This window comes from Lygodium microphyllum, chromosome 18 (genome assembly GCF_053477565.2).
Source record: "Lygodium microphyllum isolate KBCC chromosome 18, Lygodium_microphyllum_v1.1.10, whole genome shotgun sequence".
Taxonomy (NCBI): Eukaryota; Viridiplantae; Streptophyta; class Polypodiopsida; order Schizaeales; family Lygodiaceae; genus Lygodium; species Lygodium microphyllum.
In genome coordinates this window covers 87154126-87226214 of record NC_141152.1, presented here as the reverse complement: position 1 = coordinate 87226214, position 72089 = coordinate 87154126, and the positions used below count along the sequence as shown (strand labels likewise).

The window sequence follows — 72089 nt, the reverse complement described above, 5'->3', positions numbered from 1 at the left end:
ACACACACACACACACACACACACATGCATGCATGCATGCACGTGCGTGTGCCCCCCGGGGCCCCCCCCTCTCCCCGTGCCCTGCAAGGGAGACACACACACACACACACCCCCCCACCCCCAGAATCAAAACAAGAAACAAAACAACTGAAGTGCCTGATGACTGCCCAGGCATGGAGGCTTCACGAGACAGACAATTTGCTGGAACTGCTGGATTCAAGGCTATTGACAAATGACCAGAACGCGAGCTCATTGGCTAAGGAAGTTGTGCAGATGGGGCGTGTGGCCCTCCTTTGCACGCAGGCTGAGCCAAGCTTGAGGCCGCCCATGTCCAATGTGGTACTGCTACTGTCAGGCAAGTCCTCCATCAAGCAGGTAATTAAAAGGCCTGCTTTTGTGGGGGTATCTTTAGTTTCATCCATGGCAGGGAGTAGCAGCAGTGGAGGATCATCCAGCACAGGAACTGGTGCCTCTGTTGTTGGAAACCTTCAGCGGGTGAGCGCCTCCCATATGCATCAACAAGGGGGCCTGGCCAAAGGTTCCAGTAACCTCACCTATGATTGGACTGGAGTACATCCTCGCTGACGGAAATGAAGTTCACAGTAAGCTAGAGCTATAAGCAGCAGCAGCAGCAGCAGCAGCAGCAGAGGTTTAATCAGCGTTAAGGCCACAGTAATCAGATTGCCTGTGTGTACTCTAGCTTCAGTTGAATGCTGAACACTACCTAGGAGGAAACATCCTGCAGGCGAGGGATGTTGGTCCATAGGTAGCATCCCTCCAAAGCGACATCCTTGGGCGATGATTGGAGCTGACTGCAGCCTAAGATTATCCAGGATCTTTGCTGCGTTTTAAAAGAACTTGAAGTGTTGAAAGTAAGGCGTATAATGACGCATGTATGTATGTCATCGCCTTCAGAGCAACAGACCATACATGGAGATGGGATTCATGTCGAGTGTATGTATCTCTGTACGAATGGATAAACAATGCAGCGTGTGGCACATGCGGTATTCCGTCAGGCATTCGATAAGCACACAATCTGTCGGACCCTGACAGAATTAGAGGCACATCAACATGCCGCTCTGGAGAAATCCGACTCCTATCTGATTCAGGGGCATATGGACCGACAAGATTCTGTTAGGCAAAGGGGAACAGACATCTACCCACCAGACTCGAAATGGAAATACGGGCACATGTATGCTGGATTGTTGCCAGACTTCAACGGAATTTCAGGCACTTGTTTATTTTATTTCCATTAAACAAGCCATAATGCATTTTCTACAACGTTTGGGGATTGGAACCTGAACGCAAAGGTCCATGACAGAAGCCTTGGCTACCTAGGCTACATATAGACTTAACTAATAACCCAAGCAAATGCTCAAAACGCACAGATAGGTAGGCAATGCAAACACAACCTAGGTAAGCAACATGCACAACATAGGACCACACACATGATCAAATAGCAAAAATGTGGGAAAAAACACACATCACATGCCATGCAAATGCAATAAACTGCATAAACAAATGACTTCAAAAAGATAGAAACCTTTTGGAATGAACTTGCACAGCATCAATCCCGTGTAGTTGTAACACATCGAAACAGTTCTTAAGCAAAGTAATCAATTTCGCTCTTCATTTGTTCTTCCTCTTATTCTCCTTTGTTGTCACTACTTTCCTTCACAATCTCTTTACTCACTTCAACCTTAGGGATCTAATGGTGAAATCTATAAAATCAAGCTTCTCTTAAACCTTAGGTTTGTTTGCCCTCCACGACTTCTATTATGTATCATTGTATATATGCATATCATGTAATCTATGAGTGGATGCATGTATGTATACTATATCTTGTATGTAGGCATATAATATCTTCTATGTGTATGCTTTGATGTATGAGTGTATGTATCAATGTCAATGAACATGTTAATAAGGTATATAAACATGTTCTACATTAGTACATAGCTTTAACAAGATTTGTCAAAGTAGCCAAGGTTTGTATAAGTAAGATTATTCAATCTTTTATAACAAGTTACAATATCATGTTGTAAGTGGGATTGAAAAATCTTTTACTTTAGTAATTATAGGAGGATGTATGGAGCCCATTATATGCAAAAATGCAAGAAGAAATGTGATTAAATGATTGATTTCTATTGTTGAATTGAGCTTGATGGCGCGCTAGTTAAAAACAACAAAGGAATAATGGATTTGTTATCTATCTTTGTTTGTGATGAGTTTTATTGATATTTTTTAAATTAAAGGTGAAAGATCAACACGAATTATTAATTGCTTTGCAAATTTACTCATGTTTTGTATGATAGGATCAATTGTAGATTTTCAAATCATACGGTCCATCTAATCTTCAATGGTATGTATGGGGCTTTTGAAAGATAGAAAATTAACCACCTTGAAAGTGCTATAGTTCCATGTATTCGATACCTTTAGTCACTTTATATAGGAGTTGATGCAAGTAAGACTAGCACAAAGGAACCATGGTTAGCAAAGTTCTCTTGTGAGAGAAGTGGCAACAAATGGAATTGTGAATGTGCTATGGTTCCATGTGTTCAACACCTCGAGTCACTTTATATAAGAGCTTATCTAAGTGAGACTTGCATAAGGGATTTGTGGGTAGCATAGTACTCTTGTGAGAGAAGTGGCAACAAATGGAATCATGGATGTAGTCCCCTTTTTGGAGACATTCATATTGTACTAAAAGAAAAGGGAACAATCCAGTTTTTTCTACCCTTAGTTGGATGTAAATTTTCTTCGGGAGATGTGAGGACTCTCTTGCTATGAGGAATTAGTGAAGGAGTCCATAGATTGAAAAATATGGTTTTGGAAAAAAGAAATTAAATAATTTTATACATGTTAAGAAGTCCATAGATTTAAAAAATATTTGTATTGGAAGATTTTGAGCATTTGTATTGGAAGAACGTGTCATAGTTTACTTATATGATAGGACATTTCAATGAATAATTACATATCTCTTTCTCAAGCATAAATCCTAACTCCACTTTCGTTACTACCCATGTGAGATAATATTTGAGGTCTTTTAAGTATCGTTTGATATCCCTTAAGAGGTGGTGGGTTAACAATTGCATGAAAAATGAATAGCATTGACATTGCATACTATAAACTTCAAAAAATTAATGTAGGAAAAATATTTTCTTGAATCCCTTAGCTCTCTCTCTTTCTCTCTCTCTCTCTCTCTCTCTATCCTTGTTTCACCTTGCTCGTTGTCGTGTGGTTGGAAGGTAGGATATAAAAATACTAGTATGACTCAATTGAAGGGGTTTTGCTTGAGATGTATTGCATTGATAATCATGTAGGACTTAAATGTGCTTTATATTTGTGGAAAATGTGTCAAAGGAAATAAAGTAGGATTAAAGCAAAGCTAAAGGAAAAATTTCGGCATATAAATTATAGTTCGACATTGGAACAATTATAGACTTGAACAAAGTGTAGGAAGAAAGGATTTTGAGTAGTAAGATGGAATTTACTTTGGGACAAAATCTTGGGATTGCTAAATAAGAATTTTATAAAAAAATCATAGATCTTTTTAAGAGAAAGTGAGAGATGATTTTTGATGCCGAGAAGTACTTAAAAATAACCAAAATTTTAAATTTTAGGAAAAAAATAGACTTCGTTGAAGACGGTGGTTACAATTAGTACGATTTTAAGCGGCAAGTCCTTAGAGCGCTAGTGCTTGTTTGTATGAAAAATCAAATGGTAGTGGATGGCCAAGCTGGAGTTTTCCTAGGTGCAAAACGATGTGAAAAATCCAATGTAAGTCTCGGATCTCCATTCCGAGGTCATTTGATTTCCCATTTGATCCCCGTAAGGTTCGGGATTGTGAAGAGGCTACTGGATCTGGAAGCTAGGAAGAGCGTGATGGGACGGAGCTTTGTAGATTTTGATGTCACGGAACCACCTGTCTAGACGGATCTTAAATCTGACATCGTTTGCTCCCTCAAAACTGAAAAAACCACTTGTCGGAAGTGTGAAACTAACAAGCTATGAACTAGATATTTGGTTTAAAGCTTAAAGGCTCTTAACAAAGAGCTTAATGACAAGAAATGAAATGCCATGGGGGGGGATACATTTTTTTTGGCACCTCCCATCTTGGCAATGATTGGTTATTTTCTGATCTACAGAGAGAGAGAGAGAATCCTCTTGGACCTGAGATGCCTTTATTCTTTGCCCTCCATCGCCATAATCTGATCAAGAATTGATGCATTGAGCAAAGAGATTAAAAATCAATTTTTCTCTCTCCTCCCTGTCTCTCCCCTTAAGAGGCATTTTATGTGGCAAGAATCAATAAGTGAATCAGGAGATGGATGCTTGTCTGAGAGGCACCAGATTGTTCCAAGAGGCTGAGGAGGTTGAAGGTTGAAGATCTATACTGAAATCCATGGTTGGTTGGTCGATACACAGTCCTAATTAAATATTAAAAAAACTCGAAACATGCAAAAAGGCGGTATGCTCTATTTTATGAAAGAAATTTGCTTGTTTTTGATCGTCCATGGTCTAAATGGTGTGTACATGGGTTGAAATTTTATTTGAATGTTCCTTGCATTATGTTTGAGGGCTGCAATCACTATTATGCAGAACCCATATTGATTTACAATAATTATAAATTTTCAAAACTCGAAAAACCACTAATTTTGATGGAAATTGATAGTTTTTTTTATTTTGAGTGGAAAAAAATGAGTGGATATGGGATAAAATAAGAAAAAATATTGAGTTTCAGTTCCAATGATGAGTCATTATAAAAACCCAAAGAATACACATTTTTATTAAAAATAAATAGAAAAAATAGAATAAAAATAAGAAAAATAAGTTTTTTTGTGTTCAAAAAAATTAAAAAAATAAGATCTATGTATGTGAATGTTTGATGGGGCTAAAGCATGAGGTTAAGCCTCAGTTTGGCCTTGTCTTTTGTGTTAAAGTGCATATTTATTGCTTTTACATATAAAAAATAACATAAAAATTCTCTACACCTATGTATCACAGCAAAATTTGAACGGTAAGGGGGAATACGATGTTATACAATAGTTTAAACATTGAAATAATAAAAAATTTGATTGTTCTCTTTATGCATAACATTTAGGACGCAGTTTATTTTGAAAATAATGGATCTAGTAGCACGAGGTTAGCCTTGGTGTTAGGTTCCTAAAACGAGGTATTGCGTATTAGTAGAAATTCATTAAAAGGGCTATTTTTGCACGACACATAGGTTGATTTTAAACCATAATTGTTTGTGCACAAAATAAAGCATCCATGTTTGCATGAATCATATACACATGGTATCTATTCCTAGTATGCATAGCACTTGGTTGAAGTACAAATGATCCACGCTGGAGAGAGTAAGGCACCCAAGCTGTAGGTCTAGACGGTAGGGTCCAAGGGAAAAAGTAAGTGAGGATTGATACATTCTTGGAATGATATAATATTGGTACCAAGAGTGGAGTTTGTTTCATATGTGTTATATGTGTTAGCGGTGCATCGAGGGGCCAATCCCCAAGGTGTAGGAGAGTCGCAGTTGGGGATGTGGCAATCAGCTGAGGGGTGTCTCCTATGTTGTTCTACGTGGTGAATTACACCAAAATGTGTAGGGTCTCCCTTTGAGGAGTCTGGGAAGGTTAAGGGTTGGACTATAAACACAATACAAACGCAAAATGTATGTATGATGACATGATAATGTATCTTGTAGACGCTCTTGATCGTGAGGCCGTGGGGCTATCTTGTGCATGTCAGAGGTTTGGCTAGTGCTATAGCCAGTGCCAGCCCATTTTAGGTCCCAACAGTGGTGAGTTTTCCGGGAGCTGCCTATAAGTGGCGGTCTTCGAATCTAGGTCATGAAGGGACATATGTTTATAATTTCCATTAGGAGTGTGCTAAGCTAACCATAAAATAGGGTTTGTTCAAGGATGGAAAACCTTGGCTTTTCCTATACAAAACTTACTGATGGACTTAGTTAGTTATGTAGAGCATGAGTCCTCTACAGGAGATAATTTAGGTGATGAGAAGAGTAACCAGTTAGTGGTTACCCCATCCTCTAATGCGATGGCATGGGCCAAGGTTCGCCTTGGTGTGGTCTCTACCCAAGAGAAATCATGTATAACCATCCGTCAACCTAGAGGGCATGGGACCGGTATGTTGGAAGCTATGGTGGCCATGGCATCAACAAATGATTATGCTAAAACCATAGTGCCATGGAAAAAACTCGACATACAGTGGAGCGCAGTTATGGCTGAAACATCCCATGTGGTGGGGCATCGTGCCAAAATTTTAGGTATCACAAGGATATTAGAAGCCCTAGCTGTAAAGGGAAAACCATTGCTTAAAAGGGACGGTCCCCAAGACCTAAATGCTAAGGATAAGTTTACTTTTGACGAGGGGCAGAAGCTCCTAGATAAAGCCATCATGGAACTGCCTAGGAAGGGGCAAGATATGGAAGATCCTCTGAGAAAGGATCAGAATGACATGCTAGGAGCTATATGCCTCTCTAAACCACTTTATGAGTTGGCAGAAAGGGAAGTTCATGGAGGCAATGACCTTTCAACACCAGTAAAGGTGGAAGTTGACAAAATTAAAGACCCTAATACACTGGTACTAGGTCAAGAGGAATATGAGGATTTTAATGGCCTAGTGCTGATCCTGAAGGAAATGACTAAATGCCCTCCTCCTCATAAGGATCTCCCAGTGTTTCATGGGCTGGTTAATGAGGATCCGATGGTGCATTTACAAGAATACGGCCTAACTTGCCTTGCAAGTGGGTTCAATGATATTCATCGGATGCTCGTATTCTCAAGTACCTTGAAGGGAGAAGCTAGGAAATGGTACTGGAGCCTCCCAGGAGCGTCGATTAAATCCTTTGATGAGCTATGTGATAAATTTTTAGATGAATATGAGAAGAAGGTGCCTATGAACCAAGTTTTAGGGCAGCTGATGCAGATTAGGCACGAGTCCTATCCTTTTGTTAAAGAATACGCTAGAGCCTTTGATGATATTCTGAGGCTTTGGCCAAGAAGAGCTACTGCATTGCCAAGTGATGTGCTATGTGAGCTCTTTTTGAGTGGCTTAGAGATTAACATGCAAATCTAAGTGGGAATGCAGAATCCTAAGTCGTTAAGGGAAGCAAAGATGCATGCCATTGATTATGAGGGACATATTCAGAGATGTTGGGAAAACTTTTGGAGTTTTCCTTGCTTAGTACAAGTGCATCATAGCTTCCAACCATTTCGACAAGGATATAGTTCACTTGTTGATACCAAGGCAGCCTATGAGGGAAACCTTGGTAGCCAAAATCTCCAAGTAGAAAATGGCAATAATAGGGATAGTATACCCCCCATCCGGCCTATGAGTATGAATAAGTGTGCTATGAGTGGTCCTAGTTGTACTGCTAGTAAGGCTCTTGAGAAGCCTTTTCAGTTTAGTGATGAATTATGCTTTCGACTCAATTCTATTCCTTTTAGTAAAAGCATGGTTCCTATGGCTAAGTAGTTGCAGAGTGGACAAAAGCAAGTAAAGACCTCTCGTACGAAGAAGATGCATCATGCCAAAGGTCCACTTGTACTAAATAGAGGTCATAAGGATGTGAGGCCATCTGGCTATAGCAATAAATCCACAGTGAGTCCATTGGACCAATGTGGGTAGTCAAGGCAGCCTAAGAATGCAAGAAGGGATGTGAGTGGGTTTGGAAACCCAAGATCTCTCAAAATGTGGATGGTGCATTAGATACAAGGTTAATAACACCATGTGGGTATATTGTGATCAATTCCCATGTAGGTGTGATAAAAGGCCATAATGATACGTCTGACAATATGCACTGCCCTAGGATACAGTCATGTGATGGGTCTCACATTGAAACCCTACCTAGTTTTGGTTGCAACACTGACTTATGTCAAAACCCAAATAGGGAAGGTTCGAATGAGCACCAAGTTGTGATTCTTTCTACCAAAGGAGCCTCTAAGCCGCTTGAATGACCAGTTCATTTGGATGACAATAAATGTGGGACATGCGAGCCCAATGATGCCATTCACCTAGCCAATGGTATCCAAGGAAGGATAGGCCATATCGAGGTTATATCAGTAGAAAGACTTGGGGTAGTGGATTTACAAAAGCCTAAAATCAAGCCTTGAGCTGCGTGGCATGAGTAGCATGGGGCTCGCCGTTCCAATTGTTGCTATCCTTGGTATCCTGGTTAGTTTGATAGAATGTGATGTATATGCTAGCTAGTTTGCAGTGAAATGTGTTATTTCTTTAGGCCAAGAGGACCCTATGTCTGTTTGGTGTAGGTACAATTAATGGGTTTTTTGTTGTAGTGATTGCATCATACAGGTTGACGAAGTCGCTGGAGGGAGCCTTGGTTGCGAAGGAGCTTCTTGTGGCCATTCTAGGTGGTTTCGTCCCCTTTTCGAGCCTTTTCCCTTAATTAATTAATGATATATGTGCATGTAGGGTTACTTTCTTTTGTTTGTTGGGGACCGGCATTCGAGGCATGAAGTCCCAGGTTTAGGCTCTGTATGTATGGGGAAGGTCTGAGTAGTCATTACCCCTTGCAAAGGCATTGTTGGGCATTGAAAGACTTGTTTTAGAAGACAATTCTAGTGACCCTGTTCTGTTGACCTGCTAGGCGGCCGTTCTAGGAGTTCTTGTTAGTTGTGAGGCAGTTAGAGAAGCCTATTAAAATAATGATGGAAAGAGGTAAAAACCTAAATATCTGAAAGACAATATATGAATATACGGAGGTGTGTAAAAATGGGTTCTAACCCCTATAAAACTAGAAAAGGAAAGAAATGAAAATCCTTGAGTTGTTGTTTATCGCCTTGCGGAGGCTTGGTAGATTCTTGGGGACAAGACAAGACCCGGGGCCAATGCCTTGTCTTTCAAGGGGTGGCATCTAGCTGAAAAACAAAGAATACAAGAAGGTTGGAGCGAAAATAAAAGTGAGCGTTAAAAAAGGATTGTATGTTGCCTTGCGAGGGCTTGGTAGGTTCTTGGGTACCGAGACACGACTTAAGGCCGATGCCCTGTTCTCCTTGAGTCACTATGCTCAGCTTCCTCCTTTTTACACGCCCAAGTATGAAAAATAAGAGGCTAAAAGACCCAATGTGCTAAAGGATAATATTTCTTGATCAGGCTATATGAGTTCTCGCCTAGTAGAAGCTCCTAGTTGAGTTGTCCTTAGTTAGGTAAGTAGTTCAGATCACCACTTAGGATGACCTCTCTGATAGTTCTTTTTAGCATTGGCTGTGTTGGAGCAGTTGATCAGTGACTCGCTTTAGACTTTCTGTCAGATTATGCTAGGCCTACTCGTGGATTTCATGCCTTGGTTTTGTCAGGGGGTAGGGTGAGAGCTGTGATGTGTTTTGGAGTGCATCTATTTTATATCAGCTTGATGCTCTTTTTGGTTATGTTTATGTGTAGATCTGTTCATGGGATTCGACGGACTGAGTCGTCCTATCCCGTGATCGTCAATGACAGACGATTTTTGATGCTGAGAAGTGCTTAAAAATAGCCAAAAATTTTGAATTTCAGGGAAAAAATAGAATTCATCGAAGGCTGTGGTTACAATCAATACAATTTTAAGCGGCAAGTCCCTAAAGCGCTAGTGCTTATTTGCATGAAAAATCAAACAGGTGGCAGATGGCCGAGCTGGAGTTTTCCTAGATGCAAAACGACATAAGGAATCCAACGCAAGTCTTGAATCTCCATTCCGAGGTCGTTTGATCTCCCATTTTAACCTCGCAAGGTTCATGGTTGTGAAGTGGCTACTAGATTCAGAAGTCGGAAAGAGCATGATAGGACTGAGCTTTGTAGATTTTGACGTTACTGAACCACCCGTCTAGACAGATCTCAATTCTGACGTCGTTTGTCCTTTCAAAACTAAAAAACCCACTTGTCGGAAGTGTGAAACTAACAAGCCATGAACTAGATTTTTGGTTTAAAGCTTAAAAGCTCTTAACAAAGAGCTTAATGACAAGAAATGAAACGCCATGGGAGGGGGGCACATTTTTTTGGGCACCTTTCATCTTGGCAATGATTGGCCATTTTCCGATCTAGAGAGAGAGAGAGAGAATCCTCTTGGGCTTGAGATGCCTCTATTCTTTGCCCTCCATCACCATAATCTGATCAAGAATTGATGCATTGAGCAAAGAGATAAAAAACTTGTCTTTCTCTCTCCTCCCTTTCTCTCCCCTTAAGAGGCATTTCATGTGATAAGAATCAAGAAGAGAATCGGGAGATGGATGCTTGTCCGGGAGGCACTCGATTGTTCTAAGAGGCTAAGGAGACTAAAGGATGAAGATTTATGCTGAAATCCATGGTTGGTTGGTCGATACACAGTTTCAATTAAATATTCAAAAAACCCAAAACACGCAAAAAGACGGTATGCTCTATTTTATGAAAGAATTTTGCTTGTTTTTGATCGTTCATGGTCTAAATGGTGTGTACATGGGCTGAACTTTTATTTGAATGTTCCTTGCATTATGTTTGAGGGTTGGAATCATTGTTATGCAGAACCCGTATTGATTTACAGCAATTATAAATTTTTAAAACCCGAAAAATCACTAATTTTGATGGAAATTGATAGTTTTTTGATTTTGAGTAGGAAAAAATGAGTGGACATGGGATAAAGTAAGAGAAAATATTGAGTTTTAGTTCCAATGATCAGTCATCAGAAAAAAATAAGAAAATATCTATTTTTATTAAAAATAAATAGAAAAAATAGAAGAAAAATAGAGAAAAAGAGATTTTTTATGTTCGAAAAAAGTAAAAAAATAAGATCTATGAATGTGAATACCTGACGGGGTTGAAGTATGAGGTTAAGCCTGAGTTTGACCTTGTCCTTTGTGTTAAAGTGCATATTTATTGCTTTTACATACAAAAAATGACATAAAAATCCTCTACACCTATGCACTACAACAAAATTTAAACGGTGAGGGGGAGGATGATGTTATACAATAGTTTAAACGTTGAAATAATAAAAATTTTAGTTGTTATTTTCATGCATAACATTTAGGATGCGGTTTATTTTGAAAATAATGGATTTAGCAACACGAGGTTAGCCTTGGTGCTAGGTTCCTACAACGAGGCATTGCGTATTAGCAGAAATTCATTAAAAGGGCTGTTTTTGCACGATACATAGGTTGATTTTAAACCATAATTGTTTGTGCACAAAATAAAGCATCCATGTTTGCATGAATCATATACACATGGTGTTTATTCCTGGTATGCATAGTATTTGGTTGAAGTATAAATGACCCACGTTGGAGAGAGTAAGGCACCCAAGTTGTAGGTCTAAATGGTAGGGTCCAAGGGGACAATTAAGTGATGATTGGTACATTCCTAGAATGATATAATATTGGTACTAAGAGCGAATTTTGTTTCGTATGTGTTATATGTGTTAGTAACACATCGAGGGGCCAATCCCCAAGGTGTAAGAGGGTCGTAGTGGGGCCACGTCAATTAGTCGAGGGGTGTCTCCTATGTTGTTCTACGTGGTGAATTACACCAAAATGTGTAGGGTCTCCCTTTGAGGAGTCTTGGAAGGTTAAGGGTTGGACTATAAACACGATACAAACGCAAAATATATGTACGATGGCAGGGCAATGTGTCCTATAGATGTTCCTGACCATGAGGCCGTGGGGTTGTCTTGTGTATGTCAGAGGTCCGGCTAGTGCTATAGCCAGTTGTCGGACCATTTCAGGTCCCATCAGAAAGTAATAAAAATGTGGGAGAGTTAATTAATATTGTCTTAGAGATTGAAGTGGCCCAAACACTCAAGGGGATCCTTGAGTAAAGACCACAATATTGTCTTAGAGATTGAAGTGGCCCAAACACTCAAGGGGATCCTTGAGCAAAGACCACAATCTCATAAATATCAATCATTGGGAATGCGTAGTTTCCGTGCCTCAAACTCTAGGCTTAAACGGCAGAGTTAGCGCTCCTATAGTTCACACGTAATTAAGTAGTATTGGGTTCCAAAAGCCCTATCGTGAGCCCAAGCATACTATGAGGGTACCACCTTCCTGTGGGTGCTTGAACTCTCAAGGGCTATGTATCATCCTCAATCTCATGTCCCAAAAACCAAGGTTCAAAAACATTAATCGAAACATGGGAAAAATGAAAACTAAAAGGCAGGGTGCTCAATCCTTGAGTTCTCAAATGGTCTATCGACCCAAACCTCAACCAAGAGTCCATGAGCACCCGCTCATGAGTGAGCTCCTGCCTAATGACTCTAAGGTGATCACCACTGCAAAACATGATGACACAGCATCAATCGAACTCCAAATCTCTCAAACCAAACTTGCCACACCCATTGAGAATCCTCAAGTGGAAGTACCACGCATTAACTTGTCTGAAGGTTACCAAATCATGGCCAATGTGGAGCAATGACATGCCATCAAGACTTTTGAGTATGATCGGACCTATGTGGCCCCAACCTCATTTAAAGTGTTAGCCATAACAAGGAATCAGCCATTAGAAAACAATATCATGCTCCACCTATACTTGGATAGAATCCTAATGGAGGAGGAACTCCACATTGCAAGTCAACTCAACTCCGGTGACCTCTTGACTGATGTATTAACGTATATCATGCAAGTGGGTATTTACTCTCAAGATATGGACCGTTATGCGACTCTAGAGTATAATCCCAAGTTCTACGATTGGCTCTTGAAAAAGTAAGGCAGACCATGGACACACTGAATGCCCATATACCTTGATTCGCACAATCCTAGGAAGGATTTTCATCCTTTCCAAGGGGGTGGGAGTAAAAGTAGAAAAAGAGAAAAATGGATAAAAACTCAAAATAGGCATTCAATCTTAAAGGGAATAATGAATGTGTAAAAATATGTGGATTGATTGGTGTTAGAATTCTTATTTTATGGGTTATATCCTTCATCATTGGACACTAATATTTCTAATCACATTATCTTTAGTGCAAGAGATGCCCTTTAAAGAGAACTAATTGTGGACTATTGTGTGGTAACATGAACCTAAATGGTAGGTCAATAGGATAAAGCCAAAAGGCTACCCTTCTTATCAGAGGAGAAGCACATAAGATATGGATTAGCCATGGAGATATGAGCATTTAACTAATTAAAATACCGCAGTATCCACAATTTGGAAGGAGTGGTGACATTCGAAGATGTAGTGGCACAAATGATAGAACGATGTAATCTTGCCAACTACTTGGAGAAGATTGAGCAAGACATCAACCACATCAAATGTACAGAATTCGTGAGAACTTTTGATGTCCAAAGGAACAACAACATGGTAACCATTAGGCAAGAAGAGACCTCCAGAAGGGTGGAAATTGCCCTTAGTCTAGAAATCATGGAAAATGCCATAGGATTATTAGATAAGATAGAGAAGAGGCCAAAGAGGGACGTATATGGGATGCTGGGGATGGACAAAAAGAAGGTCTACACAAAATATGGGATTAGCATGGCTGACATTCGTAACTCCACCATCTGGCTATAGGCAAAAGTGGTCCATACCCTCTTCTCAAGCTAGAGATATAATTAATGCTCATGAATAGAATAGGCACCATTGTTGGAGAGCCTTGTAGCAAACACCTTCTTGCATGAGGTAAATTGGAATGCCTACATTTGGAAGACAATACAGGTGCGGCAAAGATACTAGCTACAACACCAACAAGGGTAGTAGGAGGGGAGTCTCCAGCTACCACACTGGAGTCAGAAAGGGAAAAACTTGCTTTCAAGGCTTCAACCATAGGATTTGGAGGAGTACTAACAACCATAGTTCAGGAAGCCCTGGGAGAGGCGAAAAGAGTAGTAGAGGAGACCCTGGAGCCGTCGCCTATCCAAGAGAAGCATCACTTCCCCACCCTAGCAAGCTCGAGTATTTTGCTTTGAGCAGAAGAACAGGGGAGGACAAATTCCACAATTAACATTAGGGTTGGAGCCCCGAGAGGAACACCAAGGAAAAGGGAATTCTCTTGCAAGAAAATCTATCTTGTAACATCAACAAGCTTGTTTATCATGTTTCATATGATCACAATGAAGAAAAGAACACCAGGCACAACAAATCTTCATGCAGCATCATGTAAATCTCCCACGGTTTTTAATAGAATCAACCATATTCTTCAATATCTTCACAAAATCCATCAATATCACAAAGAAAACAAAGAAGTACACCATCTTTGAATGGAAATACATCACATAGTATTCATCTTCAATATCTTCATAGTCTTCTCTCTCAATTTCTCATATACAATCACTTTGTTTCAATAGAATTGGCTATCTCTGACTCTCTCTCACACACTCCATCAATAATACATCATATCCTCACTACAATCTCTCCAAAATTACTCTCAATAATCACTCTTAGGTCGTGGATACCCCTCCCAAGAGGTATGTCTGATATGAAAGGTCACCAGAGCCACTACAGTGTCTCTTCACAGCTCACTACTGTCACTTCACTCTAGTCTTCTCTTGAGTCTTCAGCAGCTACTTCTTCCACTTCTTTCAGCTCTTTTGCACTTGTATTCACCTCTTTCCAAGGCTAGAAAACTTTCCTCAAAATCACACATACATTCCACAGAACACTTACAGAACAGTCTACAGAACAGTACCAGAACAGTTACAGTACAGAAACAGAACAGAACAGAACAGAAACAGAACAGAAACAGAACAGAAACAGAAGACCTACAGAAGGTTACAGAAGGTCATCAAAACTACATAACTCACTCTCAAACCATTCAAAACTCTCACAAACCATTCACTAAGCTTTCACAATATCTCATTCTTCATCAATCCATACTCCATCCCTCCTTACAGAAGACAATCAGAACAAAAACAGACCAAAACAGAACAAAACAAAAGGTATACAGAACCATTCAGAACCTATCAAAACATCATAAAAACATCAACAAACATCATGATCTTCCAAAACACAATCAATATCATCCAAAACACTCTCAATCCACTTCCAAACCAATCAATCATCCCTTAAAATCAACCATTCAGCTCTCAAAAACAACAAAAATCATCCAAAAAACAAGTCATTTCAACACTTAACATATCCCCACACTTAATAAGGAAGCGTCCTCGCGACCCAGGAAAAAGGGAATACAAGTTCATTTCAAAGCTTCACTTTTAATCTTCAAGATCTTCATACAAAGAATCCATCCACCACGACCCCATCTTATAACCTGTTTCTGATATAAAAATACAAAGAAAGGAAAACTCTTTTATACATTAACACTTCTTATCAAACTAAAAATCACAAATTTGTAAAGGATATAAGAGTTTGCTTCTTCTTCTTCTGCATCAGCTTCAACTCTCCAACCACGACCCCATCTTAACAAATCTCCAAAACATAGCTCGTACACAAAATCCACCACGTTCGTTTGACATAAATGAACTCACAACACTAACACTAATACACAACACAACCATCTGAATGACTTCTTCAAAAAGAAGAGTTTGGCATTAAAAAGCTTGCACCATACATTGGAAAGGTATCAATGAAGATGATCCCTCTTAAAAGATTGATGTTGTCTGAATCGATCCATAGATAAGGATTCATCTACAAAGTTTTTAGGAGGATTTTGAAAAAATTGGAGACAACACATCCTTTCCAACAGGACCAGGTATCTGCTAGGCAAACAAAGGGCATGAAAATACAATATCTCCAACTGTTGAGAATCAATGCTAACATTGACATTCATGCACAACTTTGGGATAGGCTTTGAATCAGTATGGGAGTGCCTATGCATATACGCCAGGTACCAAGCAAAGGGAGCAGTTAATCTCACTGAGGGATCTGCAGACTGTGAATATTGTTGGGCAAAATGAACATAGTTTTGATAAGCTTGACTTGAAACTGTCCATTCCCCTGGAATTACTGGCCAATTAATCTGCGGTCCTGTAAGGCAATCATCCGAACTCCATCCCCTTCTTCTGGAAATCTGATTATCAAAACCGGCACAGTCACTAACCAACTGAGGTGGTTGAGATATGGAAGTGTTAGGAGAGGGTAATGGAATAAGAGAAAGTGGATGTAGGGAAGGATAGGAAAAATCATAAAAGGAAGAAAAGGTTAAAGAAGGAGTGGCAGAAATTTGTAAGGAATCACTAAGGAAAGGTGTTAATTGATAAATAGGAAATGTGGAGGGTACATTTATGAGGGGTGAAGGACAGGGTGGAGAAGGGGAAAATACCCTATCCTCAATAAAGGAACAATAAGTGAAAATAGGAATTTGAGGGGAATTGGAAGGTTGGAAAAGAAGTGGTAAAATTACTGTGGAATGAGTTTGACAAAGGGAGAAATATATAGCATAACGGTGAGCCAATTGTTGATAATAAAGGAGGGTAGGAACAGAAGGTCCCAAGAGAGATCGTCTCTGATAGGCATCAAAGAAAGTAGCATCAAATGGATTATGTTTGGAAAGATAGGTTAAAAGATCCAGCCGCAGTTGGTTAGTACTCTGTACAAAGGTAGGAGCTGTGTTTTGTCTTTGATTTAGGACCACTGACTCAATCATGGGATGCCACGAATTATCCTGACAATCAGGCACTTTGGAGGAATAACTTTGAAACATTTCAGCTATACGCAACTCCAAATGATTGACATAGAGAACAGCCTGTAAGACCACATCCCCCACATACCATGCCATATCTACTTCATCTGGAATTAACAAATCTCCTCGGAGATACATGTATGACATCAACATGGTGTCTGGCGTGACAGAATCTTCAAAGAGCATTCTGACTACCTCTGTCAACAACTCAGCAGACCAAGCCCCACTCCAGCCATCCTCTGGAAAAGGTAAATCCATCGTGGAAAGTTTCATATAGAAGACCAGCTTCTGTAAGTGGTAGTGGACAAAGAAAGAATGGTCTGGTAAGACATAGTCCTGAAATTGCTCAAAGGTAGACCATAATAAGTCCATTCTGGACTGCAATCTTTCCACTTTGTCTTGGAATAAAGGGCACAAAGTAGCCTGTCTCTGTAGGGCAGCCAAGTCCTGCTGTGAAAGAGAAGGAATTAATGGAACAGGAGGGCTTGGAGGAACAGAGCGGGACTTTGCAAGCTGATCTTGCAACTGCTGGATTTGGGAGGCCTGGTTGGCCACTGTGTCATTAGCCATCTGTAAAGCTGAAAGCTTGTCATCTAATTGAACTTGGAATTCTTTCGCTTCACTGGACATCCTCTCCTTCTCTACTGAAAGGCTAGTAACCTGTGACTGAGCCTCGAATAACTGGGTTTTCAATGAAGAAATCTCCTCGCTTTGAGTGGCAACCAGTTGGGTTTGCTGTTCCATTTGCTTGAATAGATCTGCTAGGGTATCCTTAGTAGAAGATAATTCAGAGGTTGCCTTATCCAACTGGTCTTTGGACTGCATGAGCTCCTCATAGAAAGATGCGTACAGCTGTTGAACACAGGCTGTCACTGACAACTCAATGGAACTTTGAATATCCTTGCAGAGGAAAGGAATGGCATCTCCTGAAACGAGACTGTTCAGGGAAGGAACGGAGATATCCAAGGATCCTTCTCTATGTGCCCGAAATAGATTATTGCAAGTGAGAAACCCAGGGAGTTCACTACCAGAAGTAGCAGGGATAGGCACTGAGGGAAGTACAGCAGGGGCTTTATCCGCTACCCTCTTCAAGCGTTTGCGCTGTATGACCAGGGGAGGCGGAGAATCATCATCCTCAATGTCAATAGGTGCTGACTCTTCTGAAGGTGGAGGAGGAGGTACTGGATCTGATGGAGGAGGTGGAGGCACAGTCTTCTGTAAACCTGAATAGGTCAAGAAGGCAGACAAATATGATCCATAGGTAACATTGGTAACATTACCCCTCGTGACTTTAACAAAATGCTGATCCATCTTAGTAAGGAGGTATGTGCTCCAATCAATGGCAACTCCTTTTAGCACCATCCTGGAAGCTGTGAAAAGCTCTTTGGACAAATAGTGTGATGGCGTTTTGGCAGGCATGAACCTGTCCTGAAGGAACTGGCACATCGTCTTCCAGACGGGATCAGTAATCATAGAAAACGAAACTCCTGAAGAGTTTATCACTTTCTTAACATCAAGGACTTCCCTTGTCTGCTTCTGCAACAGTTTGAGAATCTCTTCATTAGAGAAGAGCTGTCGAGTGGTCACGAAAGGTTCCCCTTTAGAGGGTAAGGACAAAGCCTTCCCTAAGCCGCGAGACGTCAATGTCATAGACATGCCTTGGACTACTCCTGTCTTCTTGCTGTAAGAGGCCAGGAACTCATCACAGACGGACGGATCCTCTGGAAGTAATGGAAAAGGAGTGGCCACAAAAGCAGCAAGTCCTGCCTTCGTGAGGGGCTCAAAAGTAAGTAGGGACGAGTAATCCCTACTAACTAGTGGGACGTACTGGATAGGGGGAGGAGCATGAGAAGGCGCCATTCAGATGGTTACACACACACCACAACACAGACAATCAAAGAGAATGCCTGCAAACCAACAGACAAAAACCAAGGATAAGAGAATTACCAATCAAAACGTGACCCGACCTACTAACCCCAAGCAAACCACATCCTAGAAAAAATTTGACATGACCTCGAGACAAATGCGACCGAAAGCTTCATGCGATGCATTAAACAAACACCCTGAACCCCGTATCAGGCAATAAAAGAAAAAACTACATACCGTACCCGTAACCGGAACCGTAACGAAAACAGGAAACCAAAACCATACCATATCCGACACATATCAATACGACATCTGTGATAGAACCAAGACTGGACCATGGAAAACAACACTAAGAACTGCGTATACCCATCCCACGAAACGTTTCATTAAAAAGGGAAGTAAGTGCAGTGAGGGGGGATTTAATTTAATGAAGGATTGATTTTAATCAATTATTAAAAATGGGTGAAGTTTTATTAGGTGATAAACCTTAACAAGAAAACGGCGGTTCCTTATTACAAATTTAATTACCAATTATTAGGTTAAACCGGTGCAGTTATGCGAGTCCCGGACTGCGATTCCCGACTGGGTCTCTAAATGCACTTCATTGATTATAATTTAAGGTGATGTGGAGCGCTTTTTTGCCAGCGCGTGCTCATGTGACGGCTGGTTGATTTTAATTAAAATTTTAGAGTGCCTCTGTAGCGCACGTAGCGCGTGCGAAGTGAACGGCTGGTTTATTTTAATTAAAAAAGGATGTGTGTTTAGCGCGAATGCGCGTGCCATGGTGGGTGAATTAAAGAGTTTATTTTAACAATTAATTGTGATTAAGGGGGAAAATAAATAAATAAATAACAGAAAATAAATACCTGGCAGGGTGTGTATGAAATGCAGGAATGCGCACGGAAGAGTCCCAGGAGAGGAAAAGCAAAAAGCACTGATGAAACAACAAATAACACCTTAGCAGATGTTTGAATTTGATTTCGGTTGGTTTTTTTATTTTGATTTATTTAATTTGATTTTTAGTTGTGATTTTTTTATGTTGGAATAAATGGAAAATGAGCAAGGGAGGTGAGGGAAATTTTTTAGAATGTTTTTAGAATTTTTTACAAATTTTTACAATTTTTAAATGATTTTTCCAATTTTTTTTGGGCAATTTATGGGTAATTTTAGGAAAGATGGATTTTTCTAAAATTATAGGAAAGGCAATTCCTAGCAGACAAAGGTCCAAAAATTAACAAAAGACAGAAGGAATTTTTAGAAATTTATTTGAAATTTTTTTATGAAAAAATGAATGTTGTGATTAAGTAAATCACATTAATCACATAAATCACATAAGTCACAAGTCACATTAATCACTTAAGTTAGGTTAGTCATGTTAGTCAGGTAAATCTACCTAGGTTAGTCTGGTAAGTCAACCTAGGTTAGTTAAGTTAGGGCTACCTAAGTCAGTTAGGTCAGGTCTACCTAAGTCAGTTAGGTCAGGTCTACCTAAGTCAGTTAGGTCAGGTCTACCTAAGTCAGTTAGGTCAGTTCTACCTAAGTCAGTTAGGTCAGTTCTAACTAAGTTAGGTAGGTCAGTGTTTAACTAGGTTAGTTAAGTTAATGTTTAACTAGGTTAGTTAAGTTAATTAGGTTAGTTAAGTGTTAATTAGGTTAGTTAAGTGTTAATTAGGTTAGTTAGTAACCTGAGGAGGAGGTGGAGGTTGGAGGTGGAGGGGAGGGGAGGTGGAGGTGGGCGACGGCGCTGCGGCGGACTGAGGGCGGCGGACTGAACGACAACGGCGGCGCTGCGGCGGACTGAGGGCGGCGACGGGCGACGAGGGCGGTGCCGTCGCGGCGGCTGAGGGCGGCGACGGGCGACGAGGGCGGTGCCGTCGCGGCGGCTGAGGGCGGCGACGGGCGACGAGGGCGGTGCCGTCGCGGCGGCTGGGACAGGGCGCGGGCGTCTAACGGCTGATGGCGGGCACACAGGCGGCGTGGGGCACGGCACGACGGCCAGAGGGAGGAGGTAGGGCGTTGTCGGCGGCGAGGGAGGAGGGTGAAGACGGCCAGAGGGAGGAGGTAGGAGAAAGAAGGGGGGGAGGAAGATGGAGAAGGCGCAGAGAGAGAGAGAGAGGAGGAGGAGTGGGAGGAAAGGGAGAAGAGAAGGAGGGGAGGTGGAGATGGAGGAAGAAGGGAGAGGGAGGAGGAGATCGTGAAGGGGGGAGGAGAAGGAGGAGAGAGCGCAGGGAGAGGAGGGCGCTGTGGAGGCGGTCGTCGGGAGGGAGGAGAGAAGGAGGGAGAGGGAGAAGAAGTGGAGAGAGAAGGAAGGGAGGAGGAGCACGCACAGAGAGAGAGAGAGAGAGAGAGAGTAGAAAGAAAAAGAGAGAGAGAGAGTGGGGGAAGACGGTTGGGGGGAAGGGACGGGCAGTTGGGGGGGAAGGGTGGGGGGCAGGGGCAATGGGCGGGTGGGGGCCCATGGGAGGTGGGTAGTGAAAAGAGGGGTGGGCAAGGGCAATGGGCGGGGTCTAAAAGGGGGCGTATCCCCGTCCCGCGCACGTGCGCGGGGCGGGGTAAAAAAAATTTGCCGTGACGGGATTGAAATGATGCGGAGAAGACGGTACGGATTACGCGGACACGACCGAGGCGCGTGGAGACGCGTTAAATCGAAAAAAAAAGCGCGTTTACGCCCAAAACGGGCGCGAGAAAAAACGTAAAAATAAAGAAAATTTAATAACTCCCAATCCGGATGTCAAAACGAAATACCGTAAAAACGAAAAGTGGACAGGACGACAGGGGGGAAACATTAAAAATACGGGACGAGGGTTCCGGGAGGGGTAAAGGGCGTTCACGTGCAAAAAACACAAAAAACGAACAAAAAACGCAATGGAAAAATTAATATCGAAAGATCCGTGCATCGGAATGAGGTACGGAAAAAAGGAAAACTGGGCAAAAAGATGTGCCCGACAATCTTATCATATCAAAACATAATTCCGACTGAAATAAGAGGCGTGCACATGGAGAAAACCCAAAAAACAAACCCGAAAATGGGATCGGAAATTAATATCGGACGAACCGTTTACCGGAATGACAGGCAGTAAGAAGGAAAAATGTCCGCAGGAAGGAGTGGCATAGGGTTATCACGTCAAACCACAGTTCAGGCGGAAATAGGAGGGGTTCACATGTGAAAAACTCCAAAAATACGCCCAAAAACTCATTTAAAAATTAATAAGTAAAAATCCGAACATCGAAAAAGGGTAGAGGAAAAAGGGAAAAGGTAAGGGAAGGCACAGCGGACACGGCTGTCAAGTCAAATTGGAATTCCGATACAAATAGGGCAGGTTCACATAGAAAAATGTCAAAAATACGCACGAGAAAGGCTTAAAAACCCGGAAAATTAATAACGGACAAACCATGTATCGGAAGGATGCGGAAGAAAAAAGGAAAAATGTCAGGGGAAAAGCGTTGGTCAGGGCTATGACGTCAGATCACGGTTTCGAAGCAAGAAAAGCGCGTTCACATGGAAAACCGTCTAAATTGCGTAAAATGCTTCAAAAATTAATAACTCAAAAACCGTGCACCGGAACAGGGGTAGGTAAAAAGGAAAAATGGACCGTTCAAGGGGAGGAACAGGGCTATAAGGTTGGATGTGGATTGAAGTGAACGTAGGGTGCATTCACATGGAAAAACCTCAAAATCAGGGAATGAAGGAAAACAGCAAGGAAACAGCCCCAAGGGTGAGTGAAACATAACCGGGCGGGTGGGAAGGGACCCCAGGAGGGTAAAAGCAAGTCATGGTATACATGCATGAGCAAGATAAGGCATATACAGATGAGTATGCAATGTAGACGCGCAGGGACGCGTCCCCACACTTAAGACCTTAACGGATAGGGTTAACCGAACATTGGGGACCTAGGACCATGCCACAGACCATCCACTGACTTCCCCACACTTAAAACATGACCGTCACTAAGAAACAGAAGTTGTAGGGTTAGAAAAACTTGGCCCATTTCGTCAAGAATCAAGGTTGAGTGTCAACGACACGTCCAGTGTGGTTGTCGGCGCTAGAGGGACCAAGGCATCTTCTTGGCACACGTTCGTCATGGCAGGGACCACGGAGCAGCACCCAGGGAGGTAGCTGATGGAAGGAATCGCAGGAAATTCGTTGTCGAGGAGGGATATTGCACTCAACTCACAGTCACTCAAACGAAATGAAAGAACAGTCACTCGCCCCATGACTAATATCACACGAGAAAGAATGATTAAAACCCATATCTCATACCCGGTTGAGGAATCAACAAGGGGGGAAATGGTGCAGAAGGAGTATGCCAGGGTGCACGATTGACGGTGCATTAGTGCGTCCAACCCGTCTGGCATAGGTGCAAGGAGGAAGGCAAGGGAGCCTTACAGTGCAGTGTACAGAACAGGGTGATGTGTCTTGTATTGACGGTAAAGACCCATCCCGTGGGTGCATAGGGAAACGGGAACATACCTGACTCCAAGTGTCGTAACGTCCCTCATTCTCACCTCTCGGTATTTGATTGAAGAAACTCCAGTCACACTCAACCCACCCTCTGTCTCACGCTCTGTTTGATAGATACAGAAGGGCAACCTTTTCCTGAAACCCATTGATGTAATCCTCACAGTCACTTGTGCAAAGGTTGTATGCCTTGTGCGCATTTGATGGTGCAACTGTGCATCCCGCCCGGTGCCGGCATACGGTGCGAGAATGAAGGCCAGGGAGCCTTATAGTGCAGTGCACAGAAACAAATTGTGCTTTGTGCATTGAGAGGCCCATCCCGTGCGTGCAACACTTCATTCATATTTCTCACCTCTCATTTGATTTGAAGGGAAAAGACTGGTCTCTCGCCCCACCCTCTGTCTCACTCTCTGTTGATAGATACAGGAGGGCAGCCTTACTCACTTCCCCATCCGGTTAGGATGAAAGCTCACATCACTCAAGGGGTTGTCGATGAAGATCGCGTCATCAGTTGTTGAAGAGGCGTACCCAGGGAGGTAGCCATCAAATCGAACATTGTGTTGGACAGGAACATGTCGTCTGCTAGAGGACAGTTAGACACTTTGCAGAAAGACCCAGGACACAGCGTACCAAGGGAGGCAGCTTCGGAATTGGATCCTGGGAATATCAATCAATGAATCCGCTTTCTGGACTGCTGGGTGTTACCACCTTTTCCACAGCCAGCTTCCCGCCCAAGGGTGTTTATCACCTTTTCTTGGAACGAGGCCTGCTATGACAGGGAATTGCTTCCTTTTCTCTCATAACAGATTTGTTTTGTTGTTTTTGTTTTTTTCTTTTTCTTCTTTGTTTTTTTTTTCCCTAGCCCCGAGGGTGTTTCCACCTTTTCTCGAAGGATAGGTCGGCATGACAGGGACCTAAGTCCTTTTCTCCCATAACCGATATGTTTTTTTTTTTTTTTTCCTTTTTTTTTTTCTTTCTGCAAAATGAGCAAGGGAATGGTAGAAAAAACCATGTGTCAGAACCCACCTCGCCACTGTCGCTGGTGGAAAATAGAGGATAAGAGATCAAGGCTAGAAGGGGGTTTTGAGGGGACAGAGGGTTGCGTCCACTTCATCAGGATTGATTGAAGAACGGCTATCAGAAGTAACATCATAAGAAGTACAGTGCCGCGCCAACGAGGGAAAGGATCAAGTGTCCGTAATTGTCAAGATCCCCAAGGAGGGAAGTACTTCTTTAGGCGATATCCATTGATCAGAAAGGGATCATCAGAGGCATCCAGGGTCTGTATTTGGACAGAGCCATTAGGGTTGACTGCAAGTACCTTATAGGGGCCCATCCACCGCTGTTGGAGCTTGCCAGGAAACTTGCCAAATCGTGAATCATAGGCTAGGACCAAATCACCTTCTTTGAACTCTTTATGCTTGATGAAGCTATCATGGTAAGCCTTACGTCGAGCTTGCGTGGCTTCCATGCACTGTAGAGCCATCCGACGAATTTCGTCCAAACATTCCAAGTGCAGGAGACGGCGTTGCAGTGAATCGTCATCCCCCAACCGCTCTTTGATCGCCACTCTCAAAGAGGGTAGTTCCAGTTCAACAGGAAAAACAGCTTCTGTACCATACACCAACTGGAAAGGTGTTTGTCCTGTTGCTGCTTTATGGGAGGTTCTGTACGCCCAGAGGGCCTCTGTAAGTCGATCGTCCCAATCACGACGATGTGCGGCAATCGTTCTTGTCAGAATCGAGCAGAGGATGCGATTGGTGACTTCGACTTGGCCGTTGGCTCTGGGGTAATAAGGAGTGGACTTGCGATGGCGGATCTTATACAATTCTGTCAACTCTCCCATGACTTTGTTAAGGAAATGAGTGCCTCTGTCACTTACCAGCTCTAAGGGACTGCCAAACCGGGTGATGATATTCTCATACATGAACAGGGCCACGCTGTTACCATCGTCCCGCTTGAGGGCTTTAGCTTCACACCACTTTGTGACATAATCCGTACATACGAGGATGTATCTGTTCTGTTTCCTTCTGGTGGGAGGATCGATCGGACCTACGAAGTCAATGCCCCACTTCTCAAACGGCTTCAACGGAAGGATAGGTTGCAGCGGCATGGCACTTGTCTTCGTGGGTTTCCCCATTCTTTGACAAGCATCACATCTTTTACAATAATCATAGGCATCCTTATGAATGGTAGGCCACCAATATCCTGCTAGCAGAGCCTTCCTGGCTGTAGCTTCTCCTGCAAAGTGACCTCCACATGGCTCATCGTGGCAAGCCTTCAGAACAATCCCAATCTCGTCTCCTGCAACACATCTTCTGAGCACTTCATCTTTGCCTTTCTTGTACAGTGCACCGCCTAGCAGGGTGTAGGGGGATGATTCTAGCATGAGCTTCTTCCTTTCCCGACTAGAGATACCAGGAGGGTACTGTTGGGTTGCCAGTAGATTGGCAATGTCTGCATACCAGGGAGTTACAGTTTCCACCAAGAATAGGGAAGCATCAGGGAGGTCTGGATCATCCTGCTCCTCGTCTGTAGTTTGTGGGATACGCGACAGATGATCAGCCAAAACATGGGAACGACCAGGCTTAGTAACCACCTCAAAGTCGAACTCCTGGAATAGAAGGAGCCATCTCATCATTCGTCCTTTCACATCTGCTTTGTTCATTAAGAAGGACAGGGCCTCATGATCCACATAAAATTTAAAGGGGGTAGATAGGAGGTAATGGCGAAACTTCTCCAGGGCAAACACCATTGCCAAGCACTCCAACTCGGTCACTGTATAGTTCCGTTCCCTATCAGTGACTTTTCGGCTTGCATAATAGATCGGTTGATCCAGCTTCGAGGAGCCCTTTTGGCAGAGGACAGCACCTAAACCTTCAATTGATGCATCAGTGTGTACGTGGAACTCTTTCGTCCAATCAGGAGGTTGCAGGATGGGTGCCTCTATCAGACACTGCTTCAGAGTGTGGAAGGCTTTGTCACATTCTTCTGTCCAAGTAAACTCTGTATCTTTCCTCAGGAGCTTGTGCAAGGAAGTTGCCTTTGTCGCAAAATGGGCTATGAACCTTCTGTAGTAACCCACATGGCCTAGGAATCCCCTCAACTGTTTGAGGTTGGTGGGTGCTGTCAGAGCTGAGATCTTTTCGATCTTTGCAGGGTCTGTTGATATCCCTTGTGCTGAGACAATGTGGCCCAACAAGACTCCAGAAGAGACCCCAAAGATGCATTTGTCGGGGTTAAGGGAAATCCCATACTCCCGGCATCGGTCAAAGCATTGCTCCAAATGTCCCCAGTGTTCACTGATCAAACTGTAGACACAGAAGTCATCCAAATATACCTCAATAAAGTCGTGCAGATGATTTTGAAATGCAGCCATCATGACTCGTTGGAAAGTAGCAGGGGCATTGCAGAGCCCAAATGGCATCACTCGGTAAGCGTAGGTCCCCCATTCTGTGGTGAAGGTTGTTTTGGACTGGTCTTCTTCTGCGATCTGCACTTGGTTGTATCCACTGAACCCATCCAGAAGAGAATAAAGCTCATGTCCTGCCACTGTGTCCAACAGTTGGTCTGTGAAAGGGATAGGAAAGTGATCCTTCTTCGTCTTGGAATTAAGCTTTCGGAAATCCACACATATTCGCAATTTGCCATTCTTCTTGGGTACAACCACGATGGGTGAAACCCATTCACTGTTTGCCACTGGATAGATGAACTCGGCCTCCAGAAGCTTCAACAGCTCCGCTTTCACCAATGTGGAATAATTCGGGTTCATTCGCCTCTGTCGTTGCCGTACTGGCTTGGCATCAGGCTCCAAGTCAATATGATGTTGACATATTGTGGGATCAATCCCCTTTAGGTCTTTGTAAGACCACGCAAACACGTCCAAATTTTCTTTCAACAAATTGTACAAGGTTAACAACTCCTCTTCTGGGAGAGTGCTACCCCCCTTTAAGTGGCGTTCAGTGCCTTCTGCATCCACAAAGGTTAACTGCCTTTCACCTTCTACCTCACGAATGAAGGTCCCGCGGACCGCTTCTGGATACAGATCCGACTCCTTCAAGGGAGTGATGTCCTCTTCTGATGTCCCACTAGAACTGATTTCTTCTTTTGGTGGAGACTTAGGTTGCTCTTTAAGATATTGGAGTGGGATAAGAGCCATTTCGGGTTTGGTTTCAAGATTAATTACGTCTTGGCTTGAAGACTCATCTTCTGATGATACATCCAGGAACGTCACATAACAGGGACCTACTGATGCCTGTTGGGTTGATGGGACTGGTGCTTGTTGGTACGGTGCATCATCATCATCTTTCTTTGGCAAGGATGGGTTAGGACGGCAGGAGCCACACTTGAAAGACGGCTTGTTCTTCTTCATCCATTTCTTATAAAGGTTTTGCATATGAGAAGATCCATTTACCAGACCAAATGGTACCATCGCCATTCTGTCCCATAGCATAAGCTCATCGGCTTCTGATGCTTCTGGAACTTCTTCCTCCAATGTATCCTCTTCAGGTGGGATAGACTCTTCCATTTCACTTACATAATCCTCTTCATCCATATCATATTCATCCTCTTCTGTCTCTGTCTCTGTCTCTGCTTCTGCTTCTGCTTCTGCTTCTGTCTCTGTCTCTGCTTCTGCTTCTGCTTCTGCTTCTGCTTCTGCTTCTGTCTCTGCTGTGGCCATGTAACAGGGAGAACAGTACATCCATGCTTCTATCTCATTGTCAGAAGTGATTTCAGAAGGCATTCCTGGTTCAGGCAGGAAGTATTCACCCATTGATAATGGCTTTGCATCTTTTGGAAGTCGGCTTACTGTATCCACTGTTAAGGAATGTGCCACTGTTTTCTTAGGAAGGATCTGTTTGACAGCATCTTCGTCTGCTGATGTTCCATCCGTAACCTCATTAGGGGAGTCAGAAGATAATTCCAAGGAGGTGGATCCATGTCCTTTTTGAGAACCATACAGTTTCAGCACCACTTTGTTGGGTCCTCTGCCCAAGGTCAAAGTTCCTTTAAACCAATCCGTCCTTGCTCGGGCTTCAAAAAGCCATGGTCTGCCTAGTAACAGAGGATAGGATGTACCATAAGAGTTTGGCTTCACCACCAGATAGGTTAGCCAATAATCTTTTCCCGCCACTGTAGTCTTCACATATGGGAGAATGCCCAAAGGCTTGATTCTGCTCTGATCCGCCAGTCTGATGAGCCATTGGGTTGGTTGCACACCTTGTAAGCCTAGATCCTTCATTGTCACATCCGTCATAATGTTCACTGATGAACCTCCATCAATCAGTGCATTTGCAATGAAGCAGCCTTCTATCCATACGCCAGTCTCTGGAGTACCCGGATCTAGGAAAGCATTAGCCACATCCACTTCTTTTACAGGCTCTGGAGCCTTGTTGGACTTTGTCACTGTTGAGGGAGCAATCCTTAAACCACGTCTTCTTGTCAATATACTTTTGAATCTTTTCCGGCAACTAGGAGACAACATCAATAATTGTCGGAATGTGAGGTTTGGTTTAAAGGTATCTAGATCTCTAACCAGATCGTATTCCTTAATAGGATCCACTGGCTTCTCTAACCGGTTAGGAAATGGGGCAACACCCATTTTCATTTTCCCTCTTTCTTCCAACAGAGGCATTACAGAAACTTCTTCTGCCACTTGTGGCACTTCCTCCTCTTCTGCCTCCTGGACCTCTGGTCCTGCCTCTGTAACTGTCTCTGTAACTCTCTGTGGCACTGTAGGGCTCTGTACGGCACTGTTAGGCTCTGTTCTGTTCTGTTCTTCTGGTGGAAGATTAAACTTCACTGTTCTGGCAGGAGGATTATTTTCTTTCCGGGTAGGTGGTTCCTTCTGCTTTGCACGCGTGATGGCAGCAACTTCCAATTCTACCAAATTGGAGGTAGGCTCTTGGGCCTTGGACGGACTATCAGTAGCACTGTTTTTCACTGGGGCTGGGCTTGGACAGTCTTTTGCAGTGTGGCCTTCTCCTTTGCATCGACTGCATAAGGGCTTGTAATCCACTGACCTTCGAGGATTTGGACAATTTGGTGAGATGTGTCCCTTTTCTCCGCATCTGTAACACTCCACTTCTGATCTCTGACCACCGCCAGACTGTCTTCCTCTGTAACTTTGTGAGGGAAATCTTCTGGGTCCGAAATTAGGACCAAACTCTCTAGGCTTGGGTCCAATATCTTGTGTTGTCATTTTGGATTCCAGCAAGTTAAATCTTGCGTCTTCTTCCTTTCTTCTCCTATCATGCATCTCTTTTAGGGAGCAAATGTCCTCTGTATGATTCTTCCGCAAACAGTAGGAACAGAAGGCTCCAGGGATTGTTGGTTTCCGTGTACATTCAGTGGCTAAATGGCCTGCTTGATGACACTTACCACACCAAGTATTTGACCGCATCACATCTCTTCCTGCTCCTGCAACATTGGATATGCTCGCTGTGTTCACTTTCAACGTCTGTAGTTGCTCTGTAATCACATCCATCAACTCCTTTTTGATGTTTGCAACTGAGTTGGATAAATAATCCTTCAAGCTTTCTCCTCCGGACGTACTGGCAGGAGGGTTTTGAGGAGTCTCTGTAATCACTGCATAAACTGGTTGGGCTGGTACAGAGGGGTCTCTGTTCTGGTTCTGATTCAGGGCTCTTGTTTGAACTGTTGACTGTTGACTCCAGTTGGTAGGGTTCCACTGTTGCTGTTGATTTTGCATTGAGGAGATTGGTTGGGACCATTGTTGTTGTGGTTGAGCCATCATTTGAGGCATGGATTGTAGCCACTGTGGATTTGGTGCACTGTACTGTGATACCGGGGGCATCTGTTGGTAGGGATAGGAAACAGTCCCAGGGACTGCATTAGGTGGGTACATCATTCCTGGCACCAGAGGAGGTAGGACTCCTCTTCCTGTATTCATTGCTAATCTAGCTTCCACTTCATCGTACAGTCTTGCACCTTCTGTTGCAGCTTGCAGGGTGGCTGGTCTTTGTAGCTCCACAAACTTACGGACTTCTGGTTGTAATCCTCTGAGAAACACTCCCTTCTGAATGCCATCATCTAGATTATGGTTAGTCCATCTCTTCAGGATGGATTCCATTCGTGAGACATAGGCTTCTACTCTTTCTCCAGAGGACTGACTTAGGTTCATGAATTCCTCTCTCATCCGCTCTTCAAAACCTTCACGCCTGAATTTAGTGAGGAAGGCCAACTTCAGGTCGTCCCATGTGCCAAAAGTTCCTGCTGCTTGTCTCTCATACCACTGAAACGCCGCGCCCTTGAAAGTGGCGGGGAATATTGCTAACCAATGCTCAGGGGTTCTGGCATTGTTAGCCACACATGCTACCATAAACTCTGCTACATGAAGATCGGGGTCTTCATTGTATTCTCCCTTAAAAACTGGCAATGGGACTACATTCGCTGGTCTGTCATCAATATTTCCAGGACGGATCTGGCTTGGAAGTGGACCTCCAACAGGAGGAGGAAGGGCTTGATGTGCCATTGGGACTTCTGTAAAGAGTTTCGCAAGGGCGTCAAAGGCGGCTTCTGCTGCGAGCTCGCTCTCGGCTCTGATTCTTGCTTTCTCTCTTCTTACGTACCTCTGGACTCGTTCTAACGCTTGCCTTTTTATCGCATCATTCATCAGGGGGTTGGCTCCACTATGTTGTTAGTGCTCCACAGAGGGTTAACAGAAGGCTTCAGTCTCTGGAGGACTCTCTTGCCAACATTTCTTCTACTTCTTTCTTTTCAACGTCCCTAAATTCTGCTTTCATGCCACTGCACAGAGGAAGGTATTCGGTTCTGAAGGTGTCAAAATGCATACGTCTGAGCATTGTGGTGGTGCCATCATCATAGTAATGCCAGCTTCTGATGGTTTCAATAGTGTATGTTGTGAAAAACACTCTGTCTACCAACTTCCAGTGGGTTGCTAATTGAACAAACAGAAGATTATCAGTACACCAAGCATCCCATGTATCTTGCTGTTGAGCATCCACGAACAAATTCCAACTCTTTTCCTTCTTGTCTTTGTGAACCTCTACAGACCAAGACTCCTGTAGCTTCTTCACAATTTCCCACTTGATGTTGTCTGGAAACTTCTCAATGAATGCCAAATCTTCCATGGATGTTCATTCTCTCTGTTTCTGCTCTTCAGTTTGTTCCCAAACAGTTTGCCACCAAGATGCAAGTTTCTGCTGCTTCAACAGGAAGAGGAAACTGTCCACCACATAGAGCATGCATCATGATGGTGATGTGTTTCCGCCATTGTGGGATGAACTTCTTGTGGAAAGTGGCTTTTATTATGAGAAATTCCAACTCTTCAGTGGAAGAAGGAACTTTACAAACATCCATTGAATTCTTCTCTTCTTGGCAATGCCAATTCCTTCATTTTCAGCCTCTTCTGGTGCTTGTTGATGGCAAGTTTCCCCGGCTGCGCACCAAAAACATGGAGCCCCGAGAGGAACACCAAGGAAAAGGGAATTCTCTTGCAAGAAAATCTATCTTGTAACATCAACAAGCTTGTTTATCATGTTTCATATGATCACAATGAAGAAAAGAACACCAGGCACAACAAATCTTCATGCAGCATCATGTAAATCTCCCACGGTTTTTAATAGAATCAACCATATTCTTCAATATCTTCACAAAATCCATCAATATCACAAAGAAAACAAAGAAGTACACCATCTTTGAATGGAAATACATCACATAGTATTCATCTTCAATATCTTCATAGTCTTCTCTCTCAATTTCTCATATACAATCACTTTGTTTCAATAGAATTGGCTATCTCTGACTCTCTCTCACACACTCCATCAATAATACATCATATCCTCACTACAATCTCTCCAAAATTACTCTCAATAATCACTCTTAGGTCGTGGATACCCCTCCCAAGAGGTATGTCTGATATGAAAGGTCACCAGAGCCACTACAGTGTCTCTTCACAGCTCACTACTGTCACTTCACTCTAGTCTTCTCTTGAGTCTTCAGCAGCTACTTCTTCCACTTCTTTCAGCTCTTTTGCACTTGTATTCACCTCTTTCCAAGGCTAGAAAACTTTCCTCAAAATCACACATACATTCCACAGAACACTTACAGAACAGTCTACAGAACAGTACCAGAACAGTTACAGTACAGAAACAGAACAGAACAGAACAGAAACAGAACAGAAACAGAACAGAAACAGAAGACCTACAGAAGGTTACAGAAGGTCATCAAAACTACATAACTCACTCTCAAACCATTCAAAACTCTCACAAACCATTCACTAAGCTTTCACAATATCTCATTCTTCATCAATCCATACTCCATCCCTCCTTACAGAAGACAATCAGAACAAAAACAGACCAAAACAGAACAAAACAGAAGGTATACAGAACCATTCAGAACCTATCAAAACATCATAAAAACATCAACAAACATCATGATCTTCCAAAACACAATCAATATCATCCAAAACACTCTCAATCCACTTCCAAACCAATCAATCATCCCTTAAAATCAACCATTCAGCTCTCAAAAACAACAAAAATCATCCAAAAAACAAGTCATTTCAACACTTAACAAGGGTAAAACAGAAAGAGCTACTAATGAAAAAGAGGCTGAGTGATCCACCCAATATCAAGGAACCTCGAGCGAGAGGACAGTCAGCGAGCAGCAAGGCTCAGAGTTGTCAAGCTAGGGCAGAGAAAAAAGACCACTCTTAAAATCTCCATAAGAAGAACTTGGTCTGCCTCTAAAGGAAACAATGAGTTGAAAAGGGTGGAGGAAGAATTGAAAAGGATTGAAGAAGAGCGCATGAAGAAACAATAAGGGGAGGAAGATTGACTGAGGCGATATGGGAAGGAGAGATAACCCTGGCCATTTTTAGATTAGTGGAGCAACCCTCCCGATCTTAAGAACCCCGTTTAGAAGTACCAACTACTACTGTAATGCCTTCAATCGTGTGCGCAACATTGAAGACCATGACAAATTGGTAAAAGAGCTTCAAAGCCAACTTGACAAGATGGAGGAGGAGAAAAGACCGTGCTTGTTGAGCTGGAAGAAGAGAAGATTGCCTTTGCAGCCTACACGGTAGAAATAACAAGGGTAATTACCATCTTAAATAGGGAGATAATTGCATTGAAAGAGGCCTTAAAGGCAAGGGAAGGATAAGAGATCTTAAAGGATTTGTACAATGAAGTAAGAGAGAACTGCATTGCCCTAGAAAACATGTGTGCCTTCAACTCTAGGGAAAACAAGTGTGTAGAGTTAGAAATGGAGGAGTTGAAGAGGCAAAGAGAGGAGGCAAAGAAAGAACTGCAGGTGGAAAGGACCCAAAGAGATGAGGAGACCATGAAGAAGCTAGCTGAGCTGCACAACCAACTTCAAGTAGCTCTCCATGAGTAAACCATATTGAGGGAACACATAGAACACCCAAACCGAGAGTAGTAACAAATGCACACATTGTGGCACGAACATTAGTAGGTGATTGTCACCTTAGCCTTGTACGAAAATCAAGGGCTAGAGCAGATGAAACAAAAAGCAAAGGAATGGTCATCCAAGAATGAAGATAGAATTAAAGACTTAGCTTATAGGAAGGCCCATTCCAAGAGTGAATGCCTTGTGGTAGAGAGCAAAGCCGCAACTATCGAGATAGGAATGCTGGAACAACAACACACATTTTTGAGCACAATGTTGAATGTCACGTAGTCAAGTGGAGAAGAAACACTAAAAGAAGTAAAAAGAGAACTAGAACTGGCAAGGAGGGCACTGCAACATGGACTCCATGCCAAGGTACCCAATCCTGGTATCGACTTCTTGGGAGTAGAGGAGCAATGAGCCATCTAATCTTAGGTGGCTTAACCTCATAGGAACTTGCTTTGTTAGGGTTTGGGGAGCTAGAGCAACAAGTGCAGCCGCTTCAACAAGAGCCAACACAGCTGGTCAAATAAGAAGGGCTCAATTTTAAATAGGACCAACAAGAAGAAGAACAAGTGCAAGAACCTAGCTTCCCTCTGTAGCCAAAAGCGTAGCTAGAAGAGCAAGGAAAGAAAAATATGCCACATGAATGGATGATGGAGATGAGGCACAAACATAGAGAACATGTGGAACTCGCCCGCAGGAAGCTCCAAGCCAAGACATTGCAAGTTCCATAGGTGGCCATCCCCTCAAAGCAAGGAGTGTGACCATGTGAATTGGGACTAAAAACTTGCAGTGTGGAAGCAATGGAAAAACCATGACTATCCTTTCGAGTTCTCCTTCGCCTTACCTTGTACATTGGATAGGATACTAACTCCAAGGGTGGTAGAGGATGTCATTAAGCTTTTAACAAGGCTAGGAAGGAGATAGCTAGAGAAACAAATGAGGTATCCCAATGAGGTGGCACTAGGAACTTGTAGATTACTGGAAGATAAGGCAGTGGAGGTACCCCTGAGGATGGAGAGTTGTTTTCTATCCTAGTCAGGGATTCAATGGAAGACCTAATCGATTATGATTACACGGATGTGCATCCAACAATGGCAGAGATTGGAAGATATGATGGCACAAGCTTATATACTGTGAGTGCGATCATAGCAGCAAAGTAGCATATAACCTCGATTGAAGAAGATTACCTTGTGCCCAATGCTGAATTTGAAGCACTACAGCATGATTTATTTGGACCAAGGCCCTAGCTTCCTACCAAGGAGTTTGTATATCCCTCTGCCAAAGAGGTGCCTCCCTGACACACGAGGAAATAAAGATACAAGATGATCTAGAGAATGTGAGATTTCTAACTACCATATATTTTTATGCAATGAAACTTGATGGTAGGGTGCGTTGGGTCCCCGGAGTCCACCGGTGAAATCTTTGCCAAAAATGATTCCTGTAGAGCTGCCTTGTCCGAAGTCTGGCGCTAGACTTCGGACTAGGGGTTTGCAGGCACATTTTTTTTCAAAAAAAAAAGGGCTCTTGGCCACCCAACGAGTGCGCGTGTGAAGTTTTGTTGCATTCAGATACAGTTTAGTATTTTAAAAATTATCCCACACTAAAATTATGGATGGATTGATAATTGAGCAATCAACATCGCGACTATTGGCCCTTAGAAACTTCGCACCACATAAACTATATAGAGGCATTAGGAGTAAAGTCTATAATAAGAAATGGCAAAATTTTGCATGTTATTCCTATTGAAATTGACAGTGCTAACAAAAACTATAATTAAGAATTGAAAATACAACGAAGATGCACAGTCAAAGTTGAGAGTGAAGGACAAGTGTATTTTTAATTCATATTTTAAGGGCGCACATAATAGTTTTGCATTGGGACATAGTCATATGTCCAATGCACGAGGATAACACTATGCCAAAAAAGATAACATTGCAAACTATGTTCATTCCATTGGAATGAATGCATCTTTCACTGCTTGAAGATTTCTTACAAGTTGGAAGTCCTTGGGAGTTACAGTGATGCGCTTCGCATGTATTGCACAACGTTAAGCATCAGTCATCAAGTCAACTAAAAAGGCCTCTGCAGCACACTGTAGAGCATGAAGACATTCTTTTGTGAAGCGATCACGTCTATCCTGACCTTGTACCAAAAACCACCTCCTGCTTTCTGTGCGGTAGAGGTCTTGCACAATCTTGCGAACAAGTCTCGAGAAGCTCGCCTTCAGAATGATGAGATCAAAAGAGCGTTGATACCTTCTAATTTCTCTCAAGGCCACTGTACTTGGCTTCCACTTGCATTTCTTGTGGGGATGCTGAGGAGGACCCTTGTGATGGTGACTTGAGGATGGTGGATTAGGTTGAGAAGGGGGTGCATCTAAGCTAGTAGATGCTCCAAGGGGCTGAACACGATATGGGGCTTTGAGTGGAAGCTTATTTGCAACTGCCTTAGACCTAGCCATATTTCCTGCACAAGAGATGTGAGAACTCAATGAATAAGATAGAAAGTGAAACCCTCTTTTATATAACCCTAAACTATGAGACTCATTCACATAGATGCACACTCTCTCTTTCTCTCTTAAACTAGGAATTGCATTCACACTGACTCACATTATTCATCTTACTATCTTAGCTCTTTTCGAACCCATTTGTTGCCTTATCAAAGCCTTGTTTCTAGCCACTCGGCATGGTTTTCTTTGGCACTTGAGGCTTCATAACACACTCTGTTAGTGACATGACGTGATTCCATCATGTCTGTAGCCGATTCATCAACACTTTCTATTGCTCTCTTTTGCGAGAGTTTAGCTTCATCCGCTACTATAATCCTATACCACCAAGATAGCAATTGGATCATTGGATTGCTACCATTCACCCCTCCACCATGATTAGTTTTTCTTTGATATGCATCACGCGCTATCCAATGTGAATTTTCCATCCCTTGTGTGGACCAAATTCCAATGCTTCCCTTTTCTGCAAAGTATGGCCCATGTGCCTCAAGGATATGCTACAAAGACACATATCACACATGAGTAAAACTACGCTCAATAGTTTATACAGTTCATACAATTTTAAAATATTAACTTAGTACGCACCATGTAATGTGTGATAGAGCTTTTGCCCCATGCTTCCACAATGTTTTCATAGAAGCTATACACAACATTGATAAATTCTTGCTTATCTTCATTGTTAAACACCATCTTGCGAAGTAAGGGAGCCAATTTGCTAAGACTTATCCAAACCTTAGCTTTGGCCAATCTTGTTTTTCCTCCATTACTTCGATCAGGAACTGCAAAATGTAACTTTTTCCACCCATCGTAGTCCTGCGGCCTACGAACCATGACATTCCCTTCCTCATTGATGGGTACTGAGAGAAACTTCCTAGCTTTACTCCTCTAAAGCAAGGCTTTTTTGGCAAGTTACCAGATTTTCTTGATCTCTTCTCATCTTTTTCAATCGTCACTTGATGCTTGTGTAGCCCAATTTCTGATAGCACTCGCTCCACATTCCTACACGTTGCAATGGATTCTTTTTCTGGTTGCATCCTATAAGCAAAGCAAATGTATTCATATACAAGTTTCTCCATGATTCTGACAAAAGCATGCAATGAACAAATGTGAATACGATCCAAGGGAATGTTGAAGATGGTCTTCCAAGTGGGATCTTCTCTATTGCGTGTCGGTGCAGCACTTGTCACCTTTCGCCAGTTCTTCTTTCCGTCCTTTCCTTCCACCCTCTCTGTCAAGAAATATAGGCATGGATTCTTTGTATTTGCACCATTGGAGATTCCACACATGCATTTTAAAGTTTTCAAGTTTCCTGCAAGATGCCATTCAACCAAGTATTGACCATACCCTTCAACTGAGAGCATCTCACCATGTTCCTAATGATCGATGATGCTTGGAATGCTTGTGTGCATAAAGAATAGCTGCAACACCTCAAATGTTTCCTTAGGAACTTCAAATGCAGCGAGCCACCACACATGATGCTCAGATTGAACACTAAAGTTCCCTGGGTTGTTTTTGTCGAATTGTAAAGCTCTATTCATTAGAGTTACACTAACTTTTTCAAGCTTTACTCCTTTGACGACCTCACTTTCATCTAATTTTATAACAAACTGCAATTTACCATTACATTCCTCAACAAACATATTGTAGTACATTACCATTGTCGACTGCACCTTGTTCAAATCTAAATAGTAATTATTGAGTTCGGTGAACTTCACCTCATATGGATTTTTGGTCCCAACCTTTAGTGTTTCCACACATTGAACATGCATGGGATCTCCTATCAACTCCAAAACCTTTGTATTAAGTTGCCATCGGGCCTCTATTAACCTTGAAGGTTGAAGAAGAGGCACGATTCTATTTCTCTTCAGCACATGACCAAACCCATCCTTCACATCTTTGAATATCTTTGAGTAAGTCATTGTGCTAATGCCGGCCCTGTCACAAATAGATTGTGCATTCACAGAGCTGAGAACTCATTTGACACATCTTTTAATGTGCACTAAATCACCTTTTCCTTCACAGCCTTAAACTTACGATTGCTCAAAGCGTTTTCCAGTGTACTTGCCTTCAGCAATCTATTAATACACGATCCAACCTCACCCTCACCTAGGTTCTCTTTCTGAGCTACCTTACATGCTTTGATACGTCGCTTCCACTGGCCACTATTCACAATTAACTCATTGATTGGCTTCTTCTTTCATTTGCGCTCTTGTGTTAGCTTGCTGTTGATCTTTCTCAAGTCTTCCAATTGTGCCTTTGCCTCCTAATATGAGATACCAATGTCATGGATAGTATCCTACATTGAAATAATTTGATTGTTTTGTCGAATTATAGTGTCATTCAGTTGTACCACTTGTCCTATGAGCTGTTGTATATGAAGTTGATGTGCAGTGATCACATCATGGCAATTTTTTATGGTTGCCTGGCAAGTTGTAAATACTTTGAATGCCTGATCATTGAACCGCCTACTATAACCAAGTAACCCATTTTCACCCTCGCACACATACTTCAACAAATTTGTGATTCCTAAGAAAGTTGTTCTATTGTTTAAGGGGTCAATTGGGTAGATTCCCTCATCGACCCACAAATCCACATGTTTCAATCCCATTTGCCTGTAACTCTGCAAAACCTGAGGGTTGACACTGGTATGCTGGGTTCTTTTGAGTAATGGGGCATATTCAATCTCTACCTCAATATGCAGCTCCTTCTTTCATGTATTCATTTGTAATATTCCCAAATCTAACCACGCATTCTGCATACGAATCTCCTCTTAGGAGGCCAAAAGGTTAGGATAATAACAAAATTTTTAAAAATAATCCCTCTCTCCAACCGACTATCGTGTTGGAGGAGAAGGGTTTTAGCAAGAGCCACTAAGCTCCTTGCTGGTGGAGCTTGAAGGGGGGAGAACCCATGCGAATTGATGCGTGGGGGAGGGAGGATTCCCCTCCTCTCACCTATATAAAGGGTATGGGGCATAGCCAGGGAGTGGAGGGCTGCCGTGAAGCAAGACGAGATGCCGCCCAGTCACCATTGCAGCTGCCGCTGCAGTTCGACCCCCTGCCCACATTGCTGTTAGCCGAGAAGGGAAGTGTTGGTGTTGTGAGAGAAGGAGAGTTAGACTGCCGACGTTGCCGTGGAGCACTACAGTCGTGAAGGAGGGGAAGACTGCCGATGCCGCCGTGAGAGGGAGAGGAGGAGTCGACACGCTATCGCTGCCGCCAGTCAACGCTCCACATGCTTCTTTTTAGAAGCTTTAGAAGCTTCTAAGGGGGGGCTCTATAAGCCCCCTTTCCCCCCCAAATTTGCCTTGAAGGGTCTTCATGTGGCCTATTTAAGCCTTCATATTACACCTTCCCCCCCCCCACAAATTGTCCTTGTAGGTTCTTGTTCATGTGGGCGCGGTAAAGCCCTTCCCCCCCCCCCCCCCCCCCCCCCCCCCCCAATACAAAATTCCTTCATGTGCCTCTTTTAAGCCCCTTTTTTCCCCCACCTAAAACCCCCTCTTCAAGGTTAAACAACCCTTCCTTTTTCCCCTTTTTTCCCTTTTTTTTTCACACCTAGGGCATCCTAAAAAAAATCTACCCCCGGGATCAAGTTAAAAAGCCCCATTTCCGTGGCTTTAATAAGCCTTACCCTCGAAAGACTTTAAACCCCCTCCATGGGATCTAAAGCCCCTTTTCGTGAGCCTTTTTATTGCCCTCGCAAGTGGGGTTTAAAAGCCCAGTTACCATGTTGAAATCAAGCCCTTTTGCCCTCTTTAGGCCGCGGTTTAAAGACCCTTTCTGTGGGAATTTCCCACTCAAATTCATAGGAGGAAACCTTCTACAAAAACCGTTTTCGAAAGACGGTGCAAGCTGTCACAAAGGGGAGCTATGCATGCAAAGGAGACGGCCAAGGTCATAAATCTGCATCCAAGACGGAAAGGCCGTATTCGCAATGGCTCCTAAGAAAGCACAAGGCACAGCCTCCGCAGGAGGATCGTCTCCTAACATCCATGTGGACATCTCACCACAAGTCCAGGTTTTTCTTCCTAATTTTTATTTATGTCATTATAATTCAATCGTGCGCGAATGATTTTTGGAGATAGGATGCATTTTTTACTTTGGTTAATTTAAAAGAATTGGCTCACGATGGAAGAGTTCGGTCATTAGTACTTTCAATAAAATAAACAAATAAAGTGAGCAGAAAATTAGTATGCATTTTTAGCAAGTAGTTTTTGTGCATTGCAACGAATTGAAATTAGATTAATGTCCATATTTACAAAACAGAATTATGAAAGTACACTCCGATTAAGCATGAAAGGAATAAAACCGCATATTGTATTATTGAACATCTTTTTCGAAATAATTCCTAAAGAAAGTTGCTAGAAACCGTAGGAAATTTCTAGGGTTGCATGAATAAGATTTTACTCTGGGCAAGTGGCCTAAAAGCTTAAATCAACGAAAGAGTGTGTAAGTTCTGCATACGACAAATTCATTCAGAAATGAAAGTAGTAAAAGGCTGCATGTTTTAGCATGAATCTTGTTCGCATGTTATAGAATGATTAATTGGAATTAGGCTATAAGCTAACCTATGCTTGATCTTAAACCGAAAAGTTAGGATTTGAAAATCAACTTACGCGTAGACAATAAGTCATGCGGTTATGGAAATGATAGCGTAATTATCTTCAAGAATAGATAGGTTCAATTGGCATAAACCTAAACACCTAAAACCACGGAATACTCGTTTAGAAAAGGGTTAATTCAATGCGATGTATCCCAAAGAACTGACTAGGGTTAGCCCGGTGAAGACATTTACTTAGTCGCACGTATTGCCAAAAACTGAAACTCCTATACCCTAAATACTTGCCCACATTCACGGAATGTAGGGGACAGTAGGACATACTTGCGAGAAGTGATCTAGAGTTTTTCTAAGAATCTCTTGCTAAAAAGATGAAACTCGAAACCCTAGGACTAACAAGTCGGCCTAATGCCATCAGGAAAAGATTATTTCGTGACTCCATTTGATGGTGGGTAAATAGTCCCATAATTGATGCGACACTTGTGCAACAAGTTGTAGAGTCGCATGATCTTGTGATTTGATCACAGGGAATGGCCAATTCCTTGAAATGAGATTGGCAGATTCTTACGCAAGTTATCTTGCAAGAGGATGAATAATCGTCCTAATATAGTACCTTTCTGGGGTAAAGATAATTTCTTGGAAGCAAAGGACCAACCAATAAATTGGAATAACATATGAACTTAAGGTATTGATCAAATTGGGTTAATAGGGTACGCCCTAACCCAGGATATAGGGGATCTTGCCAAACCACAATTGATCCCGGATCGAGTGCTGGATGCATTCGGAAACAAGGATTCACTCTTAGCAGTTGGCAAAAAATAACGACCAATGGAATTGTTTGTGCTTGTAAATAATTTTAAGAGCACTGTTTTGCTTTGTTTGCTCAAAGAATTAAAGGATAAGTGGATATCCAATGCTTCAAGCTGAAGGCCTGAAGGGAGAGGCAGCTTCAGTTACCCCCGACTGCGTGCCTGACCCTAACCAAGGGGGTTGTTAACCGCACTGGGAAGATGGACCGAACCTGCCGCAAGAGGTCTCTCCGTTAAGTGCTACTTAGAGTAGGAGGACGCTTGGGTGCCAGGGGGGCTCTGGTCGTAAATCCCTCGCCTTCATTTCCAAGTATTGTAATACATTTGATAGATGTACGTATTGTACACCATCTACTTCAATGGGTGTCAAGGAGGCAAGGTTGGGTTTGTTGACTTGTTGCTGTTCCGAAGAAGATGGCACCATGAGAGCCAACCCTTGCTCTATCACCACTTGATGTTTCTCTTCAACATTTATGATTTTTTCAATCGGTTCTTCTCCCGTGTATATGATAGAAACAACCTGTGGAGTTGTATCTTCATCGCTCTCCTCCTCTAGGGGTGTATCCAATGTAAGGAGGTAAATTGCCAATGCGCAATCACACTCCACGAGATCTAAAGGTGATGTACATGGTGCATTTTCCATGGGAACAATGCATACTCTATGCGAAGGATCCACATGGGCTAGACACCTACTCACCACTTTTTGGTGATTTTTTCCTACCTGAAATACCATGAGCTATTCCAGAGGCACCGAAGTCATGTCGGATCCCTCAATGGAGTATGTCATGTAGCAATGGTGCTCACAAAGTTTTCCAAAACCTAAAGGGGGGGATCCAACGATGAGAGCACACTTTCAAGGTTGAAGTTCTTAGAGAAAACTTGGAATATCTCGTCACCCTAGTTGACAAAGATAGTCTCGTGGATCCACTCATCAAAGTGTGTGCGAGCATCCATCGTAGCAGGTAGAAGGGATGTGGTGGATATAAAGAGATAAAGAGAAAAAGTGTGAAATGAAACAATGAAACAAGAACTAAACTATTTCTACCTTAAAAACCTTAAGTTTTAAACCATTAAGGGTTGTTCTCATACGATATTTAGTTATGGCTTTACTTACATCTTTGTAAAGTTTACATGCATATGTAAATATGTTGATGTGGAAAGTGTGTAACAAGTGTATGATTTTGCATAAATACCATAATTTTTAAATATTGCAAGTTTGTAAGTGACAATATTCTATTGGAAAAAAAATCCAAAAATTTACAAGTGTTGGATTTGTGGTGTTGGGATTTTTAGGGAAACTCTACAATTTCTAAAATATGTGGAGCCACACACTTTCCGCTGGTAGCAGTATCCTCAGCTCAGCTTCAAATTTTCCTACCATCTAGTTTAAAATAGAAGCTAACAAGTGGATTCTACATTAACATTGTAATTTCGTGGCGCAATATACTCAAGGGCCAATCATCCTCCATTTGCAACACTTGGGGCTCGCAGCCCTCACAAATGACAGTAACATCCACAGCTGCACTTTAACGCATGTCTTGATCAAGGCACAACCATTTACCCTTGAGCATCCTCCATCTACGATACTTGAACACTAGGCATGAAGTTTGTCGTGCGACAAAGTACCTGTAATTGGAAAGGAAAGTTAGCCGATTCATCCCAAAGTAATATAATAGTCAACTAAGAGAGAAAATTTTTACTTGAAAGCCATGTCCCTTGTTGTGACTAGACACTCCACTGTGTCAGGACTATGAGTTATTTTTTATGTCCAAGTTTTGCCTAGAATCCTTGTTACATAGTCCTTTGATGTATTTTTTATGATGTACGTGCTTTTGGTACGTCTCAAACCCTTACATTCCTTGAACATGTGTGCGAAAATTGCAATTGGTATGAACCAGCTTAGATGTACATTCTTTGAGCTGGTGCTTGGCTTCATAGAATTCAATATGTCTGCGAAAATTTTTGTGCTACACATGTGCAAAATGTCACTACTACACAATGGCCATTCTATGCTATTGAGATTCAATATGTGCATATACTCAAGGGTTCCATATTCTTGACTCCCCTTGGGTAATATGTACTTGGAGTCATAGAAAAAAACAAGGTCCTTTGCGAGTTGCTTAGCTGTACGGCCCTCAAAGAGCAATCTAGCGATTTCGAGGTGATAACACTTAAAAAAATTAGTGAAACTCTCAACATTTTGCCACTCACAGCAATCCAAAGGGTATAATTTTGTAAATACAAGACAAGTTGTTACATAGGTATCATGAAAGTTCTCATTCTCAATGAGTTGCAAATACTTACTATTTGTAATGTTTCATTGAAAGGGCACAGTGGACGCAATGTGCATTTGTTTTTGCATGAATACATGTTGTACAAACGCCTCTGTTATGAGGTGAAAATCAACTTTCCTTTGTCTGAGAGCCAAAATTTTACCCTTCCAGTGCTTTGATACATCTGCAATTGCATATGCTTTCACCCTAAAAGCTCCCTTCATACTTGCACACATATGTACCCAGGACGAGCAATGATACGTATCAGTGATCCAATTCCCTTCTTCATCTTTTCTGTTACATACTTCTATCGAGAGAATGCTTGTTCTTCTCTCAGGCATTATAACCTATGCATTAGATATAAAGAAGTATATATTAACCCCTAAATAATAAGCATTTTAAGTCTGTCCAGTAATCACCAATATGCCATACAATTCAACATGGAATTAAGAGATGTTTGCACTTTTGTAAACATGCATAAACATCGACATCGAAATGCATGTGGATATATACATCAACACAAAGTATATATTTAATTTCAAGACCACTTTAATCATACCATTTACATGAAATATAATAAAAAGAATAGCACAAGAATACTCAGAGAATTTTGCCAAAATAAATTTTATTATAATGAAGAGGAGTCTAATTTGACTCAATACATTGTATGAAATGTGGGTATTATAGAGTAGTTGTTACAAGGATAGTAGCCACATGGCATACAAATCTTAATAGGCACATTGGATTAACACCTGAGATATTCTAAGAATCAACACATTGTGTGTTATATGGATGATATGATATAAGAGTTTCATGGATCATTGCCAATTGGCATGGAGATCCAAACGGGCACATAGGACCAATAAAACAGAGGATTTTTGAACCATCGACTTCCAGCAGATCCATATCATCCAACACAAAGGAATCACTCGCCACATCAAAATAGTTGATGGAGAATTATATGCTTAACCTAAACCTTGTACAATACCTGCATGTACAAAAAAACACCTACATGAATCCCTTTTAACAAAAATACTTGCATAAATTCCTTTTAGCAAAAAATCTAGATAACTACATGAATAGAAGCAATACAAAACAGGGCCAATTTACCTATGAGCTGATTTGCTGAAGATAAGATTGAATCATTGCAAATCAAAACCCATTGCAAATGGTGGACATAAGAAAACATCAATCCCATCAAATATAAAATTTACTAATTAAATGAAAAAATTTTGGCACCACAAAATATGGTGGATTTACCTGTAAATTGAGCTACAAATTTTTTGCTCCACCTTGTGTTAAGTGCTACAACAACAATTAATCCTTAAGTTAGAACTAGCATCAAACCCTATTGTAAAGATAGTAGAAAAGGGATAATGCAGAGAGGAAGAAAGAGAGAGTTTGTGTGAGTACGCAGGAGAGAGAAAGAAATGAGCACCTATCCAATCTTGCCCAAATTGATCTCTGCAAAAAAGACAATTTTGCAAGAGTTAGTATTTACGTGAAGGTATATTGAAAAAACAGTAGAAAAGAGGAAACATACATAGAGAAAGAGAGAGGGAGAGAGAGATAAGCACTTATGCAATGTCACCCAAAATGATCTCTGCAACAAAACAACAACAAGGGTTAGAACTAACATTGTGTTGTATTGAAAAGATATCAGCAAAAAAAAACCAAACAGAGAGAGAGATTAACACCTTTGCCTCTTGCTCCAAATAAACTCTCCAAGAAAACAACAATTAGAACCAACATCAAATTCTATTGAAAACACAACATAAAAGAGAAACAACACATAGAGAGAGGGTGAAAAGAAAGGAGAGAGAGACGAGCACCTCTGTCTCCTGCGCCAAACAACCTCTGCAATAAAACAACAACAACAATAAGAAACGACATCAAACCCTATTGAAAAAATAGCAAACAAGAGAAAATGCAAAGAGAGATGGACACCTGTGTTTTGCCCAAAATCTGAAGCTGCGTGGAGAAGAAAGTGCAGAGGTAAGCAGAATGCTCAAAACCCTAATTACTCTCAGCAGGGAGCTTCAATGGAGACAAAAATTCACGAGTATAGAGAAGAGAGGGAAAGTGGTTTGCTGCTCAACTTTTGGGTCAAACTGATTTCGTGAGAGGGAAAAAAACCAAAATTGAAAATTCTCCAAAAAAAGGAGGGAAATACAAGGTGAAAGAAAATCAAATTTTGTGTACTATTCATTCTCACTTTTTTTAATCCCCCCCTTTTTTTAATAGAAAACCCAAGATTTGGAGAGAGAAGATTTACCCTCCATGGATGTCAACATCTAGCCTTCCTATTGGATAATCCAAAAGGCCCACATCTTAAACTATATTATTTTTAAGGGCCCATTTGTGAGTTTATTTTTTTCCTAATGTGAAAGGAAGAAAAGTAATGGAAGATTGGAAAATTATTGAAACTGTGGAAGAATTGGAGAGCTTCATTACCAAAGCCACATTCTATAAGAAGTGCATCCCTCAATGGCAGAAGCATGTCACTATCTTATTGCAGGCTATATATTCCCACTATCTTTTGAAGCTATAGAAAGTTGTATCACAATAGCCAATTGTTTCTTCCCAAAAAACTAAAAAGAGAAGTAGAAATAGAGAGAATGACCATCTATGGATATTTGGCCTTCATTGAAGAATTTCTAAATATCATCAAGTGGGAGATTGTGAAGAAGCTTCAAGAGTCTCGTGAGATCAGTTGAAGTTTATAAGAACATAAAGGAAAAGAGTTGAAATCTCTTCGTGGATGCTCAACAGTAGCAAGATATGTGGGATGCTTGGTGCATTGATAACCTTTAGTTTGTCCAATTGGCAACTCATTGATAGTAGAGAGAATGTTCTTCACAACCTACCCTCCAAAGTTGGTATTATCAAGATAATGGCACATGGTGATCCTCATAAGAATGAATTTTGATACCTTTAGAATTGAATATCTTCCCCTCTGAAGTGGAATGAAGTTGAATTTAGAGGCGTTGAAAAGAAGGATGTAGAGAAATGTTGGTAAGAGAGTCCTCTAAAGACTGAAGCCCTTTTGATTCCATTCTATTGAGTACAGACAAAGTGGGTAGATCTAACTCCCTGATGAATGACATGATCAACATGCAAGCACTGGAACGAGCCCAAAGGTACGTGAGAAGAGAGAAGAAAAAAATCAAAGTTGAGAAAATAAGCTAGTAGTAGAAGCCTCCTTTGACGCCATTGTGGCCCTCTTTATAGAAGTCCCCATGACGACTCAAGTTCCTCTTCCTAGCTAGTTTCATCTTGAAAATATTGATGATGATAGGCTAGTAAATGTAGTCATGTTGCCCATCTTTAAGGGAGAGTACAATGAAGACCCTAATCTTCATGTAGCCGAGTTTATGGTAGTGTGTGTAGCCAACAATGCCAGAACCCGCGAGCATTAGTTGACGATATCCCCCACCACTTTCAAAGATGTGGTGTTTTAGTGGTATAAGAGACAAGTAGCAGGAACTTTTGGCACATGGGATGATCTGAAGTTGTTCTTTCTCACTAAATTTAGGCATGAAGTTTTGAAGAGTGGATGTGAGAGGAGTTTATGAACTTAAGTCAGTCCCGTGGAGAACGGGTGGAAGAATATATCTCTAGAATGGAATCCATATTGAAGAGAAAGATGGACCTATCATCACTTGGATGAAGGCATCTAGAAGGGAGTTTTTCTTAGAGGCCTACAATTGAAAATTCTGTAAGTTTGTGGAATTGAGAAGACCAGTTAACCTGCAAAATGTAGTGAGAGGTACAAGACTGTATGATGAAGTTGAAGAAAGGCTGTCGATAATCTCATGAAGATGAGTCTTATCTCCTCCCATGCTAGGAATGATATACCCACCAAGTGTACTCCTAGGGACTATTCCCTACCCCTACCCTCATATGCAAACAATGTCATAGTATAGTGTACCCAATCCATAGTGGGCGCCGCCCTCAGGGGGGTCACTCATGAATATATGTACATATAATGTGAGTTCAAAATAATGGGTTTTCTAAACACCATTTTTATACATTTTTTACATACAGAAGGGTGTCATATAAAGGGGTTACTTATAGATTGAATAGAAAAAGGTTGTTTTTTTTCAAGGCAAATTCATAAATTAAGAAATTTATAAATAAACCATGAACACACCTTTTATAGAGAATATATATATAGTGAACCCCCTGATCCACCACTGGAGAGACAATAGTACCTCAAATGATGGTTTAACCACAACAACAGTAGCCATAGATAGTTCCCTCGATGGCGACTCAACAACAACAATGGAACCCTACCAATTGGAACCAACAAACACTAGTCTCAACAGGAGCTCTAAAGCAGAATCAAAATAGAGGACCCTTTGGATCAACCCAACTAGTCTACGCAATGATTACAAATGCTTCCCAAAATCCTACCATCACTATTCCAGGAGGAGAAAATTTGAAGGACTATTTGTTCAATTGAGTTGCAAGCATCAAGAAAGAGTTTATGGATATGATTACAAAATAGCTACAAATATTGAAGGTGAATACCGCCAACCTATCCAGCCCTGCAGGAGATGGGAGAGATGTAATGTGATCTAATACATGGTGTGGAGAGTGTCATTAGGCATGACATTTAGCCACTGAATATACCCAAAAACCAACTATCCCTAAAGCCTTCTGTTCCTATTGTTTAAGGAAGAAAAAAGATATCTATTTTATGAAGGAGATGCATGAATGAAGGAGAAAGGATGAAGAAGCAAGATTCAACTTATTGGAATCCAAGATAAAATTCCAGTATATTGGACCAATGCCTAGAGGGTTCAATCCTAATTTCGGTCCAAGGAGGTTTCCCTCTCAAAGTTATAGAGGACGACAATCTAGTGGTGGCTAGAGATCAAAAGTGGAGTGTTACAAATGTGGAGAAAAGGGACATATCTTCCCAAATTGCCTAAATCCTAGAAGGTCCATAGACTACAAACCCTTATGCAAGCGATGCAAAGGAGAAGTCCACACTGCAAAAAACTATCCCAATCCAGGTCCTGTGAAAGCTATCACCACTAATAATAACCAATAGAAGACCCAAGAACATGCCTCCAACTTGGTGGAATTGGAAGTTTCCAAAGATGAAGTGTTGCTCAGATGTATTGCATGAGATGAGATGAGATGAGGATAGTTATAAAAGCATGCCATGAGGAGCCCTGTGGAGGAGAATTTGTAAGAGAAGCGATAGGTAGGAAGGCTTTGCTTGCTGGCTACTAGTGGTCGACTCTCCACAAGGATGCTTATGATTACTACAAACATTGTGATGCATGTCAACATATGGAAAAGCCTATTAAAACCAGTGCTATGCTCCTACATCCCATCCTTTTCCTAAAGCCATTTGAGAAGTGGGGCATCAACTTCGTTGGCCTCATCAATCCGCCAACCAGAAGGAAGTAGAATAGACACATTTTGGTTTATATTGACTATGTCACAAAGTGATGTGAAGCCAAAGCTCTAAAGTGGGATGATGGCAACAATGTGGCTCTATTCTTATATGAGAACATCATCATCCAGCAAATAAGTGATAGAGGTACTCACTTTTTGAATAAGCTTATGGAGGAGCTGACAGAGCTATACAAGATCTGCCATTGTAAGTCCACACCTTACTACCCCAGAGCCAACGGCCAAGTCAAAGTCAATAATTACATCCTTTGCTTAATCCGAACAAGGACGATTGCTTCACATCACTGTGATTAGGATGATCGACTTATAGAGGCTCCTTGTGCATAGAGAACCTTCCATAAGGCTGCTACAAGACAAACACCCTTATAATTAATGTATGATACATAAGCCATTCTCCTTGTAGAGCTGGAATTGCCTTCTCTGGGAGTGGCTATCAAAGAATACCTCCATGATGATGAGTCCTTGTAGTTCCATCTCCTACACTTGGAATGTCTAGATGAGACTCACATGATGGCCCTACAGTGCATGGAAGCCACACAGGCTCGATGAAAGGCTTACCATGAGAGCTTCATCAAGCATAAGGAATTCAAGGAAGATGACCTAGTCCTTGCCTATGATTCGAGATTTGGCAAGTTTCCAAGAAAACTACAATAGCGTTGGATGGACCCCTATAAGATACTTGTCAATCCTAATGGCTCTGTCCAAGTGTAGGCTATTGATGCATTTGACGATCCCTTCCTACTTAATGGATATCACCTAAAGAAGTACTTCTCTCCCTGGGGATCCACATAATCACAGTCCCCAGTTCCTCTCCCTCTAACGCATCGCTCCTTCGTGTGTGTGAGTATGCAGGAGAGAGAAAGAAATGAGCACCTATCCAATCTTGCCCAAATTGATCTCTGCAAAAGACAATAGCAAAAGTTAGTATTTACATGAAGGTATACTAAAAAAATAATAGAAAAGAGGAAACATAGAGAGAGAGAGAGAGATGAGCACTTATGCAATGTCACCAAAAATGTTCTCTGCAATAAAACAACAACAAGGGTTAGAACTATCATCATGCTATATTAAAAAGATAGCAGCAAAAAAAAAAACTAAACAGAGAGAGAGAGATTAATACCTTTGCCTCTTGCTCCAAACAAATTCTACAAGAAAACAACAATTAGAATCAACATCAAATTCTATTGAAAACACAACATAAAAGAGAAACGACACATAGAGAGAGGGGGGAAAGAAAGGAGAGAGAGACAGAGGCAAAGAGATGAGCACCTGTACCTCCTGCCCAAAACAACATCTATAATAAAACAACATTAACAGTAAGAAATGACATCAAACCCTTTTGAAAAAATAGCAAACAATAGAAAATGCAAAGAGAGATGGGCACCTATGTTTTGCCCAAAATCTAGAGTTGCATGGAGAAGAAAGTACAGAGGTAAGCAAAACACTCAAAACCCTAATTACTCTCACCAGGACGCTTCAATGGAGATGAAAATTCACCAATATAGAGAAGAGAGAAAAAGTGGTCTGTTACTCAACTTTTGGATCAAATTGATTTTGTAAGAGGGGAAAATACCAAAATTGAAAATTCTCCAAAAAAGGGGGAAAATACAGGGTGAGAGAAACTCAAATTTTGTGTACTATTCATTCTCCCTTTTTTTAAATCCCCCATTACCCCTTTTTTGGAGAGACAAGATTCACCTAAGATTCACCCTCCGTGGATGTCAACATCTAGCCTTCCTATTGGACAATCCAAAAGTCCCACATCTTAAACTATATTATTTTTAAGGGCCCATTTGTGAGTTCATTTTTTTCCTAATGTAGTGATTTTCTGAATGTAGGTATTGATCCAGAGAGTATTGAGGTTATGAATTCTGACTCTTTTTTTGGTGTTGTTGTTGTTGACTCTGAAGAGTCTTGTGAGTTTGTTGACAATGGTTTGAGTAGACTTGGAGAGGCTTTTTTCTGTGGTGTTACTGATGTTGTTTTGAGTAGAATTGACCTCATGCTTCTTGATAGCTGTATGGATGATTGTATGGTTGATTTAGGAAACAATGATGAAGAGAAAACTTCATTCAATAGTCTCTCGGTTTCTTTAAGTTATCCTACATTTTTAAATTATGTTTGTGATGATTCTGATTGGGGTTTTGAGAACCCTGAGAGTGATATTGATGAGGATGTGAAAGAAAATTTGAGTAAGGCTTTGAAGAGGATTGAAATATTGAGGGAAGAGAGATCTAAAACTAAGGGAAAAGAGTTTGAAAAAGATTGTGAGGTAGAAGTTGAAGAGAATTGGACAGTTGAGTATTTGAATGAGGATTTTAGCCCTAATATATTGCCTAGTATTTCTATTTGTGATTCTTGTGAAAGCTCTCTTGAGTTTAATTGTGAGAATGATATGGAAAGGGTTAGTCATTGTGATTGTGGAGTTGAAGAGTTGGAGTCTTATTTACTTCTAGAGTATGTACACTTGAGAGAGCACCAGATAAGACGAAGCTGAAAGTGGGTGTTTTTAGTGAAACCAATGCTATCTCGCAGGCTGTCGATTGATGTGGTTACGAGGAAGAAGAGGACAAGTGATCGTTTTGGGAACCTTTCAATGTTGAAAAGCCTTAAAGTTTTTTTTTTGGAAAACAAAGGAAAATCCCAAAAACGTTTTTCAAATCGATTAAAATTTTGTTAAGCTTTATGAAAAGCAAAAATGATTGAGAGGCATAAAGGCTTTTCAAAAGCCCAATTCAACGTATGGAAATACCTATAAAAGGAAGAGAGAGTGAAGTGCAAAGGGCAAGTCCTACCATTGAGATTTAATTTTTTGTTTTTGTGAGAGAAGTGAGTGGAGGATCACACACTATAGTGTGGAGGTTTGATGTTTTGTTGATCAAAATCTTTGAAATTTTTAAAGTTAAGGTGCCACAATTATGTATCAAAAATCAAAGAGGTACGCACAATTGTTTTTCTCAAACTCAAATTTTTAAGTTATTGATGTTGTTGATCCTCTAGCTTGTGTTTGATTTTGGCATACTTGAGGCTACAAAGAGGCCTTATTGGTCGTTTGTGTTAATGAGTTGGTCGTGTTATGTTTGCTAAAAATTGGAAATTTTCCTTTTGTGTTGTACATCAACAACGCCGATACCCGAACCGACAGTCCTTATCATCCTGTTTTTGGGTTGTGAGAGAGGCTAGTCTTTGATCACCACTCGCTTACTAGTCGCATTAAAGAAAGTGATATTAGAGGAGGGGGCAACTAGTGTTTTCCTAGGAAATACTTGACATTCACCTTGAGGACTACTTTGTGATTAGTGTTTCTTGGGTGTACTTTTTTTTTGCTTACTTGCATGAAAACCAATTTTGGTTTTTGGAGGTGATTTTTGAATGTGACCCTATTTGGCACCTCACACATTGTGTGCTACACTCATTGTTTACTTGCTCTTGGTTGGTGCTTCACTCTTGGTCCCAATTTGTTGCGAGTGTTCTCAGTAGCTCGCTTTGGTACAAGTCTTATGTGATTTCCATTATTATGGATGTACTTTTTATTTTTCCTCATTAATCTTATTTATGTTCTACACTATTTTATTACTAACTAAGAACATATCTTGTGATGTTGTAAATACACACTCTATCTTACTTATGATTTACATTGACTTATTACTAACTAAGTACATATACTATGATGTTGTAAATAAACACTCTATCTTACTTATGCTTTACATTGTCTTATGTTATGATGTGTAAATACACACTCTATCTTTCTTTCAGAGAGCAGCTTGCTAACTTGTAATGAATGAAGCTAAGAGGAGAGGGGAGAAAGAATTGAAGAGAGAGAAAGAAAGCAAGAAGAAGGGAAAGGAAGACTAGAAGAGGAGAGAGAAAGACAAAAAAGAGGGGAGGAAGAAGGAGGAAGCCATGGAAGCTGAAGATGAAGGTGAAGAGCATGTTCTTGATAATAACTGGTTGCCCTAATCTGGGAGTCTTACACCTTATATACCCTGATCAGTGTGACTAGGCGTCTAACCCACCCCTAGTTTCTATGTAATCCGCTTATTACAATCCATCATCACGCCTGAAAGGTCTTTGCCCTAAAAAACGAAGAGGACTGGAGGGGAGTGATGGGTGGGTGTAGGGAGATGTAGAGTACTGCTCTGAGCCACATTACAATGAAAATTGGTGGGTAAAGACTAAGGACATCATGATGTCCATGATAGGGTTGCTAATGTAAAATTGTCATAACTTTTGATAGGCTGCTCCAAATGGGGCATTTTCATGGGATTTTATGTTTACAAAGTGAAAAATGGAGAAGCTATGGATCATGTATGTCTGCATACTTGGTCAGGAGTTTCAAGACAAGTCACAGGATGGAATGTAGGGACCCTTTAAGTTCATTTTTGTTTGGAATTCTCTAAGTTCAGCAAGACAACTAGTTTTGAGCACGGGACATGGAATAAGAACTTTTAGTGGCTTAGGAGACTGAGGAGTGTCTATGTGAAACTTGAGAGTTGTGTGATAGTGAATAGGGAGCTCAACGTGATTTGCTTTGTAAATCACAGGCATGAGCTACAGGGGCAGAGCTGGACCATAGGTGGAGTTACTAAAGGCATGAAATTGGAGTTCCACTCAAAAATGGGCTCTAACAGGGAAAAGTAAGGTGTGACTATTGTATGCATTTTTTGGGGAAAAAGAGAGGAGCTATGGTGTTGTCCTGAACATGAAAGAACAGGGAATCCATGACCAATAAGGTTTCTTCTTGTTTCATCTTCATTCACAGGGCTTTTCTTGATGCCCAAATCTTGAATCTTGCCCCTGGGATCTAACTATCATTTGGGGTAGCCAAAGGAATGATTTTTCTTCATCTATGGGTTGTTTTGGACTATTCAAAATTGTCATAAATAGGGCAGGCCCACAATCCAACCAACCCATAGTCCAATCAATTTGGAAGAGCTAGCAACACTACAAGGATATTCACCAATAGCGACGCAAATAGCGACACCACTCAGAGAAAAAAAGAACGCGCCAAAACCCGAGCATGGCATTTTACCACGAAGAGTAAAAGAGAGAGTGAAATAGATCTTGCATTTTGGAGGGATAGGGAGAGAAAGAGAGAAAGAGAGAAAGAGAGAGAAGGAGAGCTTCTCACCACAGTCATCGCCATTTGCGAAGAAGAGGAGGAAGTGCACGAAGGGAAAAGAGGAGATGCCGTACGAAGAGAAGACAAAGAATCCATCCTCGAGCCTTTGCGATGAGTGCATTGCTCCCTCTCGGTTTGTTCTTGTTCTTTCTCCTTTTCTTTTGTTTGTTTTGGTAGAGAATGAGGTACATTGAGGGAGAAAGAGAGGAAATGAGAGAGACAGAAGAAGAAAGAAAAAGGAAGAGAAAGAATGAGAGAGAGAGAGAGAGAGAGAGAGAGAGAGAGAGAGAGAGGGAATAAACATGAAACATAATAAAGAAAGAAAGAAATAGAGAGAGAGAGAGAGGGAGGGAGGGAGGAGAATAAATGAGAAAACACAAGGGGGTAGAGAAAAACGATGAGGGTTTGTTCTTGTTCTTTGATTTCTTCTTTTTTTGTTTGTTTGTTTTTACAATGATGTGCATTGAGAGAGAAAGAGAGAAAATAAGAGAGGGAGAAGAAGAAAGAAAAAGGAAGATAGAACAAGAGTGAGAGGGAATAAACATGAAACCCCAGAGGGTCCACTAGGGTTTATCGTATGGTACCATGTGAGTGTAAGTGAGGGGGGTTATTTAAGGGAAGAAATGTACATTTTATAAGGTATTCACTTTTCAATTGATCAGTCAAGGGTGTTGCAATGGTGGCATAGTGCTTAATGAAGTGTTTATAGAATGAAGAGAGACCAAGGAAGTCACACAATGAAGTGGTGGTGAATGGAGTGGGTCAATTCCTAACACATTGCACTTTCTTTGGGTCAGCTTGTATGCCATTTTTTCTCACAATGTGTCCCAAGTACTCCATAGATATCTGCATGCAGATACATTTGAACTCCTTAGCAAAGAGTCAATGCTCTCTCAATATGTCAAACACCCTTTTGACATGTGCCAAGTGCTCCTCTGGTGACTTGCTATAAATGAGGATGTCATCAAAGAAAACGAGCACAAATTTGAACAAAAAGAGTTGAGGAATTTTGTTTATGAGACTTTGAAATGTGGTAGGGGTGTTAGTCAACCCAAAAGGCATCATGAGAAAATGATATAGCCCATGATCAGTCATGAACACCATTCTGATCTCATCTCCCTCCCTCATATGAATCTGATGGTAGCCGGAGCATAAATCAATCTTAGAGTGAAAAAGCATGCCCCTTTCAACTCATCAAAGCAAGTCATCAATCCGTGGGATGGGGTAGTGGTTCTTCACTATGATTTTGTTCAAGTCTCTGTAGTTGATGCACATGTGGAAAGAGCCATCTTTCTTCTTGACTAACAGCACGATAGCGGATGCATAAGGGGAAGAACGTAGTTCAATAAAACCCATCTCCAACAGTTTCTTAACTTGCTTTGCAACCTCTTCACGTTCACACTTGGAGATTCTGTAAGGTGGCTTGTATAGTGGCTTGTAATGGGGCTCTAAATCAAGTGGGTGGTCCACTTGCCTCTTAGGGGGAGGGACTATAGGCATCTAAAGTAGATCATTGTACTCCTCAAGTAGGGCCTACAAGGCTGAATCCTTAGATACTTTTGAGGGTTGACCTAAATTGTCCTTATTCAATTGCAAGACAAAGATCTATGACCATTTCTTAAACTCCTGTTTGGGTTGCTTTGCTGTAATGAGCTAAAAATCATCATGATCTTGAACTCCCTCTAAGAAGATGGGCTAGTCATGCATCACAAACTCCATGTAGAGCTAAGAAAAGTCCATAGAAATTTTTTCCAATTGTTTTAGCCAATCACAACCCAAGGCAACATTAATGAGTCCCATATCTAGGGCAATTAGATCAACCAATGCCACATAATTTTCAGCCAAGCATAAGGGGAATATGGGGCATACATGTGTGTTAACTTCTTCTTCTCCATTTGCTACTTGGACCTTCAAGAAATGGTGTGATTCAATAGGGGTGCATTTCAACTGGTCAATGGGTGATTTATTAACAAAAATGTGAGTGCTACCACTGTCTATCAAGATGAAGACATGCTTCTCATGGATACTACCTTGAATGCGTAGGGTGTTGGGGCTCCGAGAACCGGTCCAAGCATCCAAGGAGATGGAGAAAAGGGAAGTGGTAGGTGGGTGGGATGTTAGATCAAGCATCTATGATGGACAACTCCTCGGGTTAAAAGAAAACCCATCCTCTGGGTCATAGAATTGCTCATGATCCATATCATCGACATGCTCAACATGGTTAGTAGGTAGGTCATCCTCATCATTGTGCCAATCTTCCATGGCATGCATGCTATGAAACTTGATCTTAGTTGTCTTGTAAGGGCACTTGGAGGCATGGTTAGCAGTGTACTTATCTCCACATTTAAAGTATAGGCCTTTTTCCTTCCGTTCCTTCACAACATCCCGTGAAATGAAACATTGGCCACTGGAGCCATGGGAAGGTGATGCAGTGGACTATTTATTTTCAGCATACTTACTCTCAACATTAGAGCCAAATGCTGTCCCAAAAATACTCAGTTTCTTTCAACATGGAAGGTGGGGTAAGTGGGTATTTTGGGGTTGTTAGTAGGCATAGAAGTGCCTTGAAAACCAGCCCCATATGGGACTGATCTTGAAGGGATACGGGGGTGTCTAGAACCTTATTGAAAATGTCCATTCTTACGGTACTTCCTTGCATATCTCTCAACCAATTCAATTGCTTCAAATAGTGTGGTAGGATTTTGGGCCATGGCATCTACCAATAGGCTCAGTTCCAACCCATAGATATACTTATGCAATTTAGTATCATTGCTAATGCTCTCCACATACATGGTCAAGTTCATAAATTGATTGGTGTACTCACGTGCAGTGAGATTACATTGGTCAAGAGTGTACCATCATCTTGCCAACCGCTATTTTTCCACACAGGACACAAATACTTGGACCATATGCAATTTAAAGTCTTCCCAATCAATGAACTAATGATTCTCTCAATTGATATAGTGCCACCATGTGTGGAAAAATCCTTCCAGGTGGAGAGAAGCAAAGATCATTTTCTAATCATCAGTGCAGGGGTAGATATTAAAGTAGCACTCCAACTTGGACATCCATTCCTCCAAGTTTGATGGTGAGGGAGATTGCCCATTGTACTTAATGAAGATAATCTTGTCATGTAGATCATGAGGGCCTTGCTGCCCATGAAACCCTCGATGTCCATACATACCTTGCTACCCATACATACCATGTGGTACATTTATCCCATGTTATCCATTATAGCCATGTTGCCTATATTTTCCATGCTAGCCATTAGTACCATACTATCCATGATGGGGCTGATTCATATAGGTTGCATGGGGACTCGTAAGGAGAGTGGGGGAGCTTCCACCAAGGGTGAGGGAGGGCTTCAATGGGGTGTTTGCTACATGATTGATGGGGGATCTCAATAGGGGCTCTCATCATGCGCATGAAAGGGTTCACCAATCTCATAGGTAGAAGGGGGGATTCCCTTATTACTAAGTATGCCCTGTGGACCATGCAATGGCTCTTGAGGTAATGGACGTCTAGATTCGCACTTAGAGTCATTTGCTTTCTCTTGGAATGAAGTTGTAGCTAGCTGAGCAACAAGAGTGGTGAGCTGCTCCAAGGTTTGTTGAGTTCTCGAGTTTGAGAGGTCCATTTGTTCAATTGCTTCATCAAACTTGGACATCATTTGGTGGTGGTTGGTGACCATGTCATTATGTCGTTCCATGTGGCAAAGCTCATGCTGACATATGGTCTGGTTGAGCAAGTTGTAGGGATCTGTATCAGGCATCTCCTCCTACATATCACCATGGTAATCTTGTGCCAAGCTTTGTTCATCATTCATGGAGGTCGTGGAGTCTCTAATCTCCCTCTGGAGTTCTTCATGGACCTTACTTTTCCCTTTCTGGCCAACCATCTAGATGCACTCCCCACAGGATCTACTATCAGTAAATGGGGTGTATCTTTTGGTAGGAAACTCCGATTGGTGAGATTTTTTGTTCATATCGGAGGGGGAAAAGCCCTCTTTGAGATGAGCTATTAATCTTTGTAACAAAAAATTATCACAATATTCTGCAATGGGATTTCTGTGTCTGTCCTGGAGTGGTTTGCACCATGTCCACAATGTGTAGCCATGCTTACACAAACACCTAGGCATATGTGCTATACTTCAAGGAGTAAAAATCATCAAACTAACTTACACATGATTTATACAAAAGAAAGTTTTACTATGTTTTTATCATGTCTACATTGAATGATGTTAATAATGCTAAATTGCAACTATATCATGACAAGAAAGAATAACATTATGGTTATATTAATTTGTGTGGTTGCAATATAGCTATGCTTACATAAACACCTTACACATGTGCACCATACTTGAGTGAAAATCATCAAACTAACTTGTAGGTAATTTATATAATTTAATTATGCTTATATCATAACTAGAGTAAAAAACACCATCAATGATAGATTCTAACTGTCATATACTCTTCAATTAATTTATCTACCAATATGTGCATCTAGTTTTATACATACATCATTGTTTTATTTATATGGGGATATCTTCATGTAATTGATACATTTTCAATGTGTAGCTATAGCTATAGCACATGCATGCCTACACATTTATGTTTGATTATATACATATTATTGCAATGCGTGGTGCATAAAGAGAGAGAGAGAGAAAGAAAGAAAGAAAGTTATATTAACGTCTTCTAAAGACCAAAACTGGCCTATGAGACAAACTGTGATACAACTGATGAGGTCTAGCTATCCAAAATAAAAGTGCTGAATGAAAAGCTAAAAACTGGAAACTGAAAATACGGTGCTGTGAGTGTGATAAGTGTCGTGTATGTGTATGTGCGTATGTAGCTCTGGTACTCCAGATAATGGCTATAAAAGGGGAACAAATGTCGGCTGTGATAGGGGAACAACTGTCGGCTGTGATAAAGTGGTGCGATGTGTATATGTAACAGATGCAGGGAGATATACTATCCTGGGATGTAGTAGCAGTCGTCGAAGTCGCTAATAGCAGGTGATCCCTCCTGGATGCAGGATGTGGTACATCGGCGGTGGAGAAAGAGCAAACTGGAGATCTGAGATCCAATGTGTCGAGTGTCATCGGATCTTAGTCTGTCGATGTAGATCAAGAATCCTCCGGATCTCCTGTCGGTGTGGCTGTGGGGTCTGAAACCCACGGATCCTCGTGCGGCGTCGGGTACGCTGGTCCTCAGCCTGCTGTAGTGTGAGCCCGGAGGTCTGGCTAGAGGTTGGTACAGTAGCTCTCACTCTGTCTGTCTGAAAGAACTGTGTAATAGTCGTCTGGGTGGGCCCCTCTCTGACTGGGACCCACTGTGTGTTCTGTTCTCTGATGTGCCATGCCTCTCCCAGAAAACGACCAAATGATCTCTGATCCATATCAGTCATACATCCCTGAAGTGAGTTGCTCAATGTGTATCTAGATCTCAACTCTGAGTATGCCGGGCATCTGAGAACAAAATGCTCCTCACTCTCCACCTCTGATCTGCAAAGGGGGCATATCCTCTCCTCCCGTGGGATGCCACTGGCTCTGCCACTCTCAATCATAAGCTGATGTGATGATACCCTGAGCTGTCCAATAAGAACTCTCAATCGATGTGGCATATAGATCTGCATATATTTCGGAATCTCTATGAATCCCTGCTCTGATATGCTCAAGAACTGTGTATAATAATGTGCCATCTTCGATGGCAGTGGCTGTGCAGGGCTGACCCATGTCCTCTGTATATAAATATGCCATATCTCCTGTCTGATGACTTTGTTCCTCTCAGAGAGAGAGAGGGTGTAAGTGGGAGCCTGAGTATCATATAGAAGAGGTGGGAGTCTATCAATGTCCAGCCCATGTCTGTGTCAAACCAAGCTCTAGTCTGTGCATACCATGATGTGGTATCCCCCGCTCGAGCCATCTCCTGAGATGCCATATATGCTCTGTATGCAATGCGATCTCTATCCATATCCTGAAATCTGTGTAGGAAGCAGACTGTCTGAAATAATGCCTCGACTAGCATGGGCGGTGTGGCAAGCTCTACTCGCACAATGTCATGTGGGACTGAGGCCTTGCTGCGAATCAATCTAGATATCATGATCACCTGAGGTCTCTCCATCAATATCCATACATAATCGGCAAGGCCTGGCCCCCATATAGCTGCTCCATACATCAGTGCTGGAGTGACTAGAGTAGAGAGAGAGAGAGAGAGAAGAGAGAGAGAGAGAGAGAGAGAGAGAGAGAGAGAGAGAGAGAGAGAGAGAGAGTGTGTGTGTGTGTGTGCATGCACGTGTGTGTGTGTGTGCACGTGTGCATGTGTGTGTGCATGTGTACATGCACACATGCACTCATGCACATGTGTGTGTGTGTGTGTGTGTGTGTGTTATGGATTGACTTACAATGATGCATGTACTAAAATGTGGTATAAAAGTAATGAAATAGTAAAAATTTTAATGTAGTTGAAATGTTAACATCTCAAAATCCTTGTTTCAGCAATGATTGTGACCAACCTATGTATTATAAGTTATAGTCTTAGTAGACTTCTATATAGTATGTGAGCTCTATTTGAGAATGCTTTTATGTATGGTCAAGAATATCCCTAATATCCAATCATATGTCTGTTTCCCAATTTGGATTTCTACTCTCAAGGTGCTTACTATAACAACATTGTACTACCTACGTTTTTATGCACTTATCTTAACATTTTTTGTGATGCTCTCTTGAAATGTTAGAATGTTTTTACTCACAAATAATCAATTATAGTATCTATATAAACCTTAAGCATATGTCAATGTGGAAAATCTTTCTATATATACCCCAAAAATTATAAATATTAGGGCAAATTTAATCGATTTCTTTGAATTTTTCTTTTAAATTTAACCAATTTCTTTGAACTTTTCTTTCACATGAATGGCTAAAGAGCATTTATAACCTTGATATGCCTTAGAAATGTGGGTGAATAAAAAATCTCAAAGTTAAAACTCGGCCTACTCAACTTTCAAAAAAGAACTTGTAGATATATAAAGTTTTAGCCAATTGATAAATATTATCCACTAAAGGGATTCCTTATTTACATACACACACACACACACACACACACTCTCTCTCTCTCTCTCTCTCTCTATATATATATATATATATATATATATATATATATATATATATATATATATATATATATATATATATGGCCCTTCACATTCCCCCCTTCTCTCTCACCCTCTCACATTCTATGAGTCCTTTCCCTATCATGTAGACCTGCAAAGCTTTAGCGTGGTACCAAGAGTAGGCAGAGACATAAGCACACACACACACACACACACACACACACACACACACATATATATATATCTTCAGCCCTTTACATTTCCCCCCTTCTCTCTCACCCTCTCATATTTTGTGAGTCTTTTCCCTATCATGTAGACCTGCAATGTTTTAGCATGGTACCAAGAGTAGGTGAAGACATAAGCACAAATCTCTCTCTCTCTCTCTCTCTCTCTCTCTCTCTCTCTCTCTCTCTCTCTCTCTCTCATATTTTTGTTCCAACCCACATACTTACAAAATTTGTAATCACAATTTTGAGCACAAATGTATCGAGAATAAAAAATTAATCATCTCACCTTGTGATTGTTGGAGGTAGAAAGTGTGTCCTCATCAAGAGAGTAGATTTTTTCTCTTTTTTTATATATGCTTCCTTATCCTTCCATGTGTTGCACAAGCCACATCCAATGCACAAAATTACTTTAGAGATCGGTGGTTTTTCCCTAAGTATCACACATTCTAGTTTAATCCACAACAAATTAATGAATCTAGGAAATTGTACATGATAAGCTATTCCTCAAGAGGGATTCACTAGTAGTAATAAGGAGACATTACCTGTGTGCAAGAAATATATGAAAATACCCCTTATCTACCCCCTATTTATGGGACCTTACCTTATAAAATGTACCTTCATTCCCTTAAATAACCCCCTCCCTTACACTCACATGGTACCATACGGTAAACCCTAGTGGACCCCTCAAGCAATTCCTTAAGCACTCTAGAATATTGTACGCATCATTCTAGCTTCTTCTTTGCTTGGTTCTTCCATACTAGCTAGTAGAAGGCAATGGTGACAAGGTATGTGAGAGCGGAATTTTGATGCCGAGAAGTGCTTAAAAATAGCTAAAAATTATGGATATCAAGGGAAAAATATTCAACGTTGAAGGCGGCGGCTCGATCTAGGACGATTTTAAGCATCAAAGTGCTTTAAAGGCACCCGAGCGACACTTGTTGATTTTTCATAAATTTTCAGTCTGTCGTGCGGGTTGTCAAGAGTTACCAACCGATGCGGGATGCCGAGACGGACACCCAAGATTTTTCAAAGCTCGATTTGGAGCCTGGACGGGGAAATGGCCACAAAATGGTCAATATATGAAAAGGTGGACACTTGGGAGGCCAAAATTGGGCATGCCTTTTGAGTTTGGACCCCCCCTCCCCCCCTCCCGCCCCCGTCCCTAAAACTTTATGCACTTTATGAAGCAAAAAACGTGGAGAGAGAATGAGGGATGAAGAAAAAACGTGGAGCAACATGGTGGCCGTTTTTTGCGCCCTCTCATGATGGAGATGGAGTATGTAGGCTGAAAGTAACCCATACAATCGATCATGGGGCTGATCTTCCGTCTCTTGGCTGGTCTTATCACATTTCTTCGCCCGTCAAATGGTGGCCTAAATGGAAATCTCTGATTTCAGTCTTTCTCTCTCCTCTCTCTCTCTCCCCTAAGGGCAGATTCATGTGGTAAAGAAGAAGAAGAAGAATGGATGACGGATGCTTGTCCAATGAAGACCGGATTGCTCCGTGGTGCAAGAGGAAGGAAGATTGCTGATTGTGGACTGTCATGAGCATTAATGGTGGCTGGAAATCAGTCCCGAGATATGGCAAATAAAAACCCGCAACCCGCAACCCGCAAAGAACGGTAATTTCATTTTTACAAAGAAAATTGATGTTTTATGCAATTTGCTTCATGAATACTTGTTCCCATGGGATGATTATGCATTATAATGTTGTTTGCAATGTCTTCCAACTGTTTGAAATTAGAAAATCAAAAAATCATAAGTGTTGTGGATGAAATTAATGGTGTAAAACCCGTAAAACATGTGAAATATGGAAAAATTGGGTGTTTTTGAGATATAAATGGAAAATATAATAAGACACACCAACTAAATTTGTGTTTTTTCTGCAAATGAACCTAAGTGCCACAACCCACAACTCATTTTGTATTTTCAATCATTTAATATTGTAAAAAATACAAGAAAAATAGGAAAAATGGGGAAAAATAGATTTTGAGTGCCGAAAATTAAGAAAAAATAAGAACCATGTTTGTGGATGTATGGGGGGTCTAAAGTATGAGGTTTAACCTCAGTTCAGCCCTACCTTTATTTTTTAGTGAGTTTTTATTGCTTTTCATACAATAAAAATGTGAAAAATGAACTCTAAATCGATCAATAACGCACAACCTAAACGGGTGAGGGGGTAGAGTGTATAAAAGGTGTTTAAATGCTGAAGGAAATGATGAAAAGCTTGCTGGTTTTTATGCATACCATTTAGGTTGGTCGATAATTAAAAATTAAGAAACTTGTAGCACGAGGGTTTATCGGTGCTAGGTTCATGCAACGCCGCATACGAGCGATAGTTGAAATCATTGAAAGAAATGTTTTTCATATGTGCACCATGCTGATTTTCTTGATTGTTTGAGCACGTGGACATTCACAATTTGCATAAATCATAAAGAAACTTAAAGGTATTAGGAACTCCTAGATGCATGGCAATTGCTTTCTAGAGGAACATGACCCGCGATGAGTGAGAGACAAGATATCCCAAGCTGTAGGCTAGGCGTTGGGTCTAAGGGGAAAGTAAAACGAGGTATGGTACATCCTGGAACGAAATAATTGGTACCTTGGGAGGACTATGTGCGAAGTGTTATATATGTTTAGTGATGCATCGAGGGGCCAATCCCCAAGGTGTAGGAGAGTCGCAGTGAGGTAGCGGCAGTCAGCCATGGGAGGACCTCCTATGTTTGTGCTTTGTGCTATTTGGCAATGTGCTGTGACTCCCTTTGAGGAGTGTTAATTGGGTTAGAGTTGGACTACGATACGTGATACAAACGCAATATGTTTAGGAAGATGATGTATGTGTCATCCACGCTCCTAGCCGCGAGGCCGTGGGGTTGTTGAGCGCATGATAGAGGTCAGGCTAGTGCATGAGCCAGTGCCAGCCCGTTTCAGGTCCCATCAGTGGTGCGTCTGCCAGGAGCCACCTATAAGTGGCAATTTTCGAATCTAGGATTTCAAGGGACCCTAAATTATCCATAAAATGGGGTTTGTTCAAGGATGGAAAAACTTGGCTTTTCCCATACAAAACTTACTAATGGACTTAGTTAGTTATGTAGAGCATGAGTCCTCTGCAGAAGGTAATTTATGTGATGAAAAGAGTAGCCCAGTACTGGTTACCCCCTCCTCTAAAACAATGGCATGGGCCGAGGTTCGCCTTGGTGTGGTCTCGACCCAAGAGAAATCATGTTTAACCATCCATCAACCTAGAGGGTATGAAACAAGCATGTTGGAAACTAGGGCAGTTATGGCATCAGCAGGTCATCATGCTAAAGTCATGATGCCATGGGAAAGTGCAGATGTAGGATGGAATATACTTGTGGTTGAAACATCCCATGTAATGGGCCACCATGACGACATAGTCGGCATCACAAGGATGTTAGAAGCCCTAGCTGTCAAGGGAAAACCGTTGCTTAAAAGACACGGTTCCCAAGTTTTAAGAAGTGGTAATGATAAATCAGCTGTAGATAAGGACCAAAAGCTCTTATATAAACCCGTTATGGACTTTCCTTTTAAAGGGAAAGGTATGGAAGACCCTCTAAGAGGGAATCAAAAGGACATATTGAAATTTATAGAACTCCCTAGACCACTCAGTGAGTTGGCAGAAAGGGATGTCAATGAGGATATTAACCCCCCTACACCGAAAAGGGTGGGGATGGAAGAGGTTAAAGGTCCTAAGAGGCTGGACCTAGATCATGATGAATATGAAGATTTTAATGACCCGGTGTTGATCCCAAAAGGGAGGACTAAATAACCTCCTCTTTATAGGGATCTCCCAGTGTTTTATGGGTTGCCAGATGAGGATCCGATGATTCATTTAAGAGAATATGACCTAACTTGCATTGCAAGTGGGTTCGATGATATACATCGGATGCTTGTATTCCCAAGTACCCTAAAGGGAGAGGCAAGGAAATGGTACTGGAGCCTCCCAAGAGGATCGATCAGATCATTTGAGGAGTCTTGTGATAGATTTCTAGATGAGTATGAAAAATAGCTCCCTATGATTCAGGTCTTAGGGCAGCTTATGCAGTTTAGACAGGAGTCTTATCTTTCTGTTAAAGAGTATGCTAGAGCCTTTGATAGTACTCTTAGGCTTTGGCCAAGAAGAGCCATTGCATTAGTAGATGATGTGCTATATGAGCTCTTTCTGAATGGCTTAGAGATTAATACGCAAATCCAAGTGGGATTGCAGAATCCTAAGTCGTTAAGGGAAGCAAAAATGCATGCCATCGATTATGAGGGTCATATTCAGAAATGTTGGGAAAACTTTTGGAGTTTTCCCCGCTCAGTACAAGTGCATCCTAGTTTCCAACCATGTCTGCAAGAAGACAACTCACTTGGTGATACCAAGGTAGCCTATGAGGGGAACCTTGGTGGCCAAAATTTCAAAGCAGAAAATGGCCATCCTATGAGTAATAATGACATGCCTCTCAGTGAAAAGGTTCCAGGCCACGTAAGTCCCATTAGGGCTTGCAACACTTCCACGAGAGGTAGTTGTGATGGCAACATGGATAGAACCAATGGGCCTGTGAGTGCTGATAAGCATTCTGTGTGTGGTTCTAATTTTGTTGCTAGTAAGGCTCTTGAGAGACCTTTGGTGTTCGAATCATGCTTCCGGGTGGATGGTTGTTCCCTTCAGTGAAAGCATGGTTCTTATGGAAGAAAATTTACAGTATGGACGTAAACAAGTAAAGACATCTTTTGTAAAGAGGATGCAAAATGCTAAAAGTCCACCTGGGCTTCACAAAGTTCATAAGGATGTGAGGCCATTTGGCCATAGGGATAAGTTTGCATTGAGTTCGTTAGACCAATGCAGCAAATTGAGGGAGTGCAAGATTATTATGGGAAATGTGAGATGGGTTTGGAGACCCAAAATCTCCAAAAGTGTGGCAGGAATGTCGGATGCAAGGCCAAGGATCCCATCTGGATATATTCTGTGGAACCCCCAAGAGGATAAGATTGGATATACATCTGACAATATACACTGCCTTGGGATACACCCATGTGATGTGCCTAGGCTTGAAGCTCTATTTAGTTTGGGTCATAGCACTGATTTATGTGAAAACCCAAATAGGGGAGGTTCGACTGAGTACAAAGCTATGATTCTTTCTCCCAAAGGAGCCACTTAGCCGCTTGCACGACTAGTTTATTCGGATGACAATAAATGTGGGACATGCGAGCCCATGGAAGCCGTTCATTTAGCTCATAGTGCCTAAGAAGGGATCGGCCTTATTGATGAGTTATTTGTGCAAAGCCTAAGAAAAAAAAAAAAGAACCACACAATATCAAGCTTTTAGCTAACTCGCATGAGTAGCATGGGGCTAGTTGACCTATGATGTGCTATCCTTGGTACCCTGGGTAGTGTGATAGGGTGTGATGTATATGCCAAGAATATCAGCATTACGTGGACTAAAATGACCTACCTAGTTTTAAGCTAGGAAGGCTAGCTGCTTTGGATATTACGTCCAGATCTCGTAAGGCCAAGAGGGCCAGTGCTGTGAGGTTTTGAATGTTGTATTTCGTAAGGCCAAGAGGGCCAATCGTCTGTTTAGTACATGTGTGATTAATGGTTTCTTGTTTTAGTTCTGTGCTAGATAGGTTCGGAAGAAGAGCTTGGAAGGAGCCTTTTGTTGCGTGGAAGCTTCTGGTGGCCCTATCCAAGTGATATCTTTCATTTATGAGTACTGTGGTTTTTATGTTATATGTGTTTGTGTACTTGTTAAGGGGGGTTTTCCGTTTCTTATTGAGGACCGACGTCCAAGGCATGAAGTCTCAAGGTTTAGGTTAAGTATGTTTGGGGGAGGTCTGCGTAGTCATTGCCTCCTATAAAGACATTGCCAGGCATTGAAAGACCTGTTTTAGAAGGGAGTCCTAGTGACCCTGTTTTGCTAGCCTGCTAGGCAGCCGTTCCAGGAGTTCTTGTTAGTTGTGAGGGTGTTAGAGAAGCCTCCCGAAGAACAAAATAAAGATGATAAAGGGAAAAAAAAACCTGAATATCTTAAAGCTAATAACAATATACAAAGGTGTGTAAAAAGGGGTTCTAACCCCTATAAAAATCGAAAAGGGAAGAAAGAAAAATTTATGAGAAGTTTTGATGATCGCCTCTAGTGGAGGCCTGATAGGTTCCTGGGGACGAGTCAGACCTGGGGCCGATGCCTTGTCTTCCTAGGGGTGGCATCTTGCTGGAAGAAAAAAAATAAAGGAAGGTTGGAGCGAAAATAAAAGTGAAAAGGATTAAGTGTCACCTTGCGAGGACTTGGTAGGTTCTTGGATACCGAGACATGACCTGAGGCCGATGCCCTGTTCTCCTTGGGTCACTACGCTCAGCTTCCTCCTTTTTACATACCCGTGTATGTCAATAAAATAAAACCCTAAAAGAAGAAATGTGCTGAAAGAAAATACTTCTTGATCAGGCTATAGGAGTCCTCGCCTAGTAGGAACTCCTAGCTGTGTTGTCCTTAGTTAGGTAGGTAGTACAGACCACCACTTAGGGCAACCTCTTTGAGAGTTCTTTTTAGTTTGGCCGTGTTGGAGCAATTGGTTAGTGACTAGCTTCGGACTTTTATCAGATTATGCTAGGCCTACTCCTTGTGGATGTCATGCCTTGGTTCTGTCAGGGGGTAGGAAGAGCGTTGTCATGTGTTTAATATGTATCTATTTTGTATCAGCTTGATGCTTCCTTTCGTTGTTTTGTGCAGATCTATTGTGGGATTCGACGGGCTGAGTCGCCCTATCCCGTAGTTGCCAATGAGAGCGGAATTTTGATGCCGAGAAGTGCTTAAGAATAGCTAAAAATTATGAATATCAAGGGAAAAATATTCAACGTCGAAGGCGGCGGCTCGATCTAGGACGATTTTAAGCGTCAAAATGCTTTAAAGGCACCCGAGCGACACTTGTTGATTTTTCATAATTTTTCAGACTATCGTGCGAGTAAACAAGAGTTACTAGCCGATGCAAGATGCCGAGCCGAACGCCCAGGATTTTTCAGAGCTCCATTTGGAGCCTGGACGGTGAAATGGCCACAAAATGGTCAAGATATGAAAAGGTGGACACTTGGGAGGCCAAAATTGGGCATGCCTTTTGAGTTTGGACAAACACACCCCCTCCCCCGCCCCCCCCCCCCCCCCCCCCCCCCCCCCCCCCCCCCCCAGGCCTAAAATTTTATGTACCTTATGAAGCAAAAAACGTGGAGAGAGAATGAGGGATGAAGAAAAAACGTGGAGCAACATGGCAACCGTTTTTTGCGCCCTCTCATGATGGAGATGGAGTATGCAGGCTGAAAGCAACCCATACAATCGATCATGGGGCTGATCTTCCATCTCTTGGCTGGTCTTATCGCCTGTCTTCACCTGTCAAATGGTGGCCTCAATGGAAATCTCTGATTTCAGTCTCTCTCTCTCCTCTCTCTCGCTCCCCTAAGGGCAGATTCATGTGGTGAAGAAGAAGAAGAAGAATGGATGACGGATGCTTATCCAATGAAGACCGGATTGCTCCGTGGTACAAGAGGAAGGAAGATTGCTGATTGTGGACCGTCATGAGCATTAATGGTGGCTGGATATCAGTCCTGAGATATGGCAAATAAAAACCCGCAACCCGCAAAGAACGGTAATCTCATTTTTACAAAGGAAATTGATGTTTTATGCAATTTGCTTCATGAATACTTGTTCCCATGGGATGATTATGCATTACAATGTTGATTACAATGTCTTCCAACTGTTTGAAATTAGAAAATCAAAAAATCATAAGTGTTGTGGATGAAATTAATGGTGTAAAACCTGTAAAACACGCGAAATATGGGGAAATTGGGTGTTTTTGAGATATAAATGAAAAATATAATAAGACACACCAACTAAATTTGTGTTTTTGCTCTCCAAATGAACCTAAGGGTCACAACCCACAACTCATTTTGTATTTTCAGTCATTTAATATTGCAAAAAATATAAGAAAAATAGGGAAAATGAAAAAAAAAGGAAAAAATGGATTTTGAGTGCCGAAAATTAAGGAAAAATAAGAACCATGTTTGTGGATGTATGGGGGGTCTGAAGTACGAGGTTTAACCTCAGTTGAGCTCTACCTTTATGTTTTAGTGAGTTTTTATTGCTTTTCATACAATAAAAATGTGGAAAATGAACTCTAAATCGATCAATAATGCACAACCTAAACGGGTGAGGGGGTAGAGTGTATAAAAGGTGTTTAAATGCTGAAGGAAATGATGAAAAGCTTGCTGGTTTTTATGCATACCATTTAGGTTGGTCGATAATTAAAAATTAAGAACCTTGTAGCACGAGGGTTTCTCGGTGCTAGGTTCATGCAACGCCGCATACGAGTGATAGTTGAAATCATTGAAAGAAATGTTTTCCACATGTGTACCATGCTGATTTTCTTGATTGTTTGAGCACGTGGACATTCACAATTTGCATAAATCATAAAGAAACTTAAAGGTATTAGGAACTCCTGGATGCATGGCAATTGCTTTCTAGAGGAACATGACCCGCGATGAGTGAGAGACAGGATATCCCAAGCTGTAGGCTAGGCGTTGGGTCTAAGGGGAAAGTAAAGCGAGGTATGGTACATCCTGGAACGAAATAATTGGTACCTTGGGAGGACTATGTGCGAAGTGTTATATATGTTTAGCGACGCATCGAGGGGCCAATCCCTAAGGTGTAGGAGAGTCGCAGTGAGGTAGCGGCAGTCAGTCGTGGGAGGACCTCCTTTGTTTTTGCTTCGAGCTATTTGGCAATGTGCTGGGACTCCCTCTGAGGAGTGTTAATTGGGTTAGAGTTGGACTACGATATGTGATACAAACACAAGATGTTTAGGAAGATGATGTATGTGTCATCCACGCTCCTGGCCGCGAGGCTGTGGGGTTGTTGAGCGCATGATAGAGGTCCGGCTAGTGCATGAGCCAGTGCCGGCCCGTTTCAGGTCCCATCAGTATGTTTGCTAATATAACCAAAAAGAGCTCTAAGTTGCACCTTACTTTGATTAGCTCACAATGATTCTATGTGCCATAGGATTAGTGAGTCGACACTTAGGAAATATTGTCACATCATTGTAGAGATCCTTGCTACCAATATTAGATCAAGCTTCATCTCCATTCCATTAGGTGAGTATCTCAAAAGGATTATTGCTAACTTCCAACAAGCATTGACTCTCTTTCCCAATGTTTGTGGTGTAATTGATGGTAGCCACATCAAGCTTGTTAGAAATCCTAACATTGAGGTGATTCCCATGCAATATTGGTATATCCACCATTTTCACTCCATACTTTTGCAAGACATTTGTGATGCACATAGGTGGATTTGGGATGATTGTGTGGTTTCTTTGGGTGGTGCAAATGATGGGGACCCTAGAAAGCTTCTTCCATCTAAAAGAATTTCAAGGGCTACCAAGTGTTGCAAGAACTTGTCATTGATATTAATGGTGTTTGGATCACCCATACTTGCTAGGTGATTTGGGCTATGAGCTTGCAGGAATCTTATCACCCCCTTCAAGGAGTCCCACCCTCTAGCTCTAGTGGTGATTGGAAGCTTTGTAATGAACACATGTCTAGAGGTTGTATGTGCATCAAGAATGTGTTTGGGATGCTGAAAGCTTCTTATCTTGTGTGCATTCTTTGTGTGTTGTGTGTCTTGCAAGAGCTCAAGCTCCCTCTCTCTTTCCCCCATCTTTTCATGGTACCAAAGCAGTGTTCAAGCAAGGAGTTGTGAGAGTTGTGAGCCACAAGCACAAGAGTCTACAAGGAAGCCCTAATATGGATTATACTTGTGGAGTTCTCTCTTATGTGATCTCTAATTTATGAGCTAACTTCATGAACGTGCTCAAGGAGTGTAAAAGGCTTCTAGTCTAAGATTATGCAATGACATTCATGTTTTGAGTGCATTTTACTCTCCATTTAGGAGTTAGAGGCTTTTCGTATACAACTCTGATAAGGTACACAAACTCTGCAAACCTTGTCATTTCGCAAAATAGCTTGTAGGTGTTGGGTGCAACACACAATATTTTGATACTATTGGAAATTTTAGGTGTTGCTCACAATATTCTTATATACTAAATTCAATATAGGTGACAATTTACCTGAGTTAGCAGGTTGTTAAGTAGATTTTTGGGTTTTACTATGCAATGTTTGAGGGATTTAATGAGATTGTTAGTGAAAAGCTTGACAAGCATAACTTTCATACTTGGGAGTTTAGATTGATCAACTTCCTTATGAGTAAAGGTTATTGGAAGTACATTGAATGAGATAATGCTAAGACTCCAAGGTTACCAGAGGAAAATACCACACCTAAGCATGCTAATGCATTTAAGAAATGGAGCTACGATGCTAGAAAAGTTATGTATTGGCTTTGTTTCAATGTTTTAGATAATATGATTGGGCATATACATGATGCAAATACTTCTTCAAAAGCATGAAATAACCTACTTAAAATGTTTGGTAGAAATACCAAAGCTAAGAAGTTATAGTTGAAATCTAAGTTAAATAATTTCAAGCATGGCAATCTATCTATTAATGACTTTGTATTTAAGATTAAGAGCATTGTTGAAGCTCTTGGATCTATTAAAGTATAGGTTGATGATGATGACGATGATGATATAGTGGCTGCATATTTGGATGGCTTGGGTGAGGAGTACAAGCAATTTCAGACCTCCATTAATATAAGAGACTCCATCTCTAATTTTGCTAATCTAATGTCTATGTTAATATTAGAAGAGAAAAACTTGGATCTTGGTGTATCTTTGTC

At 41.5% G+C, this 72089-nt stretch overlaps 1 protein-coding gene across 3 annotated transcripts in view; it reads left to right on the top strand.

Annotated features, from left to right (window-relative positions):
• Positions 1–1661, top strand: part of LOC148021122 (cold-responsive protein kinase 1-like) — a 22627-nt gene extending 20966 nt beyond the window's left edge. Inside the window, exon 6 of one of the 3 annotated variants that reach the window (XM_087698967.1) lies at positions 172–1661. In XM_087698967.1, the coding sequence (XP_087555093.1) occupies positions 172–585 (414 nt within the window). In that variant the 3' untranslated portion in view covers positions 586–1661. The remainder of the gene's footprint in view (positions 1–171) is intronic. The other 2 variants (XM_087698966.1, XM_087698968.1) reach the window with 2 other exon arrangements.
• Positions 1662–72089: the final 70428 nt, after the last annotated feature.